This window comes from Agelaius tricolor, unplaced genomic scaffold (assembly GCF_023055355.1).
Source record: "Agelaius tricolor isolate 1412-34295 unplaced genomic scaffold, bAgeTri1.0.p SCAF_5, whole genome shotgun sequence".
Classification (NCBI taxonomy): domain Eukaryota; kingdom Metazoa; phylum Chordata; class Aves; order Passeriformes; family Icteridae; genus Agelaius; species Agelaius tricolor.
In genome coordinates, this window is record NW_027269265.1 from 25,104,428 (window position 1) to 25,176,516 (window position 72,089).

The 72,089-nt window shown below is 39.1% G+C and overlaps 1 protein-coding gene across 3 annotated transcripts; it reads left to right on the top strand.

Moving 5' to 3' along the window:
• Window positions 1-7,470: 7,470 nt before the first annotated feature.
• Window positions 7,471-23,235, top strand: MBIP (MAP3K12 binding inhibitory protein 1). Of its 3 annotated transcripts, none has more exons than XM_071426870.1 (9): window positions 7,471-7,655; window positions 11,876-11,995; window positions 13,689-13,901; window positions 14,006-14,102; window positions 15,564-15,629; window positions 17,305-17,457; window positions 19,707-19,804; window positions 21,120-21,158; window positions 22,292-23,235. In XM_071426870.1, exons 1-9 carry the CDS (start codon window positions 7,533-7,535, stop codon window positions 22,400-22,402), a joined length of 1,020 nt encoding a protein of 339 aa, XP_071282971.1. In that variant the 5' UTR covers window positions 7,471-7,532; the 3' UTR covers window positions 22,403-23,235. The 3 variants fall into 3 exon arrangements, with proteins under 3 accessions (XP_071282971.1, XP_071282972.1, XP_071282973.1); XM_071426871.1 differs by having other exon boundaries at window positions 22,295-23,235; XM_071426872.1 differs by lacking the exon at window positions 15,564-15,629.
• The last annotated feature ends 48,854 nt before the right edge of the window (window positions 23,236-72,089 follow it).

The window sequence follows — 72,089 nt, forward strand, 5'->3', positions numbered from 1 at the left end:
TGAGAACAAGCAGACTACACTACAGCCTTCAATTGAAGTCTGGCTTTGCTTAATTGTACTTTTTGCACTCATCAGTCTCTCCTCTTCAGAGCAAGCTACAAAAATTGCCTGAATAGCCAAAGAAAAGTTTCCCACAGTCACTGGTCACAGAAAAACACCATTGTCCTTCCTCACAGTTTGATGGACAACATTTCTATAAATGAGTAGCCAGTCTGTCAATGGTACCCTTGCTGAAAAGGCAAAAGAAGAGAACAGATTCTGCCAATATCTGACAAAGCATGTTAACACATAATCAGGCATTCACTAGTCAGGCAGCTGCCCCTGGGACCTTCATAACACAGGTGCCTTTAAGCCATTTCCTATTCACAGATAAAGGAAACAAGCAGGAGATACCTGGGAAAGGAGCAGTCTATTGTCGCCTGTCAAATGTCCATCTCCTAGGCTGCCTGTATAAAAACAGAAAGAACACAAAAGAAACTTCAGCCTGAATTGCTAAATTATAAAACAGCAAAATACTCTCCAACTCCATAACTTTAATCTTCATTTAAATAATAACTTAAAAGGTAACTAAAGGAGCACCATGTCTCATAAGATGTACCTTCCTTATTCTTTTTCCTGCATCAAACTGAGCAAAAGACCAGTCATGTCCCCAAGGCCAACAACTAGAATAAAGTCAGCAGTGGCTATCCCTGGACTGTCACCTTCACCCTCTGCAGCTTTAGTATGGCTTGTCCATGCCTAATCTGCTCTCTGCTTCACCCAGCTGAGATTATTAAATTAATCTTTAAACAGAGGAAACTGGAACTTCCTGAGGGATCATTTTAGTGGGAATAAAAGTCAATTAAACTGCAGAAAAATACTCTTTCCTTTTTTTTTTAAACAACTTTAACTTAGTGAGCCTAACGAACAAGTGACATTTCATAATCAAGGTTATCTAAAGGCCTCTAAGTAGAGTGACCATTTTAGCTGTGAATAGATCACAATAAGACAACAACTAGCTTTAAGTAAAGGAAAAGATTTGCATTTTGTGATGGTGCAAAAAATGTCTGTTTCATACACTCAGCATATTAAATGCTAAAACTATAGTTCTAAGCAGGAACTCAGTTTATATTTGAGTAATTTCATTTCTTTTTCATGGTAATTTTAGTAGCACTGCCTGTGTGTTTAATGTTAAACACATGAAAATGCTTTACCTAATTCTATGGAAGTCCTTGATGGAAGCAATTCATGGGAGCAATACCTAGAAAATTGTTTCAGAGATGCACCACAACAACTGGAATTGCCCCGATTTTGTTGGGAAGCTCCTGCAGGTAATGCCCTGTCTCTGAGGACAAAAAGGCTGCAGTGCAGCACAAAACACTTGAAGCAGAGATGGACTACTGCATGGTATGAGCAAATAAGTGTGCAAAACTCTTCTCTACACTTCCATATGAAACAGTATTGATGTCTTGCCTTCTCCTCAAGCACGTTTCCCAAAGAGCCTAGTTATGATTTCTTGCAACTACAATTCTCTTAGCAGATCTACTCTTTCATACAGGCTGTGTGTGTGTGTATATATATATATATGTGTGTGTGTGTGTGTGTGTGTGTGTGTGTGTGTGTGTGTATACACACCTGAAATTTAAACAGGAAAGTCTCTAAGCTCCTGCAATAAAGTTATTCAAATGGAATTCATAGTAATAATGAAATTAAGAGGAAGCGTAGAATTAATAAGATTAAGGTAAAATTCAATATGATAAAATGTAAATAAAAAAATATTTCTATCTTTTGCCATTTTTTCTTGGTCAGTTTTCAGAGTTCTGTTCTATGAGGTCTCCTAGCACTGCCCATACCTGTTCAGCTTAGCTACAGTGACACTTCTCAACTTTTTAGAAGGCCTGCTTTTTCTCTGTTGAATCAGTTTCAGGTCATTATCAAATTTACAACCTAGGCCCAGTCTTGTAAAGGCTTTTACCCACAGGCTTAGCTTTATGCACATGAATAGTCCTTTAGAATTCATTAGAATGATTTGTGCACAAAGTAAGCAGGTGCATGGCCAGCTTCACTGAAAGTTTGGGACCCAAACTTCATATTCCCTATTACCAAATGCCTCTTCTGCTTTAGAAAAATATTGACAGTGTAAAGATGAGTGTGATCCTTTGTTCATTTACTACAGTACAAATAACTTTATAGTTACTTTATATCAAAAAAGGGCATTATGCATTTACTCATAGAGGAAGTCAAAGAATACTGCAGGTGGAATGAACACAGGAGGGCATATCCAGGGAAGCTTACAGGATTCAGGTACCTATCTTTGTCATATTGATATATGAATTCCTTAAGGCTAATTTGAGAGGCTCAATACAACTACATAATACAGGCCCCTCATTTCAACTGTTAGTCAGCAAATCTCATATCTAAACTAGATCTGGATCTATCTTTTGAAGTCTGCCAGGGGACTGCCAGAACATGGAATGATTGATCAGACCAATAATGACAGATGTGGTCTATTTAATGATAACTGTCTAGCTACTGGGATATAGAAATTTATAAGTTGAACTGTTGAAGCAGGAGATAAATTTAAATTTTAGCAATATAACTGTTCCACAGAAAATGCTAAGAAGATTAAAATGTTTAGAAAAGGACTTGGCTCCTAGATAAGCTGTATGAAAAGCTTGTACATAGCACAACTGAAGAATCCTATTTAAAATATTCCTAAGCATCCATCACTATTATTTATTTTAAAATAATAGTCAGATTATACTAATAAAGATGCAAACTACAGCTTTTAAAATCAAGCACTCAGTAATCAATAGTTAAATAGAATAGTTAAATTTTCTCTGACATAAATATGCTATATTCCTGTTTCCCTGTTAAATATAGATTTTTCAAGTGTCCCGTTAAACTTGAGTTAAATATATAATACGTACGGCATGTACATATTAATGCAATGGAAAATTATTAATTTTTAGTCTGTCTTCAGGTATGAATGCTTAATTTCACAATGTTTGTATCAAACTACTGACAGTTTGCGAAAAGAGGAAACACTGTGATCATAGACACCTACTCTGCAAGGCACCTTCGACATTTTTATAGGATAGTCTCACAAGAAAATGATAGGAAGGAGATTTATAATCAAATCTTTCAAAGTAGCTATAGAAGTCTAGAATTTGCAAACACAGAATAACTATAATAATGGTTCACTGACTTCCGAAGAAGAAGAGCTGTTGAGCTAGGACTTGCAGGGGTCAATTCTCAATCCTAAATTATATAACTGAGCTGGAGGATTTTGTGCAGAATGCTAATCATATTTGCAGATGGCAGCAAGAAAGGGGGCAGGCAGGTATATAGAATTTAAATATGCTGTAAAATTACTAAACAAAGACAATAAAAATAAAGACCAAAGTAAGGAAGAGCACAAAGCAGTATTAGAAAATCACAAGGGTAAAAAAATTCAGAAGGGAAAGGTCATGGGTATATGTGCATGCCAGGATAAGGGCACTAAACAGAATGCAGGCAACAGCATCAGGAATGTTAGGAATTATCAAATTACTGCAAGTCACAAATGTAAGATACTTAGAGGTTTGTTGATTTGCCTTTTTTCTCTAATGGCAAATACATCAGGTCTGTATTTCCACCAAGACATTTTGTACAAATCCCATTCCAATCCTGTCTGAACAGGGCTTTCTAAACTTTGATAAAGTGAAAGAAACACCAAAAGGTCGGCAGAGACATTTGCTTTGAAGGAATGCAGCTCCTATTGGAGAGCCAGATTTGCAATTCAGAGCCTTATTTGATGAAGTTAATAAGCACATGACTACATTTTAGGGAAGGAAGCTGAGGTTTCTTTCAGCTGGGCTAGTGCTTAAAATTGGGCACCAGCTTAAGTATCTTGTTGAACCAGGATCTATAAACTTCAATGGAGTGATGCCTTTTCCTGAGTACTTGGGAAGCAACAGAAGTGAAGTGCTCTTAATTCTGAAATTAATGCTTGGAAAAATAAATAAAAGCTTTTATTTTGGAGGGACTTGGTCATTTCCTATTTTAACCCTATTTAACAATTTAATGAGTACAATACTATCAATTTTCTTTTTATAACTGAGATAATTTAGTGCAGCACTGATAATCTGAATATTAGGAAAAACGACATTTACAGCAGGGTGTCAAACTGAACCGTTTTCCTGGGGCTTTGGACAAAATTCAGAGTATTGTTTTTATCTTTGAAGTTCCAAATTATTTCAGGGGGGGTTTTTTTTGGTTGGTTTTTTTTTTTTTTCCAAAGCATTGCCTCTTTTGCCTTTCTCTGCACTACAGCTGACGTAAGCAGAAGTACACAGCATGAGCTTTTCAATTCAGGAGAAAAATCTGTTTATACGTTACACAGCCTCCTTAGCTCAGCACTTCACTCTTTGGCACAACAAACCTCAGTGACTGGTACATTCTGTCAAGCACCCACCTTTTTTGGGTATTAGTTAGAGACAAATTAAAGTGTGAGTTCAGAAATTATGGTACTGTAATATTCAGCAGAAGAAATAGTGATAGCATTTATGACAGTGGTGACCAGGGAAGAGAACTTGTATCAATTTACTGAGGCTTACTGTGATTTTAAATTGCTTAAAGAAACCTAGACTTGAAAGAAGTGAATATGTTTACCATTTTACAAACAAAATAAAAAGAAGCAAAACTGAAAGTCCAAAAAGTCCAAAACTGAAAGAAAATACTTTTCTGTTTCAAAATAATTTTACTCCAACCACAATATTTGATATTTAAGAACTTAGTGGATTTGAGCTTATATTTTCAAGGTGGTTTCAGTGGGAAAGGCTTTTATATGCCTCAATGATCCATTCAGGGATAAAAGCTGCAGAAGATTTAATATTATCATGACAACTCTATCCCTGAGTGTTGAAAGCAACTCCAGATTACTCCCTCCCTTGTTTGTCATATTATTAAAATATCTGGACATTACTGCCAAGTTAGACATATTTAAATTTTCTGATTCCTCTTTCTAAACAAGTATCTCTATCTCTGGCAATCCACTTCTTGCCAGTTTTCTATAAATTTACTCTAAATTACCAGTATCTTTCCAGCAATGAGAGCGTCCAATACTTTATTGCTTCACCAGCTTTAGTGAGTATGCCATGTAATTTCCTCTGTCTTTATGGAGGCCTGGATTTACTCTGGCTAGCTTTGCTTCCAGAGGCGATTACAAGTGAATTCATTTTTACTGTGCAAATTCCAGTGAGCATATAATCATTTTCTGGAACCATTCTGCTCTGGTCTGTCTCTTCCAGTAGATATGAAGGTTTAACATCTTTGCCTTAGCTGTATTTGCACATTTTCCCCTCTATGTTCATTTTCTCACATGCTCTCATTTTCCTAATCTCTTAAATCACCTTGGATTATTTCTGTTCTGTTCATGTTTGTTTAATGCATTGCATAATTTAATCTGTGAAACTTCAGATACCAAATTTATTCAACTAGCAGCTGCAACCCAGATCAAGGTCTTCTGAGACAGACCAAGTAGGAAGAAAGTCTTTCCCCATAGGAATCGTTACTGTTTCTCTAAGACGAGAAATTTCCAAACAACACGAAGAAGGCCAAGATCCAGTTTCTCCTTAGTAAATAAAACTTGGGCATCAACAACTTTACTGACTACTTCATGGTCTTTTGCCTACTCTTCTTGTAATGAGTACTGAATAAAGAATGGTGTATCACCCCCACTGTCTCTTGAAATCCTCCACATTCATTAAATCTCCCTTATATTTCCATGTATCTTTCTGATATTTATATGCTTATGTATGGATTTTTCATTTGAAATGTTTTTTACCCCAAAACAGCCTCTGGCTGCAGGTAAAGATAACATGCTCAAAAGCAAAGGAAAGATCTTCGGTCTCCCAGTTAGGAAAGCTGCACGTACCCATTGCTAAAGTAGGACACATCTGCTCCATCACTCCAGGAAAGCTGGAATCTATCAGGTAACATCCCTTGAAGTTATAAAATGGCTCAAATGCCTGGACTTGTTCTGTCTTATTAGGTCATTGGGAATTCATTCAGGACAAATTGTCTCCTCCGACACTGAGGAGCAACAAGCAATTCCAGGTTGTTACATCTGTGCTCCATATTCTGCTCTGGCCAGCAGATCCCTGATGTGTCAGTTCAATGTTGTAGTGCTGGTGGGGAAGGGGAAAGGGCAATGTATTTTCCTTTATTCCTGAAAGCTTCATGATTTGATCCAAATGACATTTTACATTTGGCAGGGTTGCTCGAGCTGCTTGTCCAGAGACAAAACTGCAAGAGGCAAGGTTGGTTGAAGCAGCCCTTTATCACAAGCTGGAATTAGTATTGTTGCACGGAAATGCAAAATAAAATTGAACAAATTTTCTTAGCTGACAACCATAGTCTGTACACGTGTTCAAAATGTTATTTGATAAAAACTGCGTGTTTTCAGAAATTAAGTAAACTTCTATGTGTTTTACAGCTTCTAAACCACAAACATATTCTGCCATAAGTATTTCTGAATCCAAAGAAAGGTCCTCATCAACTGAACACAAGCAAATGCCATCTAGTTTACTCTAGATATGATATTTTTGCAAAATGCAAAATATTTGTAACCATTAAACACTGAAGTCTTCTTTGGAACTAATTTTTCTCTGGAACTAATTTTTCTCCGGAACTGAGCAGAGCTTTCTCAGCTTGAGTCTCCTCAAACGTTATGGGTTGCTGGTGCTGAAAGCCTTGTTTAGTAACATTTATTTTCACTATATCAAGGTACATCTTATCTGAAAAAGAACACCCAAAACATCAGTCAGATAAATTCATCTGCCTTTCTAAAATTTTTATTTAAGAACATTTCAACATTTGTATATACAACTGCACTCACCATTTTTCATGGGAATAAAAAATATGGGGGGTAGAGGGTCAGGGAACAGAAAGAAGTGTGAAGATCAAAATTTGGCTATCAAAAGAAACATCAGGTAGGAAAGCTTTGTAAGCATTTTTACTTCCATTTCTTAGGAATTTCTACTTACTTTCTTAGGAAAGAAATTTACAAGTAAACTGTGTTACAGGGAATAGAATTTTGCGATCCCCATAATCAAGAGTACTCTGACAAACGTTGCAGTCTAATTTAAAAACAACCCTGCAGCAACCAGAAGAGGCAAGGCTTTGAACAACACGTATGAATGCAAAAAAAGTGAAGGGGTAACCAGAAAGGCACAGCTGAAACAAGGGCGGCAATGCGCTGTACTGAAACAAGCACTGGCGCTCCTTCCCCCACGTGATGGAGCCCTCGCTGGGGCCGCGCCCGCCGTGCCCGCGGCGGCAGCTCCCGGAACACGCGGCCGGACCGGTGCAGAGGGAGCGCCGGGCCGGCCGAGAGCGCGCCCCCACAGCGGCCCCGGCCGGGAGCGCGCCCCCCACAGCGGCCCCGGCCGGCGCTGCGGAGCCCCGCCATTGGCTGCCGCGCCTATCAATCAGCGTGGTGGTGGAGCCAGCGCCAGGCGTTCGTCATCGCGGGGCGACGGCGCGGCCGTGGCCCGGCCCGGTCCGGTGTCATGGCGGCGGCGGTGGCGGCGCCCAGCCCGCTCCCGCCCGGCTCCCGCGCTCCGGAGGTCGACCCTGCCGCCTCTGAGGTAGCGAGCAGCGCTCTGCGCTGTCTGGCCGGGCTGGCGGGGCAGGTGAGTGAGGGGCGGGCAGAGGGAGAGGTCCTGGGCGGAGCTGAGCTGGGCGCCGCGCCCGCCTCGCATCATCTCGCGTTGGGGGCCCGCGCAGGGCTGGCTCCTGCTTCGCCCCGACCTGCGGGGCCCTCGTGGGCTCCAGGAGCAGGGAACAGCGCTGGACAGCACATAAGTCTGCCGCACAAAAGGAAGCTGCCTCTCTTCTGGGCGTTGTTCGCGCCCGCCTGGCTTCTGCCAGGGCTGAGCCGGCTGCCTCTCCCGCTCCCTCCGGCCGGGGCAGCCCCGGCGTGCGCGGCCGCTGCTGCTGCTGCTTCTCTCCCGCAGCCGGAACCGTGCCTTGGCCTCGCAGTGACACGTGCCACTTTGTAGTTTGACGGATGATCTCTTCCATGGGAAGGTGCAATTTGCTTAATTGCTGTGTCTTAATTAGTTACTCTGAATTGAGAAGCTCCTGAAAACTTACTGTGCATTAAATCAAAATAAATGATCAGGAGCCCTGCCTTGGTAATGGCATGCTATGAAACACACAGTGTACTAAGGGTCAGAATTTTTAAAGGGGCTCTGCTCTATGGTACATAAGTTAAAACACCTATTTTATGTTTAGCAATGTCTGTGAGTTGTGAAACAGATGTCACAGCAGTGGTGGAAGGCCCTTACCAGGAGAAGGTTTTAGTAATAACTTATTTATTGCTACAAACAATTTACAGATTAATTTTCCACTGTGGAAACATTTTATGTAGTTCTGTCTAGGCAACAAAAGCACACTCTTACTTCAAGAGTTAGCAGTTTGAAGGTTTGGGGCCAGATGATGAGCAATATCTGCAGGAGCTAGTGTAACTTAATGTATGTTTGGTACAGAGATGGGCTCTTTGATGCAGAGGCAGTTTAGGAATAGCTGCTGGCTAATCTGAAATTATTTTTTAGAGTGTTTCACCTCTCATCTGTATAGAATTGTATTATATTTGCATTTCTCCAAGTATGGTAGCAATTGTCTCTGTTTTCAAACAAAAGGTAACCAAAATGAAGGGCTTGATAATTCAGACACTTAGTTTTGAGTCTCAGTTTTCCTGTCTCTAAAATGGTCACAAACTACCTTGGCTTTTGAACTGTTCAGCACTAAGCAGTGTGATGTTCAGACACAGCTGACTCATAGGATTACTGAGGCATGAGAACTATCTATTGAGGTTTAAAGGCCCCTTAATTTTTCCTGGTGAAAATTCTGAATGGGATCAATGAAGAGCTAGTGACTCTCAGTTTATCTTAGTGTGAGGACAGCACTATGAATGACAGTCGTAGAATCAATCAGAGAAAAGTTGGAACTCTTGTATTTAGGAAAAGCAGAAAGGAGACCAAGAGGAAAGTTTCCTAAGCTTTTAACTAGGCCATTCATCACAAATTTATTAATTGTTTCTAAACTACATTAAAAACTTTTATTTTTCCCTCTTGACTTCAGCAGCTTACTTTTTCTCCAAAGCTGGCTCTACACCTAGCATGTCACTGGAAAGTCCCTGGTGATTTTTAAAAATAACTATGTGTGCACAGACCATTGTGAGAGAACTCTTTGGAGTTGCAGTAGAGTTACAGTAGCTATGGTGAAGAGTATAATTGTCTTCTTTGGTGTTGGGAGTGTCTTCTTTCCATGACAACAGACACATTTTACTGTCCAGTGCACCGGTTGGATAAGGTTCTGGTTGCTCCATCTTAGCTGTGAAAGTCCTTTCAGTTGCTCAGTTATGATCCTTTCCAGTTGCTGAGTTACACACTTGTCTGCCAGTGCTTGAGTTCTGACAGATTTAACTGCTCTGTTATACCCCCTTATGGATTCCAGTAAACTGTCTTGCATTTCTTACTGAAACTACTGATTCCCTATTTCCCTTCTATAGAGATGACTGAGCATGTGCCAAATTGTTAGCAGTCACAGTTTGATTCATTATAGTAGTTTAAGTTGGATTTATGCTAGTAAATTGGGCTGTAAGCAGGAATATTTCTGGCACAGGAATTTTTCTACTGGAGCAATCAATGGCAGTACGTGACCAGGAGGACATCTGAAAATAACAGCTCTTAAAACCAATATAGCTGATCCTGAAAAATTCTTTAAGATTCAAGTGATAGCCAGTGTTTACATAAATCAAATTTCAAAGGGCTGAAATTACATATGATCCTGTAAATTGAATAGGCTGTGGACTTGTAATTAGTCAAAGGCTTTGAAGTATCAAAACACTGAATTTATAAATCTGTTTGTCGCAGTTCTAAGAAGCAGTAGGATGTGAAAGACTGAGAACTTACTCTATTGTACTAGAAACCTTTGTTGATGCAGGAGGGGTTTATTCTTGATTTTTCTTTAAAAGCAGTGTCTGTGAGTTAAAAATATGACTGGCCTCTAAATTATTTTAAGTTAGAAGTTCTGTTGCTTTTTGTGCTTTGAACCACCTGGACAGGAGTTGTCCATTATGATATGAAGGCACATACCAGCTTTTTCTTTTTAAAAAGGGAGGCTTATTAGGAAATTGCAGTAGCACTTGTATTTTGTTTCGTTTGGATGACTTAATGTACACCTTTTTCACCCTGTCAGTAGACTGTAATGTAGCATATAGGAGATATTACTCTAAAAACCTCAGGCAGAAATATGTGCTTCAGATGATCACATGCACAGGCTTAATTCCTAAAGTAAATTTTCTTCCTACTAAGTTCTAAATACATTCTTGATTTTGAAACTTCTTCAGGATTAGTATATCCTAGGACATTACTTTTCCTACATCCTGTGTACTTAGCTTAAGTACTAAACAGGGATAACCATTTGTGAAAATTTTCTAAAATACATTATATGTCTAGTTAGACTGTCTCCTTTGCTGTGTAATTTGGGAACTAACCCTGAATTTAGCAAGAGTTAGTTAGTTTGACTAAAGAAGGAAGGTTCAGGATTATAATTCTTTACAAAATTGTGTTAATGCTGAGATTTGAAACTAAGGTGGGACAGCTTGTCATCCACAGCTTTGCCTTCAGAGTGATGGAGGCATTTCTTGTGTCCAGTTCTCAGTGTTTCATACACTTTGTGGTGGCTTCAGGACATGAGTGCATATGCATTTTGTTTTCTTGTTTGTAATGTTTGATGCTGTTAGAAGTTAAATGTCTTTAGACCATGAGGTAAAGGTCACTTTTGTCATCTTCCTGAGGTGCCTTTTTCTGTTTCCACCCCCAGGTGTTTTTTTAATGGAAGGGGTGAGGAATAGATATACAAGTATGCATATGAATTGGGAATTCAGCGTTGCAAAGAGAGTACCTGTGGGTCCTCTTGATTTCAAACAAGAATTTTATCTGTATTTAGAATTTGGGGTATCACTTGCAGGATGTTTGGTTGGAAAACAACCTTCTTACCTGTGGGAAATGAAAGTAATCATCTTGTTAAGATCTTGAGAAAAGCTTTAATGTAACAAAAAGGGCAAAGTTGGGTGTGAAAGTGTTATCCCATTAGAGTTTATGGACAATTATCTTTGTGTTAGAAAGTGTATTTATAGCTTATAGAAGACACACAGTTCTTTTGAACAATACTTCAAATTTATTACGTGTGTTATTCTTTATTGTCTTGGGAGTTAAATATTGCAATTCCTTGACAGTGAAAATAGATTGTGGCAATTGTTCATTTCAATGTGAATGCATATACAGGAAAATAGTGTGATTTGAAAGCAGGTTTAATAGTGGTGCTGTGTAATCTAGAGTTTGTTAAACTTTGAGATATTAAAAATATATATATTTTTATGCACTTTTAAAGCTTCCTTTGGATTAGCAGCAAGTTAAAACTAAAGAATGTGCCATGGTGTTACATCAAGACATGGGTCATGCAGGCACAGAGTCTTGCAATCTTGGAATAAAATACATGAACTTACAGGAGACTGCTATCCTGGGTCATGTTTCTTCGTGCTGGTGGTTCTAGTATACATTAAAAGAAAAGATGGTGTGAGTGATTAACATGAACCCACAATGAAAGTGTGGTGAGTTAGTAAGGAATTTTTAATTTTAGAATAAACTCTACAACTACTAGCTTTCTTGGAAAATGATAACTGCCTGGACTGTAATTAATATCAAATCTTTCCAATGTTCTTGTCTAAAACTGGGATGGGTTTATATGAGGCTGAGCATAATTGTGGTCTTGTAGGAGTCTTGTATACTTTTTTGATGTTAATACATATAATATAATTTTTTATTGTTTTGCCCTGTTGAAGCTTAATCTCGGAGAGGATATTGTGAAAGTTGTAATCGATTGGAGCAAGCTTCAGAGCACATCAGCACTTCAGCCAGCCTTGCTCTTTAGTGCACTTCAGCAGCATATTTTATGTTTACAGGTAAATATTTCATGGGACACATTTGCCTTGACAAAAGTGAAACAACTAAAAGTATTCTCAACTGTAAAATTCCAGTAATTTTGTTCTTACATTGGTGTGTTCAATAAAAAAGGATTGCAAAAGTATTAAATGCTTGGGATTCCACTATGCTCCATAGGTACTCACATTTATGGATTTTTCAGATTAGTGGGAATAGCCACTGTAGGTGAGCAGGCTGAATAAATGCAGCCTCATTGATTTCTAGACTTGCATTGTAAATGTGATACATTTCCATCTATGGTGGGTTATAATTAAGCAATAAGACACGGCAGGTGTGTGTCATGCTATGATAATGATTCCATGCGTTGGGTGAGTTTTGAGGCTCATAGAGTGCTTTCAGTGGTTCAAGAAGTGGCATTATCCCAGCATGACACATCCTGGAGTGTCTTACTGCAATTAAATATATTTTCAACGTAGGTTTTTTTTTTTAAAGAGTAATTTCTTTGACATTAATGTCTCATCTTGCCAAGTAGCCAGTCACCATTACTGTCATTTCTTTTAACTATTTGAAACTTTCCAACCCTGCCAAAAGTAATTGGCAGGGCATGGCAATGGCAAAAGGCATTGGCAGGGAGGGTTAGCAGTTTGTCAGCTGGTAACTGAGCAGTGTTTTGACCTTGATAGTTCATATGTAGAAGATGGGATTTGAGTACTACTATTTTGCTTGAGCTAGTTAATGAATTATTTGAGGTTCCTAATGCTGAGAGGATGAAAAGGGAAGTTTCTGTATTTTCTTGTCTGTAGGTAAAAGACCTTTTGTTTTCCAGACATCCACCAGATCTTTGGTGTGATGATGAGCAGAAAGAGAAAATATGCAAGATAAATGCAAATAAATTTACATCCAACATACAAAAATGCTGCAAGTGGGAGTTTGATTCCATTTCAGAAAATTTGACTGCTAAAAATCATGTTGTCTTTAAAAAAAAATTAAAATCATTTTTAGAGAGAAAATAAGCAGTGAAATTCAGACTAGATGAAACTGATGGAAATTAAAAAGAGACAGGGACATATATATGTGCTGAGGTTTTGATGTTACATTGTACATAAGAGTTACTGCAGTAAAATAAGTGTTTTTCCTGCCATAAATGTCAGTGCCTTTTCTCATTTAATTTCATGACCTAAGTAGATAATCAACTGTGTCAAGCAAAGCATGTGTTCATGATAATGCCTATGTATTTCATGTCTGTGTTCTCTCATTCACTTGGGCAACTACGGTTTCAAGTGGAGAATGTAGTGCTCATGTGATAAAGGCTTTACAGTGTAAGAGCACCAGATTTCATGTTAAGGAGGAAAAATACTAAGCCTTACTGTTCTGAGTAAGCATTTGAATGACATGTTAATTAAGTGGCATGGATGCCAGTGATTGAAGCTTTGATTTAGCTAGTAAAAACAGGAGTATGGGCAGATTTTCACAGAAATTTAGGAGTTTTCCTCTACAAACCTCTAAAAGACAAGTCAGAAAGGTCAGAATCATGGTGTGCACGATATTTGGAACTTCTTTTTAATCTTATTACTGTGTTCTATCAGAGGAAGATGTTGTAATTCCCAAAATTATTTCCATTAGTCTGGAAATTGTAATAGTACTTGTCTTCTTGGCTTTGGGACTTTGGACTTTTTATTTTTTTAACCCTAATAGACTGTTTTCTTTGTTCAGCCTCTCTTAGAAAAACTCCAGTCACTGATCAAAGAGGAAAATATAGGCCATGTTGAACCTGGAGGTAAAACAGAAAGCCAGACAAGTTTAGATGTTTATGATGGTAACAGTCAGACTGAAGAAAAATATGGAAGTTATGACTTGAGAGATCTGAAGGATACTCGTTTTAATTTTGATCCAGAAGTGGTCCAAATAAAAGCTGGAAAAGCAGAAGTAAGTGATTTATGTGAGTTTAAAAACAGAAAAATGAAAGACCTTTCTAAATTTTAAATTTAAAGAATGAAATAGATATATGCCTTCATGTTTATTACCTGCAGATTGACAGGCGGATATCAGCCTTCATCGAGAGGAAACAAGCCGAGATCAATGAAAATAATGTCAGGGAATTTTGCAATGTTATTGATTGTAATCAAGGTAACTGGCTAGCCAGACTTTAATCTTCATAGTAATTTAAGTTGTGTGGGGGTTTTTTTGTTGGTTTGTTTTTGGGGGTATTTTTTTTTGTTTGATTTGATTTTTTTTGTTTTTCAAAAGTCCTAATCTGTATTTAAAACAGAACTTTTTTTCAAGGGTAACTTTGTTTTAAAACTTAGAACTTGCATGTGCACTGCAGATGTCAGATAGAAAAATAAATTGAGTAGTCACTGGACGACAATGTTTAATGCATCCTATACAGAAAGATTATATCTATTATTATGTTAATTTTAAGAACTGCTATCTTAGATCAGATGATTTTGTAGCTATTGTTCCCAGTGTTTTAACTAGGAGTTCCTCCAAAGTAAATGGAATTGCAATTCAGAAATGTCTTGTAAGTTGTATATTCAAATTGAAGTTAATTTAATGCTAGTTAAATTACAAAGTATTTTTTACAATGATTTTGAATTACTAGCTACTTGAAATGACTTTTTCTTTTTAACATTGCTCACATTGTAGTACAATTGGCTGTATCTGTAACCAATCTTAAATCCATCTGGCAGACTGGATCCCATTTACAGGATCGGTAACTGTAGCCAAATGCATCTTGGAAGTTAAGACATAACTACATAAGTAGTACAGAGATATTTTCTAAGTACCTGTGAACCCACATGTGCATTGTCTCTATGAGATACTTAAGCTCTTAGAGATCAAAGCTTATTGTTCAGTAAGCTTTGTAGAGAGTTTAACTGCTTGAATGTTAGTTGGAATGCAAAGGACAGCTGAAGTTTAGTAGACTATGCTAGATAGTGAAATATTGTTTCCCAAAATTGTTATGTACAGAAGAATTGATAATAAGACTTGTCTCGTTGTTCAGGCATAATAAAATATGTGTAGATCTTTGGTGTAATGAACAGAGATTTCTATGAAAATAGAAACATTAGAATAAATTAAGGTAATCCATACTATAGATTTTATGGTTAGGCAAATGAAAGAAGTCACATGGATCAGAGTAAATGCAGAAAGGTTTAGGAAAGAATACTGATGAGTAAACTAGATAAGTCAAAAAACAGGCGAGTTTCAGAAAAGGACAAAAAACCAGAATAACAGTAGTAAGCAGGAGAAAGGCTTCTGTACAGGAAGAAGGAAATAAGTTACAGAGAAATGCAGTGAAAAGTAAGAACCAAATAAATTTGGTCCTGATCCAGTAAACTTCTCTATACATGTGTGAATACATTTATATGAGTGACTCATCCAATTAAAAGCAGTAAGTCCATGCGAGTGTGTGAAACTATTAATGGGCAAGTGTTTATAGAATGAATTAAGTATTCCTGATTTTATTTTATTGTTTGAACCATTTAAATTAGATTTGTTTAAAGCATCAAAGTTGATGGTGGTTAGAATATTTTCAATTATAAATACATAATTTGGACCTCACTTGTTATATCATTATTTATTTAGAAAATAGCTGTGCCAGAACAGATGCAATTTTCACACCCTATCCTGGATTTAAAAGTCATATAAAGGGTAAGCAACTATTTTAATACCCATTTAAGTATCCAGATATAACAGCACTTCTAAGTTTTTGATATCAAAAGTTTTTATAGAATGCTTAAAAATGGAAACTTAATGTATTGATTTTTTACTCTAGTGAATATTTCTACATCTTCATTTATGTCTTCAAGGTTTTAAATCCCTTAACTGCTTCACTAAATGAATGGTTAGGCACTAAAGACCAAAACAAAATAGCCTATTTTTATTGTCTGAAAGGAAATGTGGAAAAGATAAAGCAGGACCGAGAAGCTGAACAATACTTAGTTTTTCTTCTAAGGTGAAACCATCAATAAGGAATTGAGATTAAATAGGATTATCTTCTATTTTTCATTAGTTGGTGCAAGTGTCTTGAAATAGAGTATAATTTTGGGACAGTGGAAGTTTCTTAGATGTGGATTTATAAGAACTGACAAGCTGAGGAATGAATTTATCACTGCACTGTTTTTTGGAAAGGAATAAATAAAATAGAAATTATGTCAAACAGAAGTTGTGTGTAAAACATTGTTCATCTGCTGCTCTCCAGGTGTATGCAAGTTACCCTTCTTTAAAAACAAACAAAATACCCAAAATGAGAATGAAAACAACCCTCTTTTGCATTTTTGAAAGTGGTAATACTCAGTTATCCACTTGATATTGATCCTAGAAACCACCAATTATTTTTAATTCTGTAATTTAGAATAATACTGTAAAGCAAAATAATAAGTTTTGAAAGGCATGGTGAGCTAAGAAGGAAATGGGAAAGTGAGTTTCATTTTAGAATCTTTCACAACGAAACACTTTCAATAGTCACTGTTTTAAACTGGGTGTTAATTTATTGGTTGGATGGCAGTGTAATGCAGGAAAAAAGGGAAGCTTTCACTTCAAGGAACAGTTCATAACTGAAATGTGAAAAACACTTTGAAAGGAATTGGAAGTAAAACCAGCATAAATTCAAGCAAGAATGTAGCATGTTGCACTCATGAAAGTGTATGTGTGTGTGTGTGTGCTTCAGCATCTGGGGCTGCCAATATAGTCTTTAAGTCTGCAGTGCACTGCAGTAGTTCTATGAGGAGAACTTAAGAAATTACTCTGATTTAATGAGAAGTGAGCAAAATCTTCTGATGGAGACATGGCTCAGCATGGGTAGAAGATAGTCCTAGATGCAGCTAAGAGTCACTAAAGCTTTTATCCAGATGACAAAAATTCGAAGTGAACTTCCTTGCTGAGGTTTGTATTGGTTTTTCAGTTGTGTACCTCTCTTCATCTTCATGTATTTATGATGCTTCCTGTAATATTAGTCTGGCCTCTTCTTTGCATTCACAAAAGCTCTCATGTGCAACTGCTGACATAGATATCAAGGTTTCTGCTGTTAATCAGCAGCTGATGACAAATTCTCAACACTGCCATTCTACATGAATGTATGAGTAATTCTTTTGCTTTGCATATGTAAAATCCAGGGGTTTTGTTAGGTTTAGTTGCTCATGCAAAAAAATAAGGAAATGCTTTTACTTGAACTTTTGATCTTACTGCGTGTGGGGCCCTTCATATGCAAGACTTATGTAAAACTGATTTAATGCAGTTTTTTGTGTTTCAATATTTTGATTCTTTTAGTTAGATCTGTTTTGTGTTTCATGTGCATATATGTGTAATTTATTTTCTCTTTACCTAGTTTCTAGGGTAGTAAATACGTATGGACCTCAGACTAGGTCTGAAGGAATGCATGGGTCCAGTCACAAAGCCAGTGTACCCATGCATGATTGTGGAAACCAAGCTGTTGAGGAGAGATTGCAAAACATTGAAGCACACTTACGGTTACAAACAGGTTTGTATGATGTTATAATTTTGATGTTGGTGTGCCATTTTATATAGTTATGATTACTGTGGTGAAACTGGGCAAGTCTGTAAAAACTGTAAAAAAAGTGGCTAGATCCACTGAAGAGTTTTGTTCCCCCAAGTACAGTGATCTAGTGTTTAGGGTTTTATGCCCAATTTGAGATGTTGAGTTAGCAAATGTACACTTTATGTGGTAGCAAATAAGAGAGAGGCACATCAGAACAGGATTTAAAATAATATGGAATATCTGGAGATTGGGTTTCTCCATAGCCACTGGAGTCCTGCCTTGATCCACTTAACAGGAAAAGCTGAGTTTAGGACTAAGGGCTGCTTCATGGACAACTTGTGGGCTGGTGGTAGAATCAACAGAAAGGATGGTCTGAAACCTTTTCCTAAAGATGAAGAATGTTTCTTGAAATAAGTTTAGGCATAAAGCTTAATTCCCAGAATGTGGGAAGCTTGTTGCCACTACTTCTCTTTAGGCCTGCAAACATGAGTCCATACCTTTCACTAAAATAAATGCCATAGCTGTCAGGCTGCTGATGTTTTTTTAGGTAGTTGATTTCCTCACCCCAGCCCTGGTTTTCCATAATATGGCACTGAGGCACAATGAGGCACTTACCAAGGAGGAATTAGTATTTTTCTTGAAAAATATTTTCAAAACAGAACAGAAGCCTAATCTCCATCTAGTTAAGTGAATTTTCTACACATGACACTGCAGACACACTTGATTTTTTTTTGTCTTCTGAATACTGAATAGATGTCAATCCATTATCTTAAAAATATTTGGAAATTGACTCGATTGGTAGATTCCTGTGACTATGTAGTGGATTAAAGTTCTCTGGTAGCAAGGAGAGTAAGATATGCATAGATACTCTTGAGGCAGCAGTCAGAGCTTGATGCTTAGCTCTCTAACTGTCTCAAAAATAAGCTGGCTTTTGTGCATAGAAATAGAATTTGGAAGCAGCTGGCCAGCATTAGGGTCACAATATGTAGCTTTGGAGTTTATGCATATATCTCATATCAGGGACAACAACTGGAAGTAGTTAAAGAGGGCTCCTTGCTTCCAGGCCGTGCCTCTAATAGGTGATCAGATTTTGTTTGAAGGAATGGGTCAGGTAAACTATAGTATAGGTTAAGAAGATGGAAGCATGCAATACCAGCTCAATTCTTGTTCAAATCAGCAGTCATGGGGAACATCTCAATACTATTTGATGCATACCCCAGCAGCTGTGCAAAAAATGCTAATCTGAGCAGGTAAAATGCCTTAGCTACCTGTTCCACCAGTTTTTGCTTCCAGCAACAGAAAGAGTTAATCTTGACTTGCTGGCTGTTTTTCAGAACAGCTTCCAGTGCTAGTACTGCTCTTTTCCCTGTACATTAAGGGAAAGCAATATTAAGAGTGATAGGTTAGCCAGTTTAATTAGTAGGTGCTGAGTGTTGAGTAGAGGGCAGAACTGAAGGAGTGAAGCTACCTGCACAATTGTTTCTCTGAATGGACAAAATAAATGAATGGCAAAAAAAACCCCAAACCCCACATTAGTGCTATTTTGGTCATTTGTGGAATAGAACTGTCTTGTCTAACAGACCCAGAAATAAAAGGAAATGGGTGTCAAAAAGCAAAAGCTTTCTATGGCCTTGGTTGTCAATACAGTTCAGAACCAGACTATCATTTAAATTGGAGTAGCCAGTACTTAGTTGTGATAAACAGTTATTTCATATAGTTCCTTCATTATAGAACACTATGGAGTTCAAATAAGATGCTTGCTAAGGCTGATCTTTTGATCAGTTCTATCTGTTCTATGGGGAAACAAATCCCAAGCTGCTGTAGAAAAGATGGAAACAGCAAATGGGTTGAGTTGGGATTTTTTTGGTTGTTTTTGTGGTGTCAGTGGGTTTTGTTGTGGGCTTTTTTGTCAGGGTGGTTCTTGGGTGAGCTAGGGTCTTTTTTGTTTGTTTGGTCATTTTTTTGATTTTTTTTTTTTTTCCCACACAGACATCAGCCAACTACATGAAGTTGTCTTAGTGCTTTCATTGACTACACTTGCTTATCAATCAGGTTTTACCCTGAATTATATTAATTATCCTTCCTTCATATTATCCCATCCATTTGTTTTGTTCAGCTACTGGTTGATAGCTTATCTTGAAGAATTCAAATGTTAGACTTGCAATCTTTAGTTAAATCAATTATTCAAGTGATTTTCCTAATTTATTTTGCATTGCTACTGATGTATTTAGGTGGTCCAGTACCAAGAGACATTTATCAGAGAATTAAGAAGCTTGAAGATAAAATCCTTGAGCTGGAAGGACTGTCTCCTGAATATTTTCAATCTGTAGTAAGAAATTTTCCTACCTTCTCTCAGCATATCTAAATGTATTTATGCCTTTTGTGCTTGAATCTTTGATGTACAGAGAAGAACTTGAGTTGGAGGGCAGACACTTTTAATAAACAGCTCTGGATTGGTGTAGTGGTTACGTTACATGTGGACCATCTAGTCAAGGTCATATTTACCTAATTTGTCACTCAAAAGAAGAAAGTGTCTGTTGGGGGGAAAAAAATTGCTGCCACCCAAGCTTAACTAATTTGTAAGAAATGTGTCAGAAAGTTTGTATTTGTCCCCCTTGCCTTAAAATCTGAAGTGCTTCTTATGTCAAGAAAATTGACTGAAGTTTTGATTTTTGATACAAATAATTAATGGCTTGAAACAGCTGAAATCATTTGGGCTTCTGTACATGATCTGATTGCTAACGATATGTGAATAACTTCCAAAAGGATGAGGGAGTAAACTGTCTGAAAATTGCTTCATGTGATTCTGTGACTTAGTTTCCTTTATTTCTGGTTTTCAGGCAGAGCTCTGTCCCTCACTGAATAATACACCTTAACCTTCACTCACCAAAGGGTATTAGGGCAAAGAGAATGTTAGTTGTTACTACATTAGGCTCTATTTGATTATAGAAATTTCTTATCTGCTATCTTGCTCTTCTTTCCCCATGTAACAGTAAGACTGTCTCTTCTACCTTTGTTGATTGCAATTTAATTTATATCTTGTCCCTTGAGACTAGCCAAAGAAGAGTCAGTTAATAAAAATCAATAGCAATAGTGCACATTTTTGTTTAATTATTTTAATTTGTGTTGGAGACCAGTAAAGTTCTTTATTTGTGAGACTATTCCTTCTGGCTGAAAACCAGAAGTTAAAACATACACTTTCATAAGCTGAGATTTCTATTGAAAAGGCTTTAGGACCTCTAGAAGGAGGATCAGGGGGAAAATTGTGATGGTGGCAATAGTAGTTTTGCACAGTAATTAGCACATTTTATCTGAAGTTTTGCATAAATATTGGCGTGGATATAGGCAAATTTTAGGGATGAAAATATTGACAATTTCAAAAGCTCAATTCTGTCTGAAGGAAGCTTCAGTTAAATTGATAGTTGTTGACTGCCAAGTGTGGAGAAGCTTCAACAGCTTCTGACTGCTCTCCAGTAGTATTTCTCATGATCCAAAGTACTTAATTATGAAAAAGGTTTCTTTAATCCATGGAATGGCAGTCAGTGGGATTTTTTTATAAAGACTCTTAACAATATAGTTACAAGAATTATTTGTGATCTTCTGTCAGTGCACCATTAAGTCTGTTTTGATTGTCTTTTCTTCAGAGCTGTTCTGGCAAGAGGAGAAAGGTTCAGTCTCCCCATGTAAGTGCTATTAACTCTTGTTTTTCTTACGTTTAGGATGTTTTGAGTGGAAAGTAAGCGGGAGTTCTATGAAGCAAGTATGTAAGTTGTCAGAAGTAGCTGCATCAGTATTGGATAGTTTGCTGTCAAAGAGAGTAGGAAGGAGACAAAAAGCTAATGGCTGTTACAATGAAATGAGTCTTCTAAGAATACAGACTAGGGTTTTCACCAGTTAGGAGGATGATTGAATAAAACAAATCTATGATGCTGTTAATCAAGCTGAGAGAAACAGGCAATTTCTGCATTCTGATCAGCCTTCTATTAATGTCTTCCATTTTTGTTTTGTGACATAGTGGTTTTTGTTGATTTTAAAATTATTTTTCATTTTGCTTTATTGGTTTATGAAAAGACAAAAGTGGAAATGGCTGGCTTGGCAAAAGTACTGCAGAAGAACCCAACATTATAGCAGATATTAACCTGTCAGTAAGAATTGCCGTTTTTGCAACACCATCACAAGGGAATGCATTTACCATGTACCTCTTAGGCCACAAGAGAAGTTATTGGCGCAGGTAGGACCATGGCTGGAACCTTGTCTGCTCCTAGCTATCGCCCTTGGAGACAGATGGATTGGGGAGAATGCTTAGAATGGGCTATGGGCCATCTGAGACTTGAGAAAGTAGGCTTGTGTAGGAAAAAAAAGGTCCTGCATAGGGTGAAATATTTTTATTAAAAGGATGATGACCTCCTTGTATAAGAAAACATAAAAGATTACCAAGTTAAGTGGCACAGAGGAGCTTGATGTTGGGCAGTAGGCAGAAAAACCCTTTAGCTGTAAACCCAAGTTCTGCAAAATCTAAGTAGTCTCATCCAGTGTTTAATATGAAGAGATTTCTTAGGGTGGTTTATGAGCAGACTAAACAAGCATCTAATAAAAGTAGCATGAATGTATTGATCCATGATTAGGACTATCTTTCTTGCAAGTTTACATTCTTTTTCCTTTAAATTTAAATAGGCAAAGACTAGATTCAGACAATTCTGCAGAAGTAGTTCTATCGCTTAGTACAATATGCAGTGACCTCAAGTATCAAGTGATAAGCCACTTCTCTAGCAATTACAAGATGTAAATGATTGTGATTTTTATTTTGTTCTTTTAGCAGAGCTATTCACTGGCTGAACTTGATGAAAAGATCAATGCTATAAAACAGGCATTACTGAGGAAAACAAAAGAAAGCAAGTTCAAGGAGGCTGAGCAGCTTCTTCGATAAAAGTGTTTTCAGAATCCTCATCATGATTTACACGTACCTAAACCATAGACCTGAGCAATGTTCATCAGAGATGACTAGCAATGAAGACATAGCATGCATATAAGCTCCCTTTGGATGATCTTGAAAGCTTTCTTTCAGAGTAACTTGTTTAAAAGCAGCCTTATTAATGAAATAGTTACTTTAAAATGAAGACTGTTTCAGGAATGTCATTCTATTAATCCATTCCCTTCTGTTATAAAGGAGGACTGCAGCATTGTTTGTATGTGAAAAGTCTTAACCTGCACACCAAAGCTACATCTCACGTGTTATTCTTGGTGACTAAGTATTCAAAAGGAGTTTGGATACTGTTCATGTAAGTAGTTTGCACAGACTTCTGAGATTAAATTCTTCCTCAGAAATACACTGACTTTGGGAAAAAAATTACCTAAACCTTGCAGAATGCATGCTTTCTTGTGGGATTTTTTCTGGATTTGTCACTGTTTTCACCGCTGTTAGAAATGCAGCAAATTGCATTTGTGTTGTGACAGGTGTTTATGGAAACCCTGTATGTGTAAATAAAAACAACTGTTCTTCACCTTTTCAGTGTCTTGTGGGAATTCAAATTTCATGACGTGTTCACAAACAATGTATTCTAAAAATCATCCCAGAGGAGATTTAGAGGAGCATGCCAGCAAGGCATCAACTTCCCTTTTATATGCATGCTTACATGATTGAAGCATAGATGCTAGCTTAAAGTCTGACCTTTGGCCAGACAGTGAAGTGAGATTGTGTTGTGACTTTTTGTTTGGTTTTGTTTGTTTTTAATAAACCATTTTCTATTTATATAAGTTTTATTTACTGTCTGTTATTACTTCAGTTTAGAAGAAAAGTTGCTGTTACCAAGAGAGTTTTAATATGACTGCTCTAAGCAGAGCAGTTTACTTGTTTATGTCCCTGTATTAGCCTCTGTGACAGGTGTTGTGAACAGTACTGACTTGGCACAGCCTTTGAAGAATAGTAGGTGTTTTCTGTGACCTCGTCTTTTTATCCAGAATAACATTTGTTATAGCAACTGCAGCTAATGTTTCTCTGGAGATAAACCAGCAGAGATGAGAGACAAGGCTGCTTGAGCTCTTGTCCTGGCTCCAGGAAGGGTGACAGTATGATGGTAACCTCTGAGGTGCTGCTTGTCCTTCCAGGAAGAGATCTGAGTGCCTCAGATACAGCAGTGGATATGAAGAGGTACTGTTGCAGGTGAAGATTGTTGTGTGTGGTACATATCAGTACAGTATTCCTACAGACAACTTTTGTTATATGAAGCCTTGCTATTGTTGAATATCCTAACAGTATGTTTTATGAGGGATGTTTTGGTGAAGCAGCACAGTGAGCTGTAACTTTCTTACTTCAAGTCGAGAAGCTTTACTTCTTTTTATGGTCCTCTGGCCTAGGAGTCATAGCTCCAAAGAGTACAATGTATAGTTGCCACACCACACACTTCAAATGGTTCTTGAAAGAGTGGTAGGAGGTGGCTGTTACAGGGCATGGGGGAATGGCCAAAGGGATGTAGCTTTTATAAAGCTGTAGCCTCCACTCGTGTGCATCATAATACAAGTACTGGTAGCAGAGGGTGACATAATGAATAGCTGAGGAAACAACAGTGGGTGTACTCTGGATGGTAATTTATTAACCCTATGTAAACTATCAAATACACGTGACAGACAAACTTGGTAGATGGATGTCGTGTGGCATTCATCTTGCTTTGTTCCTAGTCAGTCTTTTGCCATTATTTGGTTTCAGGTCTGGCAAGCTGTTGGAAGTTTCCCTTCCTCTGCTGTATGACTTTATGCAAAGAGGCATAGAGAAGCAGGATGGATGCTCTTCTGTGGTTCACTGCTACTGGTCTTACCAGTTTATCCTTCCTTGCCTTTTGTCTCCCTGGGTTTTACCTTCTATGACTAACTTCCACTGTCAGGACTGTTTCTGCAGAATGATGAGCTCTGACCATGGCCCCATAATAAAGTGGTTGTTGCTTTGACCTCTTTCACCCCCCTTTTTCCAGAACTACAAATTCTTCAGTTCTTCCTCTGCATATGAACACTCCAGTGCTTGCTGATAAGTGCAGCTGCAGTAGCTGTAGTCTGAGGGGTAACCAAAGATTAAGCAAAAGCAAAGGAAGTGCATACCCTCCTCTTGATGTGTCTCAACATGTAGACTACTGACTGAGAGAGTAGGGGGTGGGTACTGATGCTAAGAACTCCTCTCAAATGTCCTCAATGAAGGTGAGACAGACTTTAAATAAAAAGCATGCTTGCTTTGAGCCTAAATCAATGAAGAATCTGCTCTATGCTAATTATTTTAATGGCAGTGGATTTGCTCACAGGCTGAGATACCATCTGGTTACAAGAAAACCAGAAGAAAAGTTTCTCAAATTACTTGCAAAATAAAGAGCTCTGGACTGACAGGCAGGGACCATGCCTGTTGCTGTACAATAGATGTTCCTGCCGTGATGTAGACAAGTAGAGGTGTCCACAAAAGCACTTGTATTCTTTCACAGGAAAACTTCAGAGAAAGATACTGGTGCACTCACAGCCTTCCATCCCTGAGAGAAATGCAGCAGATGGAAGTTTAGCAAGAATCAGAGGAACCCTGAGCCCCTTGCCATCAGGCAGAAGGGGGGGACTTGAAAGATGGGAGGGATTAGAAACAGGTCCCTCTTTGGAAGGCAGGAGAATGCCTTACCAGCCTTTCTTGCCATCTCAGGTGCACTTGTGGAATTGGTATGAGATTCTGGAACTTGATAATCAAGCAAGTGATAGTGAAGGAGAAGGTCTACCCAGGGGGTCCCCCAGAGCAAGTCAGTCAACCAGACACATTGCAGCTGTGGTTTTTAAGAAAGAAATAATGGTAATTGTTGTAGTGATTTCCTTAGGGAAACAGGGCCCTGTATGCTGGCTGGATACATCCCAAAGTCTGCTGCCTCCCTGGGGTTCAGGTAAAAGATGTTCACTAGGAGGCGAGTAACATCTGATTATTACCCGCTTCTGATTGGCTGGGTTGTCAGTGATGAGGCAGAAGAGAGAAGTTCTAGAGCAATTAAAAGGGACTTAGGATGCTAAGATAACTGGCTGAAGGGATAGGAGCACAGGTGGTGTTTCCCTCAATCCCTTCTCTAACAGGGAAGAATGATAAAAGTGAGCTTTTGCCTTTCCAGTTTTCACTGTAAATAACTTAATGGCATCCTCGTACTCTTCCTGAGTTGCCTGCCCCTTTTTCCAAAGGGTATAAACTCTTGTTTTTCCCCTGAGTTCTAGCAAAAGCTCCCTTTTCAGCCAGTCTGGTAGTCTTCCCTGCTGGCTTGCTTGTGAGCACATATGGACAGCCATATATACTGCTCCCGTACCTTTCAGATTTCCTTCTTATAGTATGCTAGCCTTTAAGCCACATGTTGATCAGGTGGGTTCTCCTGTTCCTTTTATCATTCTTCCCTGTTACCACCCAGGTTTGGGTTACACAGTATTCATTCTGTATAAAAGGTGTTCCCATTTGGGAAATCTTGCACTGGACATAACTACAACCAATTGCAGGATGATATATCACAAGGTTCAGATTAAATTCTGTGAACTTTTCCCTCATATGTCCAATTAAAATTGAAATGAAAATTAAAATACCAGGTAATTAGGAATTGCATTGCTTAATTAACACCCCCCGAACAGGGTTAGCATTGTTCTAGTGTACAGCTATTCCACACTATCAAAACCTGCAACCCTACTGTGCTGTAAATTCACTGGAAAAGACAGAATGACCACTATATGTATGTCCTGCTGGAGAGATATTGCAAAGCATTCCAGGTTGCCAAGGAACTTATCTGAGCTGCATCTCTACTGCCCTGGTGTTTGCAAGGAGCACGCTAAAAATCCCTGTAGCCAACCAAGAACTGAAAGGATAGCCTTGTTTCCACTGCAAGAACTCAAGACAGACTTTTATCCCAGGTTCAATGTATAAAATTCACATATGAAATTCTGTCTCCTTATTTATGCTTACCTGAATGCTGATCTATTGATCTTTCCAGGTTTTGTCCGAGTCCAATAGTCTGTGTTTCATGCTGCACTTCAGCTATTAAGGGCTTCCAGTTACAAGATAAAAAGGATAATTGTACAACACTGTAAATTTGGCATTAATTATTTGAGGAAAATGTCTAAGAGCATCACTATTAGAGCAAGAACATTTGTCTCACGTTGCTGTTTAGCACCTTGTGCAAGAGATGTGGTAAAATATCAGAGCTCATGTTACTGTGCAGTTCTGCAGTGCGTGCATGATCCGTTTCCTTGCTTCAGGCTCCTCTGAGTGGGGAGCGATTCATCTCTAGGAGGCTAATTTCTTACAGTTGAGTGCAGGATTTTAATAAATAAACCCAAAAGTGAAGTGCCCTTTTGAACAGCCCTCATATCAGCAGGTAATATCAGTAATTTAGAAAACTCAAACCATTCACCATTCTATCCAATGTATTGTGATCAGTCCTGGATTATTTATTTATTTATTTAATACATCACAATTTATCTCTTGTTTTAATTAAGACCTTACAACAATACTGAGAAATTTTAACCCCAGAATTTTGCTGAAAATTAATTTTTTGAAGGATGAGCAGTCAAAATACCCAATAAAGTAAATTTTTGATTGATCAGTTTGCAAATCATTTGCACTGGTGAGAATAAACAATGCATTTTCTACAGTAGCAGATGCTGTAGCAGTAGCCATCCTCTCCTCAATGAAAACCTAGAGAGAAGGCTTTGAAGGGGCAATAAAAAGTCTCTGGAAAGATTCCCTTACAGAATCTTACCTTTTCCCTTGCCCCATTAAAGTGGGTGTTTCCCCATAACCCTTCCTGTGGAAGAGCTGTCAAATGCTCCAGGCTTCTGTAGCTGCAGGGCTCTCCCTTCAGCCATGCTCACACAGGAACCCACATAACCCTCTCACAACTGCTGGCTCCCTCAAAGCATGGCTGAAACTATCCCCAGCCCTGCAGGCTCCTAAGGATCCAGGCAACCTGTCCACAGGGCCTGGGCCACATTGCCTCTGCTGCCAGCATTGCACTAGCCCAGATTAGTTGCTCCTGTGACTAGGAAGAAGGTTTGATGACATGTCAGATAATCCATCCTGCCCAAGAGCAGTGAGACCCAGCTCAACGGGCCTCCAGGACTTAAGGTTTCTTGACATTTCTTCCTAGGATATGTGAATTTGACTTCTTCTGACTTTAAATGCTATCTGATGGGGGAGAGGTGGGAGAACATACTGTAGAAAATCCAATGATTGAGAAACGGGAAAAAAGAAAGCACAACTTAAAACAATTATTTTTGTAGATCTAATGGAACTGCTGCCTTGTCATGGACAAAACACTTAAAAATAACAATGAAAAGCATAGGCATTGTTTGAAGGTATTATTTAGAAATAATCTAAATTTTTAAAGGTTAATTAGTGTAATTTACCCATCTTGATTATTAAAAAGGTTTATATATGAACAATACACATAAGAGTTCAATCTATTTTATTTCCACAGTTAATTCATCCACATCTGATTAGCTTTTTATGACCATCTAATTGATTTGTAGAATTCTGTCCAGTACAGATGGGCTACTGTTCATGACTACTTTCATAGCATTTATATTATTGTTGCTCTGATTTTTATTCAAGGCCAAACAGAGGGGAATATAAGAGCGTGATGTTCACCTAAACATAACAATGACATAAAATTTCTATTTGGCTCTGAGACAAGAATACATTTGTGGAGACAATCTACTATGAATACAAATAAGTTGTTTATACATAAATATAATAACATTTCTTACTTAATTATGAACTATTTCACCGGTTCTACAATATGCTGTTACCAAGTTTTGCAGCAACAGGCAGGCTAAATCAATGGTCACAAACTCATTTGGCTCAAAACTAGAATTATACACCTACTAATGCTTGTGAGAGAAAAAAAGCTATGCCTTTGTAGCCTGTTCTACAATAATTCTAATAACCCTGTAATAGGTAGTCTCTTACACAGCTGTACATGCTTATGCTGCATTATTTCATACATAGTTAATACATACAGAATTTTGCATTTAATGGAAACTGTCAGTCCCCCTTGAGTCATCAAGGCCAGGGGAAGCTGGATAGCTGCTTCCCATCAAGGAGTCTCATCTCTTAGTGAAAACACAGCATGAGCAAGTCTTCACTGAGCTCTGGCCTGTAAACCTGTCTCTTGCTCTGTTTTTTTTCTGAGACTTCTGGGTATATCAGGAGTAGTATGAAAGTTCTGCATTGTAGTTGCCTTTAGACAGAGGAATTGTTGCCAACCCAAATCCTGAGTCACCTAAATTATTTAAGTAATGAAGAAAACTTCCCTTAATTTCCTAGTACTCTAACCTCCACTTTATGTAGTTGGAGCTTCATGAATGTAACTTCTGTGTGTATCAGCAAGAAAGCAAGATGTCTGCAGAGCTATTACAGTAATGAGAGGCATACTTTATGCCAGTAATTTTGTACATCTCATGTTTGCATAAGCTAACCAGCTGCTTCTCTGGCCAAGAAGGCATGTAGTATCCAACAAGCTCAAATCCTGAACTACAGCCTTTGCACAAAACTCATGAAAGAAAGAAAATATACAGATTGTTGCCTTCATGTATGCATCCATTTTTCAGAATTTGTTGTCACAAGTATAGCATCATAGAATGGGAGAGGAAGGCAGAAGGAGCCATCTGTTCAATACAGACTGAACTACCATTGATGGAAGGCAGCCTGTTCAGATAACACAGCTAAACAGATCCTACTGCCTCTAGCTTCAGTGACAGGGTGCAACATCACACTTCCCAAATTATCTACCACAGTTTAACACAAGACAGCACAGGAATTCCTCATTGCAGCAGGAAACCTTCATTGACATGTTGCAATGGCTTATGACAAAACCATTTCTTGCATTGTGGGGATGAGAGACCTTCTCTTCTCACATTCATAATTCTTCATTAGTATATGTCCCAAACAGCAAAGGAGGAAAAATACTACAAAATGAAGAGTATTTAAAAATCAGTATGTGAAAAGTTGCTGATTGCTTCTCACCCATGGAAAAACATCCTCCAGCACAGGTTGAGGGATGCATCAGTTCCAAACTCACACTTGCAGGGAGAGTTTCATCTCCATTTTGGTTTTACAACAGCATGTATCAAAAGAAAACTCTTCTGGCCAGTAAATTTCCCTTTCATACAGGACATGTATATGGACTTGTCTTTTAGCTGTGGCAGAGTGTTTCACTGAGGGCCTCTAATGCAATTACAAGTCAAGCAAGCAGTGAACAGAAAAAATAGATATAGCAAAGGTGAAAAGCTATTTCAAATGCAATTTGAAACAAGACAGAGAGTCAACAAGAGACAATGTAAGGTTGTTCCAGGTATTGGAGCTGCAGAAGAGAAGACACTTACCCAGCACAGATAGCTATACAGGTAGAGAAGAGACCAGGGTGTTACAAGATGTGCCAAAGGGGAGTGCCAGAGACTGACCTTGCAGGATGCTACACAGAAGGGCTGTTAGCACAGAGGAGATGAAAACAAAGGAAAGCAGTCTGACAGGAGAGGAAGGAACCAATTCTGGTTACGTGACTCTGACAGGTTGCTGCTGCTGCAGGTTGCACAGACACCCAGAAGTCTAAAGGTTATCAGGTCATTAAATGCATAAAGGAGAGCTGTTTCTGTGCAGAAGAAAACCAGACTATTAGTCCCTCAGAACCTCTCAGAAAAAGGTATTTCTGACTCCTAGCGACACAGAGCTCCATGATTCTGCCTGCAACAGCTACAGGCTTCAGGAACCAATTTTCTTTCAAAATTACAGCTTATAACAAGGGTTCAGGGTTCTTGGAGGATTAATTAAGAAAGGAATCAGCTTCACAACCTAGTTTTTATGGAGATTGTATAATCATTTTTGTAACTCCATTGAATTTATTAATTACAGAATATTTGTAATATCCTTTCACTATGTCAGTCATCCAAAGACTGCTGTGTGGCAACAGTGAATGTTACTTTCTTGTGTTTTTCTGATGGAAAAAAATTAGTACAGCAAGATTTAGAAAAACAAGTTTAGCAGGTACTAATCACCAAGAACATGGCATACCTTCACAGCAAGAAAGAAATGCTGCCACCCTCCTCACCCTATCCCAGAATGCTCCCTGGGACTACAGCCACTTGGTATGTATTTTAGTCACTCCCATTCTTGACAAGTTAGCTGTGCAATCATGGGTCCCTTTCCCACCTGCTCTGCCTTGCTCAGATTACAGCCCTTGTCCTCCACTTTTCTGCCAAGTTTTTGGTGATCTTCTCATTATTCACTGCTTGGAACATATGAAAAATCCCACTGGGGTAAGGGAAGTCCTTGAACTGCTGCCAGCGTGTCATTATAAGGATGACATGCTGGTCTCAGTTTTAAAGCAATGCACCCTGGTGTCATGTGGGGTTCTACAGCTGAAGTCAGCAAAGGCCTAAAATACAAAGGAGTAGAAACAATGAAAAACAAAGAATTCAATTAGACTAAATACAAACTTCTATATTCTGGGAGAAACAATATTATCATGGTTACAGCTCTCTCTGGAGACTTAGCAGGGACTGATCCAGTGCTTTCCCACCCTCACCTTACTGGTGAAGCTCTGTGCAGGCCAATTGCTCTTTCCATGTTTATCCTTCAGTTCCCTGTAGGTAAATGGGGATCATAAAAACCAGCTCTCTTACAAGGTTGGTGTCATGATAGATCAAGGAATGTTCAGGATGCATTTAGGTCCTGCACTTAAAATGGTACCTGGAACAAGAATAAGCAGACTTTTCAATATGATCTTTTCTTAGCAATGCTATGGAGTAAAGGCACGTGAATTTTATTGTATTCTGCTGCTGCAAGACTTTAGGTAAACTGGTCCTGCAGCTGAATCCAAGCAAGCAGAGTTTTACAGCTGCTGAAACCAAAGGAGTGCAGGCAGAGCTGTGTGTGCAGGCAGTTTCACCACAAAATGTCATCACAAACTCCTTGAACCACCAGAGCACTCTGCTTTCCCTTGTGGGTCCCTGCCTGAGCCTCCTTGGCCCCCTCCTTGGCCCCCTCCTTGGGCCAGTCCCACCACCTGCCACCACCACTTGTTCCCTGCCCTTCATCCAGGTGGGTCTGAAAGCAGAAGCAAGACCTCAAATGGGAAATCCTTACAAGCAGCATAGCAAAACTTTTTTTTTCTGATAAAACTTTTGAGCCATTCTGTGTGGCTGCTTAAGAATTTATAATTATTCTGTTCCCATTTTTTGACCCAGAAAAATTAGTAAAAAACAATTTGGAAAGATGCATTCCCTTAGGAAGGAATTGTTTCTGAAAGCATTTCTTTGAAGGAAAATGAATTATTAGTGTCTCTCTCATCTTGATACTTAGATGTCTCAAAGAAAGAAACAAAAACAAAATCCAGAAACTTACACACTGTTTTTATCTCTGCTTGTTTCACAGAAATAATGTTTTCAAATGGAAAGGAATGAAGGGGTGTGGGAAATATTGAAAAGTCATGAATCAATTTCAATCAATTTTAATTCCAGTATAAGAGGAAGTAATGCCACTTGTCGAAAACAAAGCAATCATTTCTGACAGCTAGATTTGCAAGAGATTTATTGCTGTCTGGAGAGAGGTAAAGCTGAATGCTTCCCTGCTTCTACCTCCTCATTAATTGACTTCCAGCGCTGTTTGATATATTCTAGCGAAGTTTCTTTTCATCCTGTGACTCCTACTTTCCTTCCCTTAAATCACATTCCCACAAAAAGAGAATTACTGTTTTTTCCTAGAGTTTTAACTTGAAACTTGGATTTTGTAGGCAGCTGTTTTATAAAAATATTTTTATTAATGAAAGATATCTTGATTTAAAACAGATGTTAGAAAAATCTGGAATGATAGTTAGATTAGAATAAAATCAAAAATAAAGATAAGACTGGAAAGATCATCAAGTCCCTCTTTTGTGTCATTTTACTGTGTTTTTTTACAAGCTGACTTTTCTGATACTTTGTGGTTGAAATAAGCCAAAATCCTCTGACAATGCTTATTCATCATTTAGCACCAAATAATAATTTTGACTGGTTGTTGCCTAAACACTTTACTAACTAATTTCCCCCTGAAATCTATGAGTGTTATGGATTTTACATGGATATATAGAAAAGTTGAACAATTTTGCTTTTGTACTACAAAGAAAGGCAGGAGCCTCCTCCTTTGGAGGAACACCACAAGGACTCAGCCCTCCCTGAAGGTTTGCAAGGAAAACACCCCAGTGGATGTTTTCCTTGGAAGTGGAGACCCCTTGACTCCTCCAATGAGGATGTTTGCCCAAGTATCTTCAGGTTGTTAAGAGCTTTAATTCATTGCTAAGTCCTTTAATTCATTTAAAAACTGATTCTTCCACATACAGTGAGCTCAGGTAAACCATGAAACAAACATTCAGATGGCAAATGGCACTGAACATCAGCTTCATTATCAAACCTATTTAACTCAGTTTTTCCACTGCTGATTTCAGGTTTTTGAACTGAGGAGGAAAAATTCACTGCTCAGCAGAGCTGCTACCTTACTAACACACTCAAGACGATGTCTGTACCTAAAGGGTGCTTTTTCCTAGACTGTGCTGTTGCCTTTGGCAGCAGTAGGGTTTGAGAGACATGTTTGTTTGACTGTACTGGAATTGTTATCAGCAGTGATTAAATATGTTTTTTAACTTTTATATTCAATTCTGCACATAGATGTTTGAAAAAAGAAAAAAAAAGAAAAAAGAGAGAGAGAGAAGACAAAAAGCCCCCCACAACAAAACAAACAAAAAACCACACTGCAGTGTGTACTCCACTTAAAATACACAGTAGCAGAAGAGGCTTTAACTTGGAAATTTAAAAATTTGAAAATTAATTAATTTACTATTTTTGAACAGATGATATATCTCCCTTTTCTACGAGATGTGATTTACACACTTATTCATACACATGAGGGAAGAAGCTTGATTGGTGCCCATTACTTGTGTAATTTACAGCAGCACAGTGAAGGCAGCTGTAAGGGCTCCTTGCATCATTAAAGACCCATAGGACTGGGCCCATCTTTTGTTACGGATGTTGAGATTGAGATCATTGTAACAAGTAACTTTCACAACTTTCAAAATACTGAGAAACAAGTATTTCATCTTAGATTTCACCCCTGAAGTCTGTCATTACCAGTTAACTAACTGTTCCCTCCAAAGAGAGCCCACAAAGCTAAAGTATATTTTCAGACATTCAAGAGGCTGTCAATGTGACACCCAGTCTTCCAGGCAAATTCATTAGGCCAGAATTAAATACTTACTGTGGAGGAAAATATAGGAAGAGAAACTTCAGCCTTTGTCACCCATACTTTTGTTAACCTAGACTTTGCCAGATTTGCAGCATGTCACAACCGGTGCTTGCCAGGGCCATTGAGGCAACAGGAATGCATTTGCTTTGTGAAGTAGTTTCCGCTTGCATGTGACAAAGCAGCTAGCTGGCTAGTCAGCCCCAGTCAGTGTCTATTTATGGCAAAATGTCAAAAAAGAATGTCCTGCATTTGTGGCTCAACAATAATGAACATGGCTAAATCTGAAAATGAACAAAGGGAAGTGAACAGCTTTTTAAATCCTGAAGAACATTCGATTCTTGGTGTCCTTTTTGTCCCGATTGTTTGGGCTGAAGGCTATGAAAGGACCACCTGTTGGGCTGCCATTTTGGGATTGTGCTAAATGCAGGGATTGCATGAAAGAACACTTTCCAAAATAACCTGGTATTATTATTCACTTATTTTATAGTAAATCTGCATTCAGAACCTGCAGGAAAGTATAAGGCTTTTTTTCCTAAGTGAAATTTAAAGCTGTAAGTTCTCTATAAACACATTTACTGTGGATGCATGATTTTATAGTGACAATCATGATTTTTTTAAAGGAGCTCAATTAAGCCTTTGATACAGCAGTAAGTTCCTCTGTAATAGAAAACCAACCTTGTAAAGTAATAAGATGAAGGAGTGATTAAGTTATGAAGGACTGAGTATCTCTGTGGTTTAATTTAGCAAGAACCACTTGCACAAAATGTAACTCAGGTATTTATTTTGCTCCTGCCACAAACTTGAAATTTTTAGTGAAGGCAATTATATTTTAATATCCATGAGAATGTTCTTGGATATAATTTGCTTTTGCTCAGAGGCTGTACTGAATTGTGCTAGGATTTTACCAAATTTTGAGAAAGTTTACCATAAACCAGTAGAAACATATTTTATTTAAAAACGTGCAAGCACTATTCTGTTTTCTATGGATTTTTTTTGTGCACGGTCAAATGATAATGGTTTGTTACATAGTAAAATCAAGACAAATGTTGCCTAAATAAAAAAAAAAGAAAAAAAATCATTTGTGTTCCAGAAACATCATATCATCCAGCTGTGAGTTTTGAAGTTGAGATATTCACACATAGAAACTTCCACCTGATTCCAACAAACACACCCATTAACGTATTAACAAAGCAAACCTTTCTATGGCTCTTGAATAATCTCTATTTAGAGCCAATGTTAATAACACGTAGAAGAGCAAGGAACAAATGTGTTTTCCAAAATGTTTTCTTTTTACACCCATGGTAAATTCTGAAGATTTTAACATTGTGTCCCACCTATAATCTTATTTTTTTCTTAAATATAGATGCCTATGTAAATTTATTGACATTTGTATGGTATTTACCAGGATGAGCAATGAGCCTTCTCTGTGCCTATCTGAACTTACATTCTCATATCATGCTACACAACACATATTTTGAAAAACTTTATATGAATTTTATCTGACTTCATGATTGGAGCTGGTTTACACAATTAATTGGAGGGATAGCAGAGAGGGTTTTCCACATGAGCAGCTGGATGTATTTCCAGCTGCTTTCACCAGTTTCAAGAACAAAAGTTATAACTAAAACTCAGGCAGTAGATCTCATGGGTTTTGTTTATTTTTCATCCTCAGAAAATTAAGGGAGTTTTATGGCTGAAAAGGAGCCATAAATATATTAGTGTAGGTAAAAGAGATCTTGTTTCCTAGAAACCTCTTGTATATCTCAAAGTAGCAGAAACTGAGCTTAATGTACCACTATTTTTGCAAATAAACCAGGATTTTAAATATATCACAATCAGTTAAAGTGACTCTTAGAAAATAATTATTTTGTTGGTCAAACAAAACTGCTAGTCAAGCAGATTTTTACATGTGGATTGAACTATATTTCCTCCATTTAAGAAGAATGAGATTTTATGTGGCTATCTGTTCAGAGGGGGAAAAGGTGAGGTGGAGCAGTGTACAATGCACGAGTATAAATTAATGTCTGGATTTATTGTTCACCATGCTGTAAAAGGTATGTACTACATACAGATATTCTATCAGAGAATTATGGAAACTGGAGCTAGTGAACAAAAATTACTTATGTCTGAATAAAAATATATCTCTTTGGGAGAGAGATAACATGTTTGGAACCCTGAGGGTTAATGAGAGGTAAACTGGTGAAGGGGGGAGAGGAGATAAGGGAAAAAACAGAAGCTGAATAGATGAAAGAAGTGATTCAGTGGGAAGCATTGTTGATAACAGCTAGGTGTCAGAAGCAAACTAGAAAAATGGGAAATGCTTTAACATTGGCAGGAAAATAATATTAAAAAAAAGAACTTATACCACATAGTAAAAAGAAAATAAGAAATAATAAAAGGCTTTCAGGCTTTCTTTGGTACGCATCAATGAAAAATAGTGCCAGCAAGCAAGAAAGAAAGCACTGAAATGGAACCTCTCTGAAGGTATCTTGGGGAGAGGGGCTCATTGTCCCATTCTTTTCACATCAAGAATTTAATTTTACATTCTCTTTGTCTGTCTTGAGATATACTTGCTGTTATTCTACACTGGTTACTTTTTTTTCCTTTTCATCCACTTAGGTAGCCTACTCTGGCAGTGAGAGAGCCAGAATGGGAGAAATCTAGCCACAAATTAAATCATCTGGCTGTCCCCTGCAATGTGATTCTTGAATAAAGTTTTAACTGCACTCAAATGCAGAGTGGCATCCTCTTTCCTGAATACTAGAGGGAACTGCAGCTCTTTAATTTCCCTCATTTTCCGTTCCCATTTTAACATCTGTCTTTACAGAGCAATTACATGTCTGTAGCATCCAGATTTCATTATGCTCCTGCTACACAGGATGCAGATATACCTTACAGAACTTGATTACCTATACTTCACTTTAAGCAACTTCTACAAAAAGTACCAACTTATATTGTTCCTCTGAAAAGACCTACAGTAAAATGTTATTAGCAGAACATAAAAAAAACCCCACAAGCTATTTGCTTTTTAGCACCAGGGACATTCCGGTTCTTATGTACGTAAACTGTTTACACCCATCCCCCATGAATTCCTAAGACAGTTTCTCTTATATTAAGCTTCCTTTTGGTGCCCATAGCAACACCATCTAGTACTGAAATGTTCCTGCAGGGTTTGCAGGAGTCCTTTCAAAACAAGATGCTGATTCTGCAGTTATTGCACACCCAGCTACTTGTATCGGATTTGTAGGCTGTATCCTCAATAGCACATGGAAGGCAATTCTTTTGGCCACTGACTGTCCTCATCACCATTAGGGACAAAGCATGTTATGTATGTTTTGGTTTGTTTGGATTTTCTTCCCAAAACCAACTTGAGTTTTTTTGAGTTTTGCATTTTGAGTCTACTTAACTGTTTGAAGAAATGGAAGAAGGGGGTGAGCTTTGCAATTTGAGATGATTCTGCTATTTTATTTTCGTTTATCTATCTCCAAACACATGGACATGCAAATTGATATCTGCCCTCTTGTATGTAGTTTGGGAGCCACTTTCTGATCTTAGGAAAATGGTGTGAAGGTAGAAAAGGTACACTTAGTTAAGAACCAAACTGGGAGAAATTCATCGGGAGTCCCAACAGCTGGCTCCTGCAGCTCAGGAACTTTTACCAGAGCTAGCGTACTGAGAGCCCAGGTCCTTTGGGACACAGGGTAGCAGTCAGAGTCACCTACAGTGAGCTGGACCTCGGCAGAAGCCACAGATGTACATGGTGGGGCAAAAAGGAAAAGCCTGTGTCATTGTCACTGCCCCATGCACCTGTGTGCATGGGGATTGAGGAGGCTCTAAAGCTGCTGTGTGAGCCTGTGTGCCTCCATGCCTTGTGCCTGCATGCTGGACATGTCAGCAGATTCCCACTGCAGTGCAGAAGGCTGAGGTATCCCAAGGTGTGCTCAGAGCCTCATAGTCCCCGGTTCCAGATTGTCAGGCTGAAAAGAAATTATGCTGCTTTCAACCACCAGAGTCATGCCCATTGTCAGTGCCAGTCATCTATATGATTTTGGCTAAAAAAATGGAAAGGATCAGGGTCGTGACAATACTTTGTTCGTTCATTTTGAAAACTGTATTTCATTTAAATTCTGTGTTGTGCCATGCTGTGTGCTAGTAAATGTACCCTAGGATATTTTTAAAGCTATGAAAGTTCAGTAAATGGAGACTTCTCTGCAGGACTCAGCTATTAAATCTTTGCTGGAAAGTGGGAGCCACGTCCATTAAAAAATTCATATTCTGGTAAGACTAATCACATCTTTGTGCTACTAAAGTATGCTTGAATTCAGATGTTAATCACATAAATATTTGCCAGTTATACATTGTGCAGAACAAACGCCACAGTTTGGCAGGGTTAAATAACCCCTTATCTCTGAAGTTATCTTGAGAACATGGAAATATTTGGGACATGTGTTCAGGGTGAGGTGGAACACTCGCCACAGTGAGGTAAAAACACTCCCTTCCCTTGCCATCATTTAGCAAGAGAAAAGTTCACCTGGAGTGCAGCTGCAGGACCCTGTGCTGTGCACAGCAGTGTAGGCTGAGCTCTGCTCCTGCTCTGAGCACAGGGCCCCTCCTGGGGATGGTGCCAGCAGCACCCCGAGGAGGGCAGGGATGCCGCTGGTGGGTATAATATGGAGATAACATTTGGCCTTTGCACAGAAAGGGGACAAGGGGTGGCAAAGCCCCCTTGTCTCTGAGAGATGCCTTGCCTGTGCTGGCAAGGAATCAGATTGAGGTGTGCAGCAGGCTTGTGCTAGGGATGGAAAAACAAGGCCTGGTAAAAGGGAAAGCTTGAAACTCCTTTGGGGGAGATGGGCCACAAATCCCCTTCGTCTGGGCTGGCTTTAGCAGTCATCCCAGAGCAGGAGTTAAGCTGGACAAACAGTGTCTGGAGGTGCAGCATGCCCACCTTTCTTCCTTGCAATCTTCACATATACTGTGAAAAAGGTGTGATTCTGAATAATTAAGAATTTGAATCCAAGTTTAATTTTTAATTTACTGTTCATTAAAAAAGAATAGTTTTTTATGGCTCAAATACCCTTTTCAACTGACAAGGAGATGTGAATGACTCCTAACATTACTATTGGGCAATCATATTTTTATCTGATGTCATTCTTCCTACCCCGCTATAAATTCCCCATTACTGATAATTAACTCCCTGTATGGTCATTACGATATTGCTTTGAGCAAAATCAAGATCTCTGGAAATTTCCTTTGTTTCAAGTCTGGCAATCTGGTAAGCATATCTAGCCCACTGGACAGTTTCTTCCACCCTTCTGGGAATATAGCTCGTGCAGAGGAAAACAAAATTGGGGGTAGTATCGTCTGTGTTGCAGGAACAGAGGATTACAGTGGGGAGGAAAGGATGAATTTGCAGCCCAGCATGGATCTGGCAGGATTTATTTGGTAATTTGATCAAGAAGTGCCACATTAACATTTCTGTACTGGACAGGGTCAGAGCACAAGGCTGGAGTTAGAGGGAGCATCCAAATGTACCACATTGCTTGATCCCAGCTGGCACAAACAGGACTAGTCAGGAGTTTGAAAAAAATAGAGCCAAAAAATCTGGACCAGTACATTTGTTTATAAACACAAGGGCTAGAAATACAATTTTTACAATTGGCTTATACTGAATCATAGGTTATCATCCTGGGTGGGGTTTTGCATTTGTTTATTTGGTTTTCTGTACTCATCTTTCTATCTTTTTTTTTTTAGGGAGTGTTTCTTTTATGCAAAGGAGTCCTGCTCCTATACTAACCTTGAGAAAAAAAACATTTTTGTTGTGATGGGTTTTAAGTAGAAGCTGCAAAATCTGAAAACATTTTCTTCCACTTTGTAAGAAAATTTCTCTTGTGAAGATGCATTAATCCTGTAATGTTAACAAAATATGCAGTTCACAGTAGGCTGCGTCTTCCTTGTATTTGTTTGCTATTTAGATTTCAGAAAGAGCCAAGATGTGGAGTCCAATTCATAATTTAATTAATTCTGGTTTATGCTTGTATAAATCTGTTGCTTTTGAGTTATTTTAAATTCTTTTGGATTAATTAAAATTAGTAAAAAAAACCTCTCAATACATATGCTGCCTCTGTCTGAATGTCTAGAAAGTTCCTGGAAAAACTCACAATGAAGTTTTTCCCCAAGATAGTTTCTAAGGATAATAATAAATCACATGCAATGCTGTCTGTGTGCATGTGAGGAAATGCACACTTTATTTAAAAAAAATTAAGAGAAGAAAAATTACTAAATGCAAGAATTCCTGTGTAACTCGTGGCTGTCAGGTTGCTCTCACTGCTAAATTCTGCCCCATTTCTTAATCCAGATTTGTTGTCTGTGTTTCTTGCAAGGGAGATCCTAGCCTCCCTTCCAAAAAACTGGTTTGCTACATGTAGCTGCAAATGAGAGGAAATCTGGGCTTGTGCCCAGCTATCGTTAGCTTCAAAAAATTCTCTCTTCTGATAGTCAGAATCAATATTTACCAAGTCAAGAAATGCCACTCCTCATCTGAACACCCTGAATGCTTGTACCCAGTCATAACCCATCCCTTTGTTATAATTTTGCTCTGTTGAGCGAACACAGGTTCTTTTCCTGGAATTATGAAAAATCATAATTGTTGATAGAAGAAGTTATTTTTTAACAACTAAGGCAGTAATCAGATATCTGATATAAAAGTCTGGAGAATTAAGCATAGTTAATTTAAGAGAAATTATGAATTTCATCCCTGAAACTATAGAAACTGTGCAGATTAGTTGCTTTTAATCCCATTTAACTACAGCTGCCCATTTCATTCTTCTAATCTTTCCTCACAAAAACATCCTTCCAACTTCTCAGTCATGTTTTCTATCCTCCTTGGAATTTCTCTCTATTTGTCTACATATTTTGAGCATAAAGAGAGGCCCAGGGAGAATGCAGGATTCTAGCAGGGATTCTATCGCCATTGTGCTAAATCCATAATTAAAAAGGGTTAAAGTTAATATATTTAAGCTACAACAGCGAAACCACTTGATCACACATGACAACAGAAGTATTTATAATTACAATGATTGTCTTACCTCTCAAATGGTCAGACTTAGAGTGTTTAATCTGTATAGATTTGTTTTCTATAATGAAGATTTTAAGGACATTTCCAACACAGTGCAATTTCCACTTGAATTGTGGAAAGTGAACTATTTTTAAAGGGTTTTAAAAAATCTTGATTTTGGTCTGCAAATAACAACCTCCTTCACTTTAACACTGTTCTTTCTATCTCAGTGTGGCAGGACCCCTACGTTACAGCAGCACCCTCCGTATGCAGCCACAGAGCAGGCAGGATGATGCACAGTAGGAACCACAGCTGCAAATAACATTTCCAAAACATTTTTCTGCACTTTTACTGAGATGCTTAAATAACACAGTTGTGATGAGGAAAACCCACATGTTCAATCCATCAAGCATTAACTGAATGCAAACAGAATTTGCTTGTGTAAATTTTATTATTTAAACGCTCTCTAAACTGCATTGAAAAAAGCCCAGCTGTGTACAGGAACCCCAAAGCTATTGACTGCCAGGGTGTAGTATTACACTCTGAGACAGCAGAGATTACAGTCATACAACCATAATGTCCTTGGTTTATTACTTTTCTGACCTATAGCTGAAACTGAGAATAATTTTAAATTCAAGAGCAACATTTGTGCCACTGATGGGCATGAACACACTGCCTTGGAACCCCTCTCATGCATTGGGACCCCAACAGGGTAATGACAGTTCCCACCTTAGAGAAGTCTCTGATCTGAAAGGCTTCCCCCAGGCAAAATTTCTCAGTACTTTGCATTGTCAGACTCACAGGCATAGGGTCCAGGAAGTTTGGGGATTGGGGTTTTCTTTGTTTTGTTTTTTGAGTTTCTTTGGGGGGTGGGCTTGTGAGGTTTTTTGGTGGGGTTTTTGTCAGGGTTTTTTTTTTGTTTTGTTGAGTTGCTTTTTTTTCTTTGTTTGAGGGGGTTTTTTTGTGGGGTTCGATGGTTGGTTGGTTTTGATTTTGTTGCTTGGGGTTTTTTTTTTGGGGGGGGGGGGGGGGGGTGCTTTTTGTTGTTGTTGGCTGTTTTGGGGTTCTTTTCCCAACCAGTGCTGCTCTGGAATTAATCCAAACCAGCTAACTTGTGAAAATAAACTGTGTTCTCTCCAAAGACTAATTTAGTGGTACAAAGCACATATGCATGTGTACCTTACCCCACCCAGACACACCTGCACAATTACACACACACACACACACATACATTTACATGAGTAGATTATTTGCATCTAAAAATTAATTACTTATCTGTATGCACACGTGTTATTAAGATTTATAAAGACTACGCATAGATTTAGCTACAGGTTCTCCCTAGTTTTCTAAAAATTTGGATCATAGTATGGTCCTGATGCTTTTCATCCCTCTGCTTTTTACCCACATACCATCAGCATGTGATGTTCATTTGTATACAGTATAGGCAGGTGTCAGGAGAAGATGTATACAACCTATGTATCTGTATATGACCATCATGCATTATTTATAAAACGAGTTTATTGCATATACAAACAATAATTATTCTAAACATGCAATTATATATCCATATTTGTACGTCTATATAGATTTTTTGTCCTTAATGGAAAACTTGAACTGCAAGCAGCCATGTCAGAACTCAGATGGTTAACATTCACTTCTTGCTGTTTTATTGCATATTACTGTGCGCTCCTGAGCAGCAGGAGCAGATTCAGGCAATTACAATCAAGTCAGGGCACACGCCGTGGCTGAGCAACACGATCATGATGAGGATACTGATGAGGCACTTATCGAAAACCCCACATCATCCACACTCATCAGCCACAACATGTCACCCCAAATGAGGCATCAGCTGCCTTCAAATGGCTCATTGCACACTGTTTACAGCTTTCTTTGGACCCACTTTTGATTTTGCGGTCAGGACTTAGTTCAAACAGCAGCTGACTGGCACTGGCAAGCCTCGGGATTGAGCCGAGCTGACTTCCCAGGAGTCGGGAGTGTTTTGACACGGGGCCTGACCAACGGAGAGGAAAGGTCCCAGTTCAGCCCCCCCAAACATCAGTCCCTCTGAGAGTGGAAGGATGAGTTATTTCAGAAGAGTTTGAAATCAGAAGAGGAGGGGCAGCACAAGAGAGGGGAAAAGCAAGCAAACAAACAAACAGCCCAGCAGCACTTTCTAGTATTTTTTATTTCCTGCCTCCACCTTAACAAGCAGACAGCAAAGAGAAATCTGGCAGAAACACTTTGGACCAGAGCCCTGTCCTTGCTGGGACCCCTTGAGTCACTTCCATGGTGTGAAAGGGTCTTTAAAGTGGGAGCACAAGTCATGGGTTCTCTATTCAGACCTGTGTAGGACTTACTCTAAGCTGGTCAGAAAACTTTTCCTGAGCTGCAAACTCCCCATTACTGACTTGGATTCAGGGAGACCTTTCTTTCTTATTTAGTTATTTCTCCATAAAGCAAGCAAACAAGAAAGAATGAGCAAGGAAGGATGAGAACACATGAATGGTTCCTTGGGATCAGCCCCCTGCTTGAGTGAGGGTCAGGGATGAGCCAAAAAGGAAAAACTCCAAACCAGAGATACAGACAGAGACTCCCTCCAGCCAGCTCCAGCTGATGGGCACTCAAAAGAGGGATTTAGAGATTTACTGGAATAGCAAAGATCATGTCCAGACCCTTGCCGAAACCAAGTGGAGTGAGAACTCTGATTGGTTACTGCCACAGAGCATCACCCTGGGCTGAACTGGAGATGCTTTCTCCTGCCACCCCTGCATGGAAACAGGCATTTCTGCAGCACGGATTAGAACTAATTTGTTTTGACAAATAGAGATTTTCTGCTGAAAAAGTGCTGTGTCATGGAGCCCCTGACACTCTGCCAAATAGAGGTGAAACGACCTCAGGGTGAATAGAAATCCAGTCCTTGAACTTAAGATGTTAGCTGATGAAAACATGTACTAATCAATTATTGTCAGTTCATATCTGTTTATGTGAGAGACTGGAAAAAAATGTAGCTATTTTACCTTATCCCTCTTTCTTCTATATCTCACAGTAGCTCATGAAATTATTTTATTCATTAAAGATAAAGATCAAAATCCCCAGACAATTGGCTTCTATACCAATTAAAAATCTTATTTTACAAATAGACAAGCTAATAAACTGAAACCTGATTCACCTGATCTTCCATGGCCATCTTAGGGCTGTAAAGCAAATAAACTCCCTTCTGAGTTTTCAATTGAGGGGTAGGATTTTATATATACATATATGTAGTTACCTTTATGGTTACAATGCAGACTGTCTCAATAGTTCTCAAATTCTACAAGGCAGCAAATTCCCTCTGGATATCAAATTGTAGCATCATATTGCATTGTGAAAACATTTGAGGCAAAAATAGAGGATCCATGAAGGTTTTCCTACATTTATACATATATTTGAGGGCTTTTTTTGTTTGTTGTTTTCATTTCTACCCTATGTTGCCCAGTGCTTCTTCTCTTAGGGGCAGATTCCTTCTGCTTACAGAGATTTTATTTACTGCTAAATAGAGGAATATTATTTTTCAAAATGGCAAAATAGTTCTAGGAGGGACAGAAAATAATCTGTACCATCTGTTTATTAGTCTTATTTACTGAGACAATATTTTTTTTTATTTTCCCAGGGTTAGCAAATATACAACACAAGTCCTAAACCCACTAATACCCTCAGAATAGCTTTAACTTATTGTTAGGACTCCTATCATGCTATCCTCTCTGTGGTGCTCAGCAATATGAGCAGGAGGAGGAGGAGGTAAGAGTGTGCATGCGTTAGGATGTCACAGCATAAAATCCCTGAAAACTGCTTGACCGAAATAAAATTGAGCTGCTCGGCACAGCGCTGCAAAGACACGAAACTCTGTGTGAATGATGCTAGATAAGAACTGAAGCACCGGTGGTAAAGCATCCTAATTACAAACCTGCGGTGCAGGCGGAATAATGGACAGAGTGGCAGCTCTTGTGGCTGTGTAAAAAGGAGTGGAAGTTTGCATTTTGGTGGCTGTATCTTGAATTGAAAGAGGGGGGGAAGGTAAAAGAGAGAGAGTAAGAGACTGTGTGTGTGTGTGTGTGTGTGTGTGTGTGTGTGTGTGTGTGTGTGTAAAGAACTGTTTTTGGGTCATCATCTTACGCTCTTTGTGATGCACATTCTAATTTAGGCAAAAGGGATGCATCTTTCAAATGCAGATCATGTTTGCATTAGAAGAGCAATGAGAACACTTGTCACTTTCAGAACATTTATGTGCTAGAAGTACTGTTAGCAGAAGAGCAGTTTAGATAAATTCAAGACTTTTTTTTGCTGATCACAAACATTAAGCTTCACACCTGAAACCCTCAACCCCCTGCTGTGCTCTAATCCTAGCACCATTCACCCTTAGAGACTCAAAGTGCTGTGCCACTGCTCTCAAACATTTGATTGCCCTTACTTTGAATGCCACCACCTGCAAAAATGCCTTTTTATTCCCTTTGAGCCTCTTGAGAAGGAAGTAAAAATGATAATTCATGACAAACATTAATTAATTGTTTACAAGATGATCTTTTCTTTTTCTAACTTCTGTTCAGCAGACATGTTGAGCTGCAAGACTCCACGCTTGATGCCAGAGCTTGTCAAGAGGTCTGCATTGTTGTTTATCACTCAGGCATAGGATAGACTGCAGGTCATTGTTTCTGCAGTTCAAGTAGGACTGTCTAGTTCTTGTTTGAAGAATGGAAGTGCCATGCATGAGTTACCCAGCATAAAAGAACTACCGGTTCTAAGGAGGAACGGGGATTTAGCTTCTACTGCAGAGTAAATAAACATTTTTCACCATCTCTCGCTCCATGTGATTTTGGAAAGGTCAAGAGGTGCCATTACAGTATTTTAAAAGCTTCAAATTATGTTTAAATAACGTATCACTAAACTCAGAGAAATCTTATCGGAATTTAGGAACCTATTGTCGTACTTTTAGTTCTTGAATTCACCATCGGGAGGAAGACGTGTTTTGAAAGGAATGTGCTGTTGTTAGGAAGGCTGAGATTACTCAAGGCTGGACATAGCTTCTCCCCCAAGCTAAAGCATAAACCCTTCCTCCTAGCAATGATTTAACTGAGTCCTGAAATTCAAGAATCAGATTGACCAAAGATGTTACAGCTGTAATAATTGACATGAGTATCCCAATGACAGACTAAAAGAAAAAAGTACAGTCACCTAAAGTTATTTAAAAATACAAAACAATGCCACCAAAATATTGAAAGCTGGGCTGCAAAATTTCTCTCACAGAATTATACTTATGCTGCTAAAGGTGAGCAAACAGGTTTGGAAAGGAACTCAGCTGCCACTGCCTGGCTGAATTCATTATAAAGTGTGCTGACCAGCACCTTTACAGATCAAAGCTTTTGTTTACTCCTTTTTTTTAAATATATATAAACATATGTTTATTTACACACATGTAAGCATACATCTTGAAAATGTTGCTCTAATCCTCTTGAAAAAAACAACCATTCCAAGAACTTTAAACCACATCAAAAGTCTGGCAAAAAAAAAGGTAAAGAGAGTGAAATGTCTTACTTGTAGGAAGTGTACAGTAATATAGCTTCTCGCTGAACTCTGGTTTCCACATTCCAAATTAGGAGCCCTTAGATCACGGCTGCAAGGCTAAAAATCAATGATATTTTCTGAGTCAATACTAAGGGTTGCACTTAACAGACGTGGAGACTAATAAGGTATGCAGAAGGAGTAAAAGCAGTGCACAAAAAATTCAGGCCTTCATCTTGGCGACGATCCAGCACAATGATGTTTCAACCAGATTTGAAAAAAAAAATAAAAAAAATCAATAACATCTGTGGTATAATGGTTAATTAAAGAAGCTCTTCAGCAAAGCTCAAGATGAGAGGCTCGGCCTGAAATTCAGACAGCTGAAGCTTGATTATCAGGAAAGAATGCTTTTTTAGCTATGAGTGGATAGGCCAAAAGCTGCAATGTGTGGAAATGGGGGAAAAATTGCTTTTATTTTAACTTTCTTTAAGTAATCAATACATGGTTTTCACCTGCATTAGGAGCTGTAGAGAGCAAAAGCCTCTTTCTATATGTCTATATAAATATAATGCATTCCCTTTGGAATCTATAGCTTTAGAAAAACCCAGCAAAGATAAGCAGAGTGGCTGCCTGATCCTAATTCACAAATTCTCCACTTTCCCTCCCCAGCCTCAATGCTTGTGGCTGTGCCTTATGTACAAAATCTATCTGATGGCAGATCCCTTCAGCTACATTATCTTTTGATTTAGTTTAATTTTAAAGGCCCGAGCCTTTTAAAGATCAGTCCTGAAAGAATATAATCAAAGACTGAATATTAAAGCATGAAATCTGCAGTAACCAGATAATTCTATTGTCAACTTCTGCATTTTTCCATCCTCTTCTTTTTTTGGTCATCTCTATCTAAAATATATATGCACAGATTTACAGCAGAAGGGACTATTTTTATCCATGCCCTGTGTGATATTGGACAGAGGTTTTCAGCTGGTAATTCTGGTGGATTTTCTTAGAGAATCTCTTATTTAGAGATTTCACATTACAAAAATCTACTCTATCTCTTGGCAAGTTGTTCTGAAAGTTAATTAGCATTATCATAAAACCACCTTTTTTTAGCCTGGATATCTCCTACCTACTTGTGTCTTGGTCTGCAGAGTTCAAGAGCCCTGGGCTGTTAGAAATCATTTCTCTGTAGAAATTACAGATCACAGTCATGCCTGGTCTTCATCTTCTTCTGGTAAACTAGAAAAGATGGTACCTCTTTATACTCTTACAGTAGACAGACTTTTTAATGTAGACAGATTTCACAGATTTTTTCTTGTAACTCCTTTTAACTTCAGGCTCTTTTTCAAGGGCAAATAGAAAACCCCCCCTCTTCTTTCAGTGGCAATGTCACCAATGCTTAACATCAGGACTCCGCCCTCTACTTACTTTTTTCCCATCGATCCATCCAAAAACTTCCCAGCTGTGAAATCCCTCACTAAGAGCTCAATTATTTTAGCTACAATTATATCAACCCTTTTCTCCAAAATGCATGTCCCTTCCTTAAAAACAAGAGCAACATTCCTTCTTCCACGGGGTGAAAATAACTTGCATTTGACCATGTTACAACAAAACCTGTTAGAGTATAGCTCTGGAAATACAGCAACTCTTTCATTCTGCAATGCTAAGCAAAACCTCTCCCACATATTACAACTATTAGGAGCATAATTTTCTGTTTTTCAGGAAATTACAAAATGCAATTCAAACAGATGGCAAAAATGTTTTAACTTATCCAACAGATGAAGTTTCAGGCAGAAAAAAATTGTTGGGTAAAAATTATTTATTTGAATAATTTAAACATCTAATTCAAATTTTTATGTTAAGCTAATGTGGTGTCTATTTATGCACTGCTTCTTAAAATGTACATAAAATTAACTATCAAGACCTGTTCCAAAATGTTTTAAAAAGTTATTTCTACACTAGCACAGTATTTCCTTTCTTTTTGCTGGGTGCAAGCTCTTGAAAGCATTACTTTCTCCAGTCTTTACAAATCTAAGGGAAGCAACATTGCTCATTAAAAATTGTTATAATAAATGAGCTCAATTCATAATAATAAGCATCTAAGAAGTCAGGTCATTCTTTTTGAATTTTAAGGCACAATGTAAACATAGAAATAAAATCAGTAGTTGTGAAAACTCAGAATTTTCAGGGCACGGCTTCCCAAAACAATCGGGATCAATTTACTTACCCATCCATTTAAATCAATGTTAGCTTTATGGCTGTTTTCAAAGGGAGCAGACCAAAGTCAAGAGAGAGTGCAAAGTAAAATCCTGCCCCCTTAAACTTTCTGTCAGAATTCTTCAGATTCCTCTGGAGTTCAAGTGGAATTTTCCTCAGCAAACAGCATACCCAGTGCAAAGATCTTTTATGTCATCAGCACTGAAGAAATGAAAACATCAGCAAGTACATATTTGGAAATATAACTGCATTCATATTCAAGACCAAAGGAGACAAACATCATTTAGAAATGGCTGCACCTGATTTACTCCATGTAAGATGATGTCCATCGGTGCATTTGGTTGTATGTGCCAAACTTATTTTAGCATGCAAATTCTTCCTGAATTAAGTTTTATTTGATACCTATATATGACATCCAAAAACAAATAATAGTATTTTCTTTCTGGGCAAAAAGTTCCCCATCCCCTCAAGACATATTGCAAAGCATCACATTAACTGTTCCCTGCCATGATTATAAGCTCCTGCAGGCACTGGACCAATTCCAATTGCCCCGTCTCACACAAGGTGAGAAGAGCAGTGGTGAAGCCTCCTTGTTCTCCCACAGCCTCCAAAAGAGCCAAACACTCCATTAATAAAATAGTTCTGCCTTGTAGACCTCCTCACATGAATTGACAGCTCTCCAATCTACAGCAGCCCCCAGTGAGATCCCTTGCAAGGGTCGTCTGAGCAGGCAGTCTGCCAAGAGATGACACACTGGAATGGTGTCATTTCTAAACCCAGCTTTAATAATGATCTGGCATTCAGCTAGGTCCATCAGCCCTACTTCCCACAGCTCCATTTAGGTAATCAAGTAGCTCATTATTATTTGGCATGTGTGGTGCATACTCATTGTTCCAGGCAGAATTCCTCCCAAAAGGAGCAGGGCCCCCAGCCAGATGAATGGTGGCTGTGAGGGCTGCAAGAGCAGGCAGTGGGCCCAGCACTGGGTAAGGATTTGAGGCAGTCACATCAGCACTGGGCTTGCCAGTCGTGCTCTCAGGATCATGGAGAAGGCCCAGGAGGCAGAGATCCGGCTGAGAAACTGAGTTAGCATGAAGTTTGTATGTCATCCACGCTGACTGAAGTGTGGCAATAGACAGCCTTGAACTTCCCTGACCTTTGTGGACTCTCCAACAGGACCTCAACACCAAATTGCTTTTTGCCTCCTTTCTCTCAGAAGGTCCCAGTGGAACGTGGCTTGTAATTGGTCTACTGAGTACACAGAAAGCATCATCTATGTCACACCTTGTAGTGTGTGTCCCATAAATGAGTCCCAGAAATGTCTTTTCTATGATGTGACATCTGTGTCTGACCCGGAACTTAATCAAAAGTAACCTTTGTAAATCTTGGCCCATATAATCAGAATATTTTTCCCTTTTCCCTAAAACTTGTTCCCTCATGAAAGTTTCCGAAATCCGCTGGACATGCAGACACCAGGGGCAGGATGTGCAGAACTTTGGACATGAGACCAGTGTCTAAATGACTGTGTCTGTTCTGTTGGTCTAAACATAGGACTGATATGACTTGGATCTGGTCACAGCACCAGCTTAAACACTTTGCATGGCATTGCTTCCAATTTGTTTGAATAAACAGACTGTAACCATGCTTCAAATCTGCTCATTTGCAATGCCCAGGAATACAGAAGAAAGCTGAACTGCATTTAACAATAATTTCTGTAATTCCTTCAGACCACTGAGACCAAACAGGAGCTTGCAGAACATTCTTGCATCCCTAGAAACCTTAAAAAGGCCAAAGATATTCTTAACATATGTCTGAGTAAGATACTGAGATAAGGCAAGTCACTTAAATGCTGGCTTTAATGAATCTAGTAATAAGATTTCTAGTAACTTGTTTAATTTGGAGGATTTTTCATCCCTGTCTCTCCTAGAAGGCTGGTTTATAATGTGAAGTGGCAATCTTTGAAACATGGGAAACATACATACTAGAAAACAAGGAGATCACCAGTGTAACTCACATTCTTTAGCCCAAAAAAGAGATACCAAAGGTATCTTTGAGTTGTTGCAGAATTGGGGCAGTGATGTAGAAATGTGAAGCCCTATATTTAATGCCTAACTTCTCTGAGACCAAAGAGTAACTACAAATGTGCATTGCAGTGGTTGGCTGAGCCTTCAGGCAGAGATTGCTCTCCTTTGCTTGCTTTGGTCTGAGCAGAGACACGCCTGTGTTTCCTCTTCCTGCTTTAAGCTGCAGATGCCATGATAGAACTTTGCCTCAAAAGAGGAAACAACTGGCATGGGATCCCCATGAAATTCCAATGTGTTACTGGCTTGATGTTTTTCTTCTGTACGCTAAGGGCAGGAGTGCCAAAGGAACACTCCTGACTGGAATCAACGAGAGACAAAATTCAATTATATTTTGCAGTTCAGCCTCTGAAGTCTTACCAGCAAAACATGATTCAGTGTGAGATACTCCCACACTGCTTCAAACATGCACACATTGATATGAACACACTTCTGCAAAGTCTGGAGCAACAGAGCAGCTGGCAAAATCAAGAATTAACAGACAAACTGCATTCCAAAAGAGCTCTTGCTCAACAGCCTCTCTAAAAGTACCAAGAGCCACATGCCACACTGATAAAAGATACCTATTTCTTCCTGTTGTTTTCTTACCTGTGTTTTGAATTATGCAGGTTTTCATGCTTCAGTGTTTTGAAGAAGATTGTACAGACTGCAGTGCAAAAAATGGCAGGTAAAAGCGGATAGAGGTGATAAGAGTTTAAATAAGGTCTACCTGAGTCAGAACAGCAGTCAAGTAATGGATCTCCTTAAACAAATTAATCCAAAAGGCAGAAGTTTCAGTTTAGAGAATGTCTGATTCATCTATGCACCAATTCATACATTCAGATTAATTATGTCACCCCCCCACAACCACAAAAGAAATACAGCAAGAGGCAGACCTCTGCTATCTTTGCAGAAATTCACTCTTTTGACTTCTGGGAGTTACTCTGGGTTTACAATTAAATAAATGAGAGCAGAATCTAGCCCATGAAACTATAAACTCAGCTGCTATCAGGCAATCTTAGAATTCACTATTAATATCAGCACTGAGAGCTATTCTGATTACAATTGCAAAAGAATATTTTATATCCACTTTTACTATCTTATTCAAATACAGGAAATGAGTCAATCTCCAGCGAACAGAAAAACCAGTCAGAAGAATTGAAGAGTCATATTATTCAGCATCCAGCTTTGAAGTGAAGGAAAGGAAAACTGATTCCTGCAAATAGTCTGCAAGTGGAACTGTTAACATATTGCAAAAGATCATACCCACAGACTCTCTTGATACAGTGGTTTCAGTTGTTCTCTTCAAAGCACACACTGCCATGTGGATACCCTACTTCACTAAATGCCAAATAAGAGCAAAAACTACTGAACAAAAAATGTCTATCAAAGTCTTCCTGAAGTAATTCAACATGAAGTAACTTGGATGAAGAAAAGTGAGGCTGATACCTGCAATTTGTGTCCTTAAGTATTTCTGTCCAATGCTAACAATAGCTCTCCTAAATTTAGGATTTTTGAGCACTAGTATGTTTTGTATAGTTCCTACTTAAAGATGCATTTTCTGTAATAAACAGCTAGACCAAATACACTTGTTTCTCACTATAAACAAAGTATTTAAAATAGAAACCAAATCACTTGTCCTTCCTTGGTGTCAAGGCTTGAGCTGGCTTTTCTCTTGGAGCTCAGACTCTCTTCTCCTTTAATGAAGTATTACAGACCAAAAGAAAAAAGAGGCACCAGCTAGTTCTACTTTTATCCCTTATTTTTCATTGAAAGCGTGTGCCTTCTAATGCTTTTAAGAAGTTTAGTTCTTAAAATCTACATTATGTTCTAGCTTTCCTGAATGGGGGAGTGAAGCCATGGAGGTAAAAAACAGATTAAGGACAGGCTGTACAAGACTATCCAGGACTTTGGATATCATTGTGGGTGCTTGGTTCACTACATGCTTGTAGTGCCATCCACAGCAGAGTTTAAACTACCAAAGATATTTTTATAGAACAGCCACAGCATAAAAGGAAGGGATGCATGAGCCAGGAAATGACAAAGAAAGTCCCAGGAATCATCAGGAAATAACCTTAGTGAGGTTTGAGCTGAGGAAAACTGTGGAGAGGAGCTCTTCCTCTGGGTTTGCATTCAGAAATTGCCACAGCAAGGAAAAAAACCAAGTTTCCTTACCTGATCATTTGCCATTTTATTTTCTTTCAATGATTGCCCTGGAGATATCCCAGGGAGTCAAGTATCTTACCTGTCCTCTGAAAGAGCAGTGTTCTTGCTCACTGGACTTAGAAAGCCATGCTGCCATCTCCCCTGCAGCAAGGCACAGGAAGGCTGCTCTGTGAGTTGAGAGTGATGGTGCACCAGAGCCCGAGGTCTGGAACAAGGCCAGGCACAAAGTTGTGAGCTTCTCATTGGAAAGAGAGGACAAGACATAAAGGGTGGTCTTTATAAGAGAGAATTTAAGTTATAGACATTTCATAATGGATAGAAATATTTTTTCTAACATATGATTTCATATCTTTTAAAACATTGTCATAGGGTACTTTGAGACACTTCAGAAATCCTTTGAAAAAGTGTAAATTACAAATTTGGATGATTTCTCCTAAATATCAATGTTGCAGTTACAGTAGTGTGTGTCTAGGTCCCTTCTGTAGGTCTTACAAGTATTTTACATTTAACAGGAGGAAAAATAACTGACAAATCAAATGAATAGAAATCATCAACAATGTGTATTGAACAACCCCTGTAGGTAAATTATAAAATCATTTAGTATGTTAATTGTTTTCAAATGACATCTCAAACTCTAAATATTGAAGTCTGCTTTGTCTCAACAAACCCAGGTTACCGAGGTCATGTTAACTACAGAGCTCTTCTGATGCCTGAAGTCACTGAGTGGTGGGTGAGACATATGTCTCCCTTCCTCTTTTTTTTTTTTCTATTTTCTTGTTCAGGATTTGGGTATTTTTAACCTAATGGACAATAAAAGCTTTCCTGGTCCATGGGCAGAGAGAAGCCCAAACAAGCTCAGGGCAGTTGCAGCTCCTCAGCAGAAACAGGACCATGATTCCCCAGGGGAGGGGAGAGGGGCAGGGGGCACAGCGCAGGCTGAAGCAGCGAGCGTGTACATCCTGCTTGCCCTCTGGAAACACGGGCACAGCGTGCCTGGGGCTGGACAGGTGGGGACTGAGACTCACATACCTTCCTCTGGGGGCTGGGTGGGAGCTTCCCAGCTCTGTCTCCAGAAGCCTTAGGTTAGCCTACACGGAGACACTCAGGAAAGCTGAATTAACTGAAGAAAAAGATTTAAAGAATATGCATTAAGCTACAAGAGCTTTGCTACTTTGAGTAGTAAAGAAGTGTTTTCTGTTTGTTTTCCATTAAACTTAGATTGTCCAGTAAAAGATATTGCTTCTTCCTTAAAACCTCCCCTGCCTTCTTCACTTCAGCCCTAAGACTCCCTTGTTTATTAATGAATTAGCTCTAGTGTACCTGTATCAAGGCAATGACACAAAATTCACTTTATAACAAAATAGGAATATATCATTACCCTAATAGACAAGGATTTTGAATTGTGAATCTCTTTGGCTAAATGAAACCCTAGCTTCCAATAGAATTTAATAGCACATCGGTTAGCTCTTACATAAAGCTGAACCCACAAACTGTCTGTGTTGCAGCAGAATTATGGAAACTTGACCTGACACACAGGGTGTTGTGTCAGTGCTCTCTGGCTCTGCAGGAGGGGGTTGCTTTCACACAGCAGCCCATCTTCCTGTGCATGTGTGAGGGATCCTCAGTGCATCATGTGTTCACCCACACAGCTGGAGGGGTTCAGGTCTTCTGCAGCAAACCACTGATGCTCTGCACACGTGGTCTCAGCACAGCTCAGCTCCCTGAGTTTCCTACCTTTCATCTGTTTATGTCACTGCCCTATTGTCAAAGCCTTTTTTGTTTGTTGATTATTAGTTTATGTGGGGAGGTAAAGGAAATGGGTCTCTGGTTTATTAACATTTTTGAGTCTTTGTGTAAGCATATCCTCTAAAGTTATGGCCTCTCTTTGAAGGTAAATTATATCTTTTCCAATTTTAATTAACAGTTCATGAGTGGATAAGCTAAATAGCCATTTAGAACTATGGAAATGTAATTGCTCCACCATCTGGTCAGCTGTAATATTTTATGATGACTATATGAAGGAATAATATAATATTTTTACTACCACAGTAAACCACCATGACGCTTTCAGAGCACAGTTGTGCTGATCTGCATCCTGAATTAGAAGACCAGCTTCCTGGATGTCATGGCTGATGGCCAGGTAAAGTATTATTTGTACTTCCCTTCACTTATTTTGAAGTTACTGCTTACAGATGCTTTGGTTTAGCATTGACCTTTGTAAAGTAAGCAGGAACACTGAATGAGGTATATGACATTTTAATTTTTTCATATGCAATTCTGATTTCTTCTGCAGTTATGCAGAGCGAAGGAAGAGTTGCCATTCCAAGACCAATGTGATATTCTTTGTATTTACTCTGCTACTTCAAAGGGAAGAAAGAAAAATTACCATAACAATGCAGAATTCATGTGTCACAACTATAATAGAACTCTATTAACTTGCTGGCTACTGAGTCTTGGCAATTTAAATGTAGCAACACAGTTTTGCTGCAAATGTCTGGTCACAGAGGCCATTCCTTAGACGCTATTGTGGAAAGGATCTACAGCACTGGAAAAGTATTTTTATTTCTGAAAGGAAGGACAATGGTGAGAAAAACGGGAGCATTATCTGCAGAAATTGACTTTTTTCTTTTAAGTGGATGACTGGAAAATATGTAGACCTTTACAATAAGAATGTAAATTTCAGACACAGCTTTGGCAGATTTAAAACTTTGATGAGGTCTTGGGTAAGGACAAATAGAGAAGGGGTGCCATATGCAGAAATTGATATGGCCAAAATTCTGTGGCAGTCCATAGGAACTTTACCACTGACTTGAAGGATTCCAGACTCCATCCTACACTGGAAAGATCCTAACTGTATTTAACAACTTGAACCCAGGCTGTTATGCAGAAGTGCAGTGAAACACATTAACCAGAACACTAGATACAGTAACAGGATCAAGGTAGGGCTCATATCTGTGAACAAACTGCTAGTGAGACTTGTATGTGAGCTCGACAAGTTGTCAAATAATTCATTCACATAAAGAGTCAAGATATTGTACTTTGCAATGTCATTAAATTTCACATAGCGAGAATTAGCACAAAGAAAATATCCAACAGAGTCTGGTGGAATCAACTTCCTTGTGAACTTTCATTCAAGGTTTGCTTACTAGCACAGAGAGGATTTTGCTTGTGATTTGCAGGTGGAATACATGCATTCTCTTGCCCATCTGAGGAAAGAATCAGCACTTTCAGAACATTTAATTTTTTATCAACACAAACAGAAATATCAGATTTTACTCAAGTGTTATGGGACGGCAACCTGAGCCTCCCATGAAACGCGACCCTGTGCAAACAACTGGCAGTGATGCAGAACAAGAGGCCCATGGTTATCTAGGGCTCCTAATGGCCATGTCTGTGTTAGCATTTGGGTTTGGAGGAGCCCTGAGGTTTTGAAGCCAGTCATCCCCACTCACACTGGAACCTGTGTTGGTTCAAACAGGATGGGTTTGGTGCATTCTGGCTGGATTCCCTCCCTTATCGCATCCATTGCTACTCAGAGCTTCCTGATGCTGTTAGGCTTTGGGTTTGTCTCCCCCATTTCAGACTCTTTTCAGGATGTTTTTTCCTTTCATGAGCAGTGCAGTCCTATGCCACAGCTGGGATCAGTTCCAGGGCTGTGCACTAGAGGGCAATTACAGTCATACATTCGCCCTGCTTCATTACAATAATATTCTTGCAGTAATGCAGAATATGCTGATGCAGATATCCTCAATTACCTGCAGGATCCTGATGACTACAAATCACTCTCTGCAGGCTAGCAAATGGTACTTTTTAGCTGTCTCCATTGTATAAAATAGCTTTGCATTTTGAAAATTACCTGAATATCTTATTTTTATCCACCTAAGAGAGGAGTCTCCTTAAATAATCCCATTTTCCACTGATATCCATTTAGATATTACTTCTTTATCTATCTTTTTTAACTTCAATTTAAGAATGCAACACCAGTGCATATATGTCTCTATAGCCAGATATTGGAAAACAATTCAGAGTTCAAATCACTGTTTTGTTACATGAGATTTTATTTATGGTTTTATACGTTTTGGAGAGAAATATTCCCAGCTCTGCAGTGAGTAAAGAGATATCTTCTGTAAGAGCCTGATTTAAAACCATTGCTCTCAGTGCATTTTGTTATTTAGTTCAATGAAAACAGAGGAAACTCCAAATATTGCTTTTGTTGCCAAGACATTAATCAATTTTTAGTTTCTACAAAAAGAAGGGGTGGAGGGGTTGTTTGTTTTGGTTGGTTGGTTTGTTGTATTCCTCAGACAAGGACCACGTACAGTTTAGGAGTTTGTATGTCGCCTGCTTTGTGGTGACACTGTGACTCGCTCCTTCCTAGCGTTGTGAGCACAGCAGCCTGCAGGCAGGTGTGATGGAAGCATCTTCAATGTCTGCCAGGAGAACACCTGCCTGTGAGACACAAAACTTGGTGACACCTCAAGGAAAATCTGCCTAAGAACAATTCTTCATGTGAATTACTGGAGACTTAGGTAAATGACTGCTGCTGGAGCTGAAGGAGGAGGCAATTGCTAATGGCAATAATACAGTTTTCCAGGATTTGGTCAAGCAGAAGTCATGTGAGCTTTTAGTGAGGCAGTGAGGACTGAAGATAGATTAGGAGACCTTGAATGAACTTAGAGGGAAGAAAGCAGTTTCTGCTCTGCTATTATTCAAGTAAAGCACTATAATGTCTAAAACAACCAATATCTGTTCCAGAATCACTGGACCCATGTTTCCCACCACTTTTGACAGCAGATTTACAACTCTGGCCATCATATATACATACTTCACTGGAATTAGAACTAGAACAGAAATAACTGCTGGCCAAAATCCTCATCTCACACACCTCTTCTTACATGAAGACATGAGCCAGGCTGCTCCTTACTCAAGGCCCAGCCTACTTGCTGAGCTTCTCCTATCAGAAACTCCCCAAGCCTTGAGACCCACACCATGGTCCTAGGGACCACAGCATCACTCTTGAGACTTGAGGTGATCCTTTTTATGGTGAAATATGTACTTGGTACTGCTGAGAGAAGTCTGGAGACTGTGCTCTGCTCTAGCTTTAACTTCCCCACAGCTCAGAGCTCACCTCTAAAGACCCCCCCAAGCAGCCCACTCCTCTGTTCAGAGCAGGTGTCAGAGGGACCATTCCTGGTGCTGTCTTTTCAAGGAAGTGTGCAACTTGATGCCTCTAGTCCCTGAAGGAGCAGCTGTTTCTGTTGGTACTATTCTGTCTGAGATGAAAATCATCCATCTTTTCCCTTTATACTTAGAGGGGGCTGGAAAAAAAGTCTGTATAAAGCTTTAGACCTGCTATTCTTACTGTTGCATTTCAATCACTTCTCAGATTCAGGGCTGAGTTGCTTGTCAGCTTTCCTTGTGCTACTTAAGACTATAGTCTTCTCTTTTCTCCAGAAAACATAATTTTATTTATAGGCACATTAGTTACAAGAGGCTCAATGGAAAGAAAAGTGAGGGCCTTGAACAAGGAAGAGAAGATGATGGGTGACCAGAACAGGACAAGGAGAAAATGCAGGAATGGCATAAAGTTAAAAAAACCCAAACAACCAAACACTGAAAATGCAAGGCAATATTCAACCAAATATCAGACTTAGATGGTGCTCCAGATGTCTGCAAATACCCCTGCCAGCTGCAGTTTGGTGAGTTCTCCTTGCATTTTGTCCTAATCATAGAAATGGCAAGGGACAGTAAAAAAGAAGAAATTCCTCCCTGCGTCATTTTGCTTCTGTGGGGGACAGGGAACAGAAGGAAGTAGAGTGGGGAGAAGAAAGACTTTTGTTGTTCTCCAAATAGCTCTGGGGGCACATTGCTCTCTTGCTAAAAGTACTAGTGCATAAAAAACCTTGAACAACTTGTGGTGAAGGGCAATTCATTAATTCCTAAAGATTATTAGAGTAATATTAATTATGGATGGGAAAGTCAAACATGATAAGCCCAAAAATGCAACTCAGATCAGAATATGGCTACTATATGGAAAGAATAAACACAAGAAGCAGGAAGGAAAAATTCAAGTGAAAGAATAAATATACTGTGTAAACATTACCATTTGTTTCACTAACACACCTATCAGCCTTCTATTTCTAACTTAAACCAAATGTTTCTTCTTGAGTTCACAAAAGTTCTCAGTTATCATGATTTCTAAATACCAGGGAAAGAGAAATTAAAAAGTGAGATGTTTGAACCCCACAAGCCTCCACAGCAATTTAAAGATGACACTCTGCTAAAAAAAACCCATTTTGTTAAAAATGCTCAGTTAAAATCAAGCGTGATGAAGTATGTTTTGAAAACCTCTTATTTGCAATATATTAAAGAGAAAGCAAATATTTTCATGATTTTGAAGCAATGGGAAGACCAAAGTCAGGGTTTTACCTGGTATGTTTTTCCAATGGAAGTAGAAACTATCTATCAAAATGTTGCCTGTTCTCAAGAATAAAAAAGGAAAGAAAGAACAAAGAGAAGAGAATGGCGTTAAAAATAACATCTGTATGGTCCCCAAACTAAATTATTATTTTACCTTAGGTTTCACCTCAGATAATGATGTAGAAGCTGGGAACAAAAGCAGCTTGAATAATGAGGAATGTATCCAGAAATGTTTAGAATATAATTTTCTATGTTAGCTGGTAGAAGAATTCAAAGAGCTCAATGTGTTCAAGGAAGGTACACCAAATAACTTTCTTCCCAGACTATTGAAGGGACTGACATATGAAATTTTGAGCCCTATAGAAAGGAGTTAAAATAAAAATCTGTCAAGTCAGAGAGGGATTGTGTGACTGAAAAAGAGTGAGCATAACACCTGCATCTAAAACAGAAAGAAAAGGAGACACGGGCTAGAACAGACCAGTTGTAGCCTGACCTCAGCAGCATGAAAAGATTTCCAGAGTACAAATGATACACCTCCCCCCCACCCCTCCCCCTTTTTTTTTTTAAGTAAATAGGCAACTCAGGGGCAAAAGACAGCCTTCTGTAATAAATGGCCCCTTTACAACCTTCTGGGAATATTCCTTCCATGTTCCTTATTTCTGTCTTTGCCAGGCTCTGACCCCTCTTCCCATATTGGTGTCTTCTAGACAGGACCTCCTTCCCTTCCCTTCCCTTCCCTTCCCTTCCCTTCCCTTCCCTTCCCTTCCCTTCCCTTCCCTTCCCTTCCCTTCCCTTCCCTTCCCTTCCCTTCCCTTCCCTTCCCTTCCCTTCCCTTCCCTTCCCTTCCCTTCCCTTCCCTTCCCTTCCCTTCCCCTCCTCTTTGGCTTACAAAAGCAGTTGATACTGTGTTTCCACAGATATTAAGTGACATATTACTTATGGGATTGTGTTACCTGGACACCAGTGTTGAAGCACAATCTTTTAAAAAGCTGATATGAAAGGTCTGACATATGGGTCATCCTCATGAAAAAACAGTAATTAGATATATGACATTTAAAAACATTTGAAAACACAACTTTATTAATAATAGGCCATGCCTTCAATTTCTTACTAATAATTCCCTTCTGTATAGAGTAAGTGGATAGAGTAAAACTGTGACTGCATTATTCAAAAAGCTTTTGGGCTGGCTGCACGTTATTGACAGAATTCCTCCAGAAATACCCTTTCAAGTATTATAATACATATAATTTTTCCTTTAATGATGTGTGAAATCCAAAGTGTCAGTCATGCTCTGCAGAGCTAATAAAGTTAATTTTTGGCATAAGTGGCACATGGAACCAGCACAGCACACCCACACAGCCCACTGCCTCCCCACTCCCTTCTTCACTGGGACTGGAAGGGAACCAGACCAGACCAGAGATCTGTTTACATGTCTGTGGGGAGGAAAAGGACAGCATTTCCACCTCAAGAGCAGATGTATTACAGTGTTAGCCCCCCACACTCAGCATCAGCATGGCAGCAGCCACCTCTATCAGCTCCTGATTTATCTTTTGCTTTCTCAGGGATTTGTGAGGGGACCATGAGTCTGGTTTGCTCCTTCTGAATGCCTTCAATTCTCTTATTTGTGAGAGCTCTCTTATTCTTCTGATTTGATATATCAGCACATATTTTTATGTTTTCTTTAAATTTTCTTGGGGACTTCTTCTCTGAGCCATCCACCTTTACAGGTGCCTGTAAAGGTAGAGCAGGCACCTGCCTCTACCTTTACAGTTCTCCTAAAGATTCAGATTTTCAAATTAAATAGGCCACCTTAAGCATACACCAGCCTGTTCAAGTTACCCCAGATGCCATGCACAAACAGATGGAGGCTCTGCTGTCCCATTTCTAGTGGAAAAAAGTTCCACTTCCCTATGATGGATCTTCTTTCTGTGCTTCCCCTTATGGCTGCCTGAGGGTATTTAATGGGTTGGAGAGTCTGAGGAAGAGCAAGGAGGCGTGATCTTTCATGAAAAGCAGAAAAGTTGAAGAAGAAAAACCCCAGATCCTCTAGTGTTTAGCACTCAATAGGTAAGCAGGAGAAAGCCAGGTGCAGAAACAACAGGTGTAAGAGAAACAACAGTACAGGTGTAAGAGAAGGGGACAGATCCAAGGTCAACAGGATGCCAAGGCAAGCATGGTAGCTTGCTGTACAAGCCTGATGATGGCCCCAGCCTTGTTCCAGAATCCTCTGGATTAATGTGTCCTCTCTCCCCAGTCTCCAGACTAGGTGGGGCTGACCTCAATTTGTGTTCAACACAATCTCTATACTCTTAAACTCTGCATTTTCCCCCTTTCTATCTAATTCCTAAAGTTTCTGCTAAGATTTATTGCTATCACCCAGATTTATTCTAACATCTCCCACACCCCACTCAATTTAATCTAAATGGTGTCCAGCAAACAATCTAGCCTTATTTGCCTCTGTCCCTCTTTGTAGCACTGATATCTACAGCTCCAAGATGAGTATGATGGGCTCTAATGCTTTTATGTTGAGATATGAGCTCATTACTGGTCTGGGAACTTCACTTCCAAAAAGCCTGAGCTCAGCTGCACTGAAGGCCTTTTTGGTGGTGCTGGTAGGTTCTAGATGACTGCACAAATGAGATGGTCAGCATCAGTACTTGAATAAAATGCAGTCATCTCAGAGGGTGAGAAGCAAAGGGTTTTGTACATGTACAAAACAAGAAGCATATGGGGTAAGGATCACTATGGAGCTATCTCTAGCTGGGTACAGAGTTCTGATATGAAGTTAGTGCTTGGAATCTGGTAGGCAAGTGGCAGAGTAGTAGAAGTTAGCAGCCTAAAACCTCTTGTACTGCTAACATAAGGAGATGATGGCAGCATGTGATGGCCACTGCATATAAAGCCCTGCTCAGCTTTGCTGTTAGCTTGTATTCTAACCCCAGTTTCCTGTGCTTGGCCCATGCCTGGCATGCAGCAATCTCTTCGGCTTATGTGGTGGAGGACCTGCAAGGAACACTGATGGCTGTGCCAAGCAAAGATTTGCAGCTGGTAGGAAAACCCCTGGCCTTTGTTTTTGCAATGGCTGAAGGTTCCTTTATACAAGTTCAAAGGGCAAGGGTTTGCCTAAGTATTTTTTACACAGTGATTTTAATTGTGCAATAAAATAACTAATAATTCCACATGATATCTAGAGTTGGCTGCGAGATTTCCCCAGCAGCCATCAAGGGTGTGAAAGAAGGCATGACAGAGTATAGAGGCTACAGGAGTGGGTAGTATAGAAAAGAGTAGCCAAATTATTCAACTCTACAGCATCATTATCAGATAAACCACTTGGAAACATTCAGGGGTTTGTGCTCACTGCTGTTTTCAAACTGTTAAAATGCCTCCAGGCTATCCCCAAATACCTCAGCATTTTAAAACAGCAGCTTCTCTTCTCCATCCCAGTCCCTAAAATGCATAAACTGCTCTCAACAGTAGAAATCACAGACTCATTTGTCAGCAACTGCAGCCAAAGTTTTCTTCATCCCTTTCCTATAAAGAAAATATCAGAACTTCTGCCATGTAATTGGGAGCTTTTAGAGGAGGCTATTAGCAGAAGGCTAAATTTGGGGTATTTCATTATCGTTATGTCTGTCTCTTGATTTGTGGCACATGTACAGTTGCAGTTCAAGTTTCCTGGAATTGGAAGAGAAGTCTGCACAAAATGCCAGGATAAATTTTAGAGTGATTACTAATATGCAGAAGGGGTTGGTTTAAAAACAGCAAGCCATGACTTCTAATCAATGCTTGACATATGTCCAGTTTTCTAAAATTGAAGTGAAAGGTGAGGCTGGTTATTCATAACACAATCCAGTCTTATTTATTTGCATCCACGCATTTGAAAATCCAAGTTTACATTTTTAAAGCTAAATAAAGTTGCCTTGTGACACTCATATTGTATCTATTACATATTTCACTTCAAAACCTCATCTCTCCTAAAGCCTCTTCAGTGTGCTTGAAGTAGCACAGCAAAAGAAAAGGAATTTTCAGTTTAACTAGAGCACTGACATTCTGTTACACAATTCGATCTTGTCTATTTACCAGCTCTCAAAAAACAGAAGACACTAAACAAAACAAAACAAAAAAATAATGCTGAATGCATCCAGCCAGCAGTGCCATAGGTGTCTGAATGCATTTGTAGCTTCCCTCTCACTCATCAGTGTAATTGTTGTCATCTTATTCCATTTTTTGATTAGGCTGGTCCGCCAAGCTCCCAGCTTTTCCTGGCCAAACGTTCTTCTGCTGGTTGTCATGGTGACTGCATTGTTAGCGGGGAGAAAGGCTCTGTTGTCTGCCATTGTTCTGTTGTGCTTTAGGTAATGCACGAGGCATCACAAGTGAAGTGGATGGACCTTTTTTGCTCGGCATCATTGCCGAGTATTGAAAATCTCACATAAAAAAGGAGCAAATAGGCCCTGACCAAAGAAATAACCAACTTCTTTTTTTTTTTTCTTTTTTTTCTTTTTTTTTTTTTTAAAGAAAGCACGCATTATTATAAAGAGGTAAAACAGCACTGGCGGTTAACTGAATAATCGAAGAAAATGCTATAGAAATCATATTTATTAGAAGAACAATTGCCATGATTTGGATGTTACTATACAAGAGTAACCATTTGGCAATTTAGCTTGAATATAGTTTTTAAATATTCATTTCTCCAGCTTGCAATGTCATTTAACCTCAGATTCCATTTAGGTTAAAACACTACACTCTAGGAGTTGAATACAATAATTTAGTTTTTTAAATTTTAATCCATGAATAGCTGCTTTTAAAGTAAGCTACCAGAGTTTATTCCATTTTATACCATTGTCAGAGTATCTAATCACTGGTTTTTGTTTTTTTTCCCCAGAAAATGAGGTTTTACTCCAATTTTAATTAAATTGTCTGAAAAAAAAATAACAGGCACTACTCATAGGTTGACTTTGACACTCAGAAAATTTCTTTAAGAGACAGACAAATTACACAAAAAGCCTGCAGAAAGTTCTTCAAAGAAACTTATTTAAGTGGATTACCAGACAAGATCTTGCCTTTATACTATTATTAATTAACACCTTTTCAACAGCAAATACGCATTAAATATTGAAAAACCTAAAGCAAATCCCAACTGCCTTAAAACAATCAATAGTATATGGTTTGGGAGTCCAGTTTCCAGCCTCTGTTCAAATTCATCTGCTGATCCCATTAAGGGAAATCAGCAGGGTACCAGCATTTCTCTCCCAGCATTCCAGGAGAAAAAACACCTTCCAGCAGAACCTGTCACTGGATGTCACCAAAGTTCCATGAATTTGCAGGAAAAACAGCACAATTTTATCAGAAACACTCAAGAGTCTTAAAGAAGGCAAGTGAAAATAGGTATGACAGCCAACCCAGCTTACCTGCAAAGCTGGCAAGGCCAGACCTGCGCTCAAGCAGCTGTGGGTGTGCTCACTGTCTCTTGTGGAGCCACTGAGGCTCACATGCTGTGGCTTTAAGCTGCCCAATACCTGGAGTGACAAGAGGTTTACAGCTGCTGGCACACGCATCTGAAAAAGTGCCCAGAGGGACTTAATTTGGGTTGTAATACATACTGACATACATTCTTCCCCTTCAAGTCTGTAAAGTGAGAATGACATTTTTCTTTTTCTTCCTTATTTAGTGAGTTGTTTTTTTTTTTCCTGATGGGTTTTTGAGACTAGGAGACTGGAGCTGTACCATACCCCATGTGTCTCCTGCACTGGGGATTGCTGGTGGAATGCACAGCACCTATTTTGCCTCTTAAATTCTCAGCTATGCATGTGTCAACTTGGGAATCTAAAAGGAAATGGTAGGAGATGCAGATTGCCTTGCAGGGGAATCAATACAAACATATAATCTAAAGAGTAGCTCTTTGACTAATACCAAAATAATTGAGGCAAAGATAAAAAAAAACCTTTGCCATGAAGATGAAACTTTTTAATAACTAATATGTGTTTCAGGAAAATGGTGTGTCTTTTAGGAAAAAAAAAAAGTCATACCACAAAGTTTGTCTGCTTTTAAACCTCAAGAGTGGGGACTCCACAATAACAAAATTAATTGGACATCTGTGCCACAAAGACTTCCCGTGAGTACTACCTCTCCAAATCCCCTATCACTTCTAAGAAATGTCATTTCTTAGAACTTATAAAGTTTTCTAAGAAATGACATTTTTAAGCTAGAGAAACTGGCAGCCTTCATAAAAGCTGCCAAGGAACATCAAAGAATAGTGATGCTGAGTTTGCTGTGGACTCAAGCTGGCCCCAGCACTTGCTGGACACAGCAGCAATCCTGCTGTCCTCACTCCTCTGCTCCAGGATGCTCTGGACATGTGCCCAGGACCCTGCATACAAACACCCCTGAGACTGGGTAGTAAATCAGGATTTATCATGCTCACATACATGCACACAGATTATTTACTTGCACAGCAGCAGCAGGTCTGCACACAGCCTTGCATCAGCTAATGCCAGCTTCATCTATGGCAGAGGTATAATTCCTGATGAATTCCTAATTCTCTTTTAATTCTATGAAATTACTATATAGCCCAATTCATTTTACCCTTATTAAATTCAGGAGAGCTTTTCCATGAGGGATGGCTTCAGAAACACTAATATAGGACAATTGCTGTTTTTTGGAGAGCTCTATTGCAAGTGTATTGCCTTCTCAGCTGGAAAGGATGATTACTGATGTCTGAAAAAGGTACTTACAGCTTAGTACACAGTAAACATGTATTCTGTTTTTCTTTTGCTCTGTTAAACAATATAATACATAGCAAAAATCTACAGAAAAAGCAATCAAAACAGACACACTTAAAGAAGAATCCCAAAGCTTCTTAATTTGTACTTCATTCTTTCCGTCAGCATTTCCACCCGCATTCATCACTGAATATTCATTCCTGCTTCTGTCTTTGGGTTGAATGTGGCAGCAGCCCAGCAGAGTCACACAGGTATTCCCGTGAAACGGGTGACAAAACATCCCTCCCCCATTACTGCTGCATGGCGGGAGGGTCCCCAGCCCCTCTCTGGTTTGGGAGAGCTGAGCTCCCCATCAACCCCCTTTCCCCCGCCTGATGCGCTGAGAGCTCCCCCTCCTGTTACAGCCAATCTTAACTGCAGTCGACAGATTAATATTATTACCTCATTTTAATTAATTCCTCTCCTCAATTCAAAAAAGCACATCTGGTGCTTTTCAGAGCCAGACAAAGCTTCTTTCCTCCCATCCTCTCCTGAACATCAATTAATAACTTGGCAACAAAAAGAAAAGAAGTGTTTGTTCTCTGTACCTAACAGTCACAAGTGACAGAGAGAAAGAAAAGGGACTTGCTACAGACAGAGGTCAAGGGAAATGACAGAACTGCCAAATCTTCTGTGTTTCTGCAACTCAGCAGAGCTTATTAGTGACACAGCTACTGTGGCAGTGCAGTTTCCAGACCAGGAATTGTCTCGCATCTCTCCAACTTGGAAGTCCACGAAAAATGATGTGTAACTTGTCTCACCAATTCAGGCAAGTGGTTAACCATTGGCTCCCAGGCAACTGCTCAAGCCCAGAAGGTCATTTCAGACCTTACTGAAAACATTTCAACACTCAAATCCACAGTTCAATTTATAAATAGAAGTGATTCCCCTTCCAGAATTTCTCAAATCTCTAAAATCTCCTAATACAAGTAGAAGATATGCAGCATCCTGAGCCCCCAGTCTTACACAGCTCTGTGCCTTGCGAACACAACACAGTAACCAGTGGCACAGAAGACAGTGAGGATGAAAAACAATTCCCAGTTCTCCAGAACAAGTGGAATTCTCTTTGACTGGGGAGATAAAAATAAGAGATGTTACCATTAAAAAAAGAAAAAAAAAGGCGAGAGTTTGGCATAAGAAAGGGCAAAAGTTTGTTATGACCATTTGTGCAACATTAAGAGAAGCAGCACTAAACTCTGACTCTGGGTATGTCCTCACTGGCCTATGGTCTCCCACAAGACCAGATCTGCAAGCAGGGAGAGGTCAAGGCCAGAGCTGAGGCCAGGATGTGCCCATCTGGCTGGCAGGGTGGCTTGACCAGCATGGGCCATGCATTGTGTGAGCAACCACTGGTGCTCTGCAGGTGGGAGCTCTGGTGGCCATCAAAGCCTGCTCACCTCAAAGTCACCATTGGACACACATTCAAACATGGCTCAACATTTGCCACTGAATTTTGTGACTGTTTCCTCTTTTCCAGCCTGACCTCAAGAAAGATACTTGATGCCAAAAAAAGTACATGAAACTTCCCAGGATGATAAACATCCATGAGAAGTAAGGAGAAATGCCACTGAGTCAAAACCAAAAGTGAGGTAGAAATGAAAGGAATAATTTATTAGTTTTTCACAAGTGAACTGGTGTCATATTGTTCTGTGTTGTCTACATGCAACTCCAGAATCTCAGTTTTTCAGTTCTCATTGCAGAGACAGGCTTTGAAATTACTGTCCAAAATGGCTTCCTTCTTTTAAACTCAGCATCATTGCTAACTCAGTAATTGAGATTTGTGACTTGCTTTGGAGCTTGTCTTTCCCTTGGAATTTCGTTTTGTTGATGCCTTTATCCCAGCTTTGTAGCAGCTACTTTCTTCCACCTTTTTATTTTATCTCCTTTTTTTTTCCCCCCTCAAAGACATTTAGTGTGGATTGCTCTCATGTGATTTCAGTTCTTCTTTGGAATCTGATTTTTAATGCCAAAATACCTCGGATACTATTTGAGGTGCTAGTACATGAAGTTACACATTTCAAAAATCCAAATAGGCATGAAAATGAGATAAAAACTATTTATGCATAATTTATATCAAACACAAACATGTATTTTGTATCAGATGAAATGTCTTCTCACAGGCTGGAATTTTATTAGATATGAGGTGAATTTCATGACAACTAAAAAAAAATCAGAACAAAAAAGGGGGGGGAAATAGCTAATAAACACAGATTTTAAAAATGCAAAATTTAATTCAACTGTACCAAATCATAAGTTTCAGGATACTAGCAGCATGCTCACTCTTAAAACGTGCTTTAAAATTTCTGTTTTATTTTTATTATAGAACTGACTGCCACACAAAACAATGTAAGGGAAGGAGCTGTGTTAGCTAATCTGCTGTAATCCTTTCAAATCTCTGAAGGAACAACAAGCACTTGATAAGCAGGGTCAGGCTGGGGCAGGATTTTGATAGGAGACATCTAAGGAATGTCTAGGTGCTTCAGGAAGGGGATGTGGGTGATTTAGCAAGATGGCTAAATCAGCAAGCTTTCTCCCCCTCCACTTCGGTAAGGAGTAAAGGGAGCAGACCATGTGCTGCAGACAGAGCAGCCTTTCAGGGGAGACAGGTGTGGTACAAGAAATCCCATTCAAGGTATTGTTTTATCAGGCAGTGGTTCTAACAGACATCAGTTCAGGTAAGCAGCACATTTTGCCTTGTTACTGATGGATAAAGTATTTCCCACATCCAGTCCTAAAAATTACATGGTGTTGTCAGGTGCTGTTAAGCCATGCCATAAACCATGCTGTTCACCCATTGTCTCGAGCCACTTCTCTCTTACACACTTTGTACATGTTAAAAATGTGTTTCTGCAAAGTGCTTATAAATTGCAGGAATGCCAGCTGCGCCCATTACAGCTATCACCCATAGCAGTTCTAGTGTTGGTTTTAACAGCTGATTATATGTATAATCACCCAAAGCAGATGATATGAAATACCAGAAAATATTTTTAATTAACTCCCCACAAAGTTCTCATCTGAACCGGAAAAATAAATAAGGTAGAATTATTTTAGAAGGACGTACCTTGCACTTCTGAAATATTATACAGGCTGTGCTGGCAAAAACAACTGCTCTCCAAAAAAATACTTGATTGAAAAGTCAGTACCTGTGACTTACTGAAAGAAATGCAGCAGTTTCAATGAAAAGAGTAAAAACCTCTCAGACCTCATTTTATGCTTTTTTTGTTTCCACTGAGCATATTTTAAGACTAATCAGCCTTATAAAAGGTACCACTGTTAATCTACTGTTTGTCTTCATCTTCACTGCAGCTGCTTAGTAGATAGAGAGCAAACAAAACCAGAATAAAGGTCATTCCATTTAAATCCTTCAGAGTGGAAGACAAGGACTAAATTATTGCTGAGAATTACATGAAGGAAAGCCCAGGATAAGATACATATTGTTTATTATTTGCCAGACCCATAGTGGTACTGCATTTACGTATTTGTGGAGGGATTACATTAACATTTTATGAGATTAACTGGGATAGCACAGGGAGATTCTCTGATATAATGTCCACACAGAATAAAAGTACAGACTGTATGTGGCATATATGGATAGTGAGAAATAACCCAAACTTTCCAGCTACCAATCAATTGTAATGCACCAAATATAATTACATTTTTTCACATTAAAAATGTAAATAATTTTATTACTTCTTATCATGCAGAGCATGTCTGAATCACATAGGATCGTTAAGGTAAAAACCTTAATGGATCATTTTGTTTTCTTTCATAAGACACCTTAAACTCGTACTTTCACATTTTTAAGGCAGAAGGAGAAATAGCACAAAAGATCACTTTTATGCTAATAATAGGAAATAATTTCACAGTAGTCAAATATGACTACAAAACCCACAATTTTTTTCTTCAAATTAGGAAATATTCCCTCGAAGCCACTCTATAAATAATACATAGTAGGTTTAGTGTAATCTTTAGTAAGAGAATGCACGTTCTTTAGAGCCAACAGTAACACCACTTCAAGAAGGAAATGCTGTGTGAAGAGAGGATCTTGCAGCTCTCTCCCACTTTAAAATCAAGTACATAGGCTCCAGAATACCGCCAGCCCCCAGGAGCCTGCTGGCTGCAAGGTGTGAGTCAGCTCCAGCACTCCGACCTCTCAAGCGGCCGCAGGAATGTCCCGGTGTGGCTCCCTGCGCTGCCGAGGCCTTCCCGCACTCAGCCTCTGCAGGCTCACTCAACACCGAGGCTGGGCAGACATCGAATATTAGCGGTAGGCATCCACAAAGGGAAAAAAGAGAAGAGAAGAGAAGATTTCAGGAGCTTGAAAAGGACCTCTGCCCACATATGATGCAGGTGGGGGGGTGAGCTGCCCACAATGTTGTGATCCGCCCTAGGAAATGGGCTCTGGTGAGAGGGGTAACCACGCACACCAACACAAAGTTTGTATCCTTCTTTTTTCAAGGAACAATTTTCACAGGAGGTTAGTCTCAAACACCAAATCACTGCAGATTTACAGACAGCCTCAAAAAAATCCTCTTTTCCCCCACCCCTTTCTCCTGCTCTCCATTCTCCTCACTACACACGAGATTTTTTTGCTTATCCTGTTTGGTCTCCCAGAACTCCTTCACCCTTTCAAGCTGAGTAGAGAGTGAGATCCTTTAAGCACAGCCATGCACTGTCTGTGTCTGGGTTCTGTGAGAGGTGACAGCAGGGACCCAGACCAGGGACATGACCCCCAGGGGACCAAGCCATTAGGACTCACTGTGTTTACAGGTCACACCAGTGATTCCTGCAGCTTGCTAGGAGCCAGCAAACCTTTGTGAGGGAGTTTTGCCCCAGTCCCCCAGATATCTTAGCAGCACACTGAGTCAATTGGATCATGTTCTTTTGGTCGCATCCCTTTTTTTAACAATTCACCTGCATATGTTTCATCTTATGTGGCTCTCCTGGGCTTCGATATCAGTAACTGGATGAATTACAAAAGCAAACTAAAAGCTGTGGGTCATAAATCTCTCAAGTGCCAATCACTAGCAGTGGAGTTTCTAGGAATACCCACAAACAGAAGATTCAGGATGAGGCAAGACTAAGCGCGGGGTTTTTCTCCCTTTTTTAAGGAACACAAAATAAAAAACCCTGCTTTATGTTCTACTCTTCTCTGTAGAGTATGCCTGCTTGCATTGGGAAACCTAACCAGTGTCTGCATTCCCCATACAAAACACACTTCATTTATCCATTTAGGACATACATAGCTTTAGTGTCATAGTGCTAAGGACTTTCACTAAGGAAATAATGAAATACAGTCAACTATTGGGTACAATAATACTGAAGATAACAGTCATTACTAGAGGCACTGAAGAAACACATAAAAATTCTAAAACTGTCAGAGGTGACATCTGCAAATTATGTCACTTGCACTCTTACATCTCTGAAATGTCTTGAAACACTTACACAAAAATGTCACTAACATAATTCACCACAGAAATGTTACAAGGATGACAAGGATGACAGGGCTATATAGGAAAATTGCTAGAAATACTTAATATAAGGAAAAAAAATTCTTTATGGCATGTAGAAAAGGAGAAAAAGATTATTAGTCACGTGCTGACATGCTGAAAGCAGTCTGAATTTACCTTAGTGCAAAAAAAACCCCTGAGTCCCCAGACATGTATTATTGTTTCAGAATATTGGAAATCTAACTAGAGCACAGGATTTAACACCCTCTGTATCTGGAAACATATGAACATATGTGTCTATATTTTCTTGTGTGCACATAAGGTCAGAAATTCTTTCCCCCTCATTCCCTGTTCTTTCTGTGAAATGCTGCTACTGTTTTGTTTATTGTCATAAACATCTGCAATCATGACATTTATGTGTCATTTCAAGTACTAGAATAATAAGAAGAGACAGAGGTCTGTGGAGAAAAACAAAAAGTCCTAGGAGGCACAAATGGAGAAGGTTGCTTCTAGCCCTCATTTGTTGGAAAGAATTATCAAGAAACAAGTCACCAACAGACATATGTCACCTAATGCATCCACATACATTTCCATCAGCATGACACCTGCCAGTGGTGCTGGCAACTGCTTGAACTTTAATTCTTGATGATGCTAGACTAAGTTGATAGCATACATCATTAACAGCAATTTGGGAAA

Excerpts from the sequence above, each read along its gene's own strand:
- MBIP (XM_071426870.1), top strand. The coding sequence starts at position 7,533 with ATGGCGGCGGCGGTGGCGGCGCCCAGCCCGCTCCCGCCCGGCTCCCGC. Across the intron at positions 17,458-19,706 it reads ACACTTACGGTTACAAACAG|GTGGTCCAGTACCAAGAGAC; the intron begins GTTTGTATGATG and ends TGATGTATTTAG. Across the intron at positions 19,805-21,119 it reads CTGAATATTTTCAATCTGTA|AGCTGTTCTGGCAAGAGGAG; the intron begins GTAAGAAATTTT and ends TCTTTTCTTCAG.